General features: G+C 48.7%; 3 protein-coding genes and 1 pseudogene across 3 annotated transcripts in view; all 4 read left to right on the top strand.

Annotated features, from left to right (window-relative positions):
- The window catches only part of LOC136520081 (putative linoleate 9S-lipoxygenase 3), a 4,831-nt gene extending 1,298 nt beyond the window's left edge, over positions 1-3,533 (top strand). Inside the window, exons 2-7 of the mRNA XM_066513483.1 lie at positions 1-125; positions 759-996; positions 1,092-1,427; positions 1,516-1,601; positions 1,722-2,137; positions 2,244-3,533. The exon at positions 1-125 is cut by the window's left edge and continues 168 nt beyond it. Of these exons, the coding sequence (XP_066369580.1) occupies positions 1-125; positions 759-996; positions 1,092-1,427; positions 1,516-1,601; positions 1,722-2,137; positions 2,244-3,279 (2,237 nt within the window). The 3' untranslated portion in view covers positions 3,280-3,533. The remainder of the gene's footprint in view (positions 126-758; positions 997-1,091; positions 1,428-1,515; positions 1,602-1,721; positions 2,138-2,243) is intronic.
- A 39,887-nt stretch (positions 3,534-43,420) lies between these two features.
- Positions 43,421-50,083, top strand: LOC136520071 (probable linoleate 9S-lipoxygenase 4). Its single transcript, XM_066513473.1, has 9 exons — positions 43,421-43,894; positions 44,868-45,157; positions 46,953-47,196; positions 47,280-47,621; positions 47,717-47,823; positions 47,914-48,021; positions 48,118-48,425; positions 48,687-48,950; positions 49,067-50,083. The coding sequence occupies exons 1-9, from the start codon at positions 43,684-43,686 to the stop codon at positions 49,851-49,853; spliced, it is 2,661 nt and encodes an 886-aa protein (XP_066369570.1). The 5' UTR covers positions 43,421-43,683; the 3' UTR covers positions 49,854-50,083.
- A 3,087-nt stretch (positions 50,084-53,170) lies between these two features.
- Positions 53,171-56,911, top strand: LOC136520060 (probable linoleate 9S-lipoxygenase 4). The gene is made up of 8 exons (XM_066513467.1): positions 53,171-53,484; positions 53,568-53,857; positions 53,970-54,213; positions 54,325-54,684; positions 54,780-54,886; positions 54,984-55,091; positions 55,217-55,524; positions 55,633-56,911. The coding sequence occupies exons 1-8, from the start codon at positions 53,274-53,276 to the stop codon at positions 56,681-56,683; spliced, it is 2,679 nt and encodes an 892-aa protein (XP_066369564.1). The 5' UTR covers positions 53,171-53,273; the 3' UTR covers positions 56,684-56,911.
- Positions 56,912-69,728: 12,817 nt separating this feature from the next.
- Positions 69,729-71,048, top strand: part of LOC136536215 (protein ETHYLENE-INSENSITIVE 2-like) — an 8,578-nt pseudogene continuing 7,258 nt past the window's right edge.

Raw genomic sequence — 71,048 nt, 5'->3', positions numbered from 1 at the left:
AGTTCTTCCTCAAGACCATCACGCTCGACGACGTCCCCGGCAGCGGCACCATCACCTTCGTCGCCAACTCATGGGTGTACCCTGTGGGCAAGTACCGCTACAACCGCGTCTTCTTCTCCAACGATGTAAGTCGATCGCCGCGACGCCATTGACATTCCTGGCGGCCGCATCTGCTGCTGTTCAAGTCTTTCTCAATCGGTTCATATATGTTTATATGATTATATCAAGTGTATACATTTCTTTTTTCTACTAGTAGTTGTTTTAAGAAAATGTAGCCGCCATGTCGTCGATTGGCGTACAGTACAGTAGGTCGGAGAAGGACATGGGTATGGTGAAGAAAATTCATTGAAGTGGTACTAACTGCCACGGTAGGTGAAGAATCTATAGAGCTAGAATGATCTTCTGAAATCTTCTGACGGTCGCTGAGCGCGAGGCATGTGAGTTCACGTGACTCGCAGCAAACTACTAACCTGGTTGGTTGCCGGCCATCGCCCCGAGATAATAATTCACTTTAAAGAAAAGGTTAAAGTAAAGATTGATGCCAATCCACTCATGTTTACTTTCGAGATGACAGAAAAGTCACCACGATGGTCAGTCAAGCAAATCAGCGGTTAACATGTGTCCTTAACTATTTAATTAATAAGAGAGGAGTAGAGTCTTGATCAATCAACTTGGGTTGTTTTCTAAACGTCCGTCAGTCGGTCAACATGTTGATCTTTTTGTCTTTTGTGTGCCGGAAAAAAAAAACGCCGTCGCAGACGTACCTGCCGAGCCAGATGCCGACGGCGCTGAAGCCCTACCGCGACGACGAGCTACGCAACCTCCGGGGCGACGACCAGCAGGGCCCCTACCAGGAGCACGACCGCGTGTACCGCTACGACGTCTACAACGACCTCGGCAAGCCTGACGGCGGCAACCCGCGCCCCGTCCTCGGCGGCTCCGCCGACCACCCCTACCCGCGCCGCTGCCGCACGGGCCGCAAGCCCACCAACACCGGTGCGTGCGCCGTGCGCCTCGATCTCGGACGAAACATTTGCATTTGCTGCAGGAGAGTTGACTGACTGGCTGACGCGCGTTGACTTGACCCGCAGACCCCAACTCGGAGAGCCGGCTGTCGCTGGTGGAGCAGATCTACGTGCCGCGGGACGAGCGGTTCGGCCACCTCAAGATGTCCGACTTCCTGGGCTACTCCATCAAGGCGATCACGCAGGGGATCATCCCGGCGGTGCGCACGTACGTGGACACCAGCCCCGGCGAGTTCGACTCCTTCCAGGACATCATCAACCTGTACGAGGGCGGGATCAAGCTGCCCAAGATCCAGGCGCTCGAGGACATGCGCAAGCTCTTCCCGCTCCAGCTCGTCAAGGACCTCCTCCCCGCCGGCGGCGACTACCTGCTCAAGCTCCCCATCCCGGAGATCATCAAAGGCACGGCTGTCTGCATGCATGTGCTCACAAAGTGATTGATGCTCCTAATAAGGACTGACTGACTGTTTGCGTACGTTGCACGGAACAGAGGACAAGAATGCGTGGAGGACCGACGAGGAGTTCGCGCGGGAGGTGCTCGCCGGCGTCAACCCGATGGTGATCACGCGCCTCACGGTGAGTCACTCACTCTGTGCCAAATGCGTAACTGTTAATTAATGGTGGCTTCACAAGACACAAGTGGGTCGAAAACGACACGAAATGCATGGAATGCGTGCCTGACGAACACGATCACAGGAGTTCCCGCCGAAGAGCACGCTCGATCCCAGCAAGTACGGCGACCACACCAGCACGATCACGGCGGAGCACATCGAGAAGAACCTGGAGGGCCTCACGGTCCAGCAGGCGCTGGACGGCAACAGGCTCTACATCCTGGACCACCACGACCGGTTCATGCCGTTCCTGATCGACGTCAACAACCTGGAGGGCAACTTCATCTACGCCACCAGGACGCTCTTCTTCCTGCGCGGCGACAGCAGGCTCGCGCCGCTCGCCATCGAGCTCAGCGAGCCGTACATCGACGGAGGCCTCACCAAGGCCAAGAGCAAGGTCTACACGCCGGCGTCCACAGGCGTCGAGGCCTGGGTGTGGCAGCTCGCCAAGGCCTATGTCGCCGTTAACGACTCCGGCTGGCACCAGCTGATCAGCCACTGGTATGAACTACTACTCCTATAAAATGGCATTCATTATCTAATCACCATTGAGTCGTTGCCGCGAAATGCATGCGTTTCCTGATCAACCACCGGAGATCTCGTGCAGGCTGAACACGCACGCGGTGATGGAGCCGTTCGTGATCGCGACGAACCGGCAGCTGAGCGTGACGCACCCGGTGCACAAGCTCCTGCACCCGCACTTCCGCGACACCATGACCATCAACGCGCTGGCGCGGCAGACGCTCATCAACGGCGGCGGCATCTTCGAGATGACCGTGTTCCCGGGCAAGTACGCGCTGGCCATGTCCTCCGCGGTGTACAAGAGCTGGAACTTCACGGAGCAGGGCCTCCCCGCCGACCTCGTCAAGCGGGGCGTGGCGGTGGCGGACCCGTCGAGCCCCTACAAGGTGCGGCTGCTGATCCAGGACTACCCGTACGCGAACGACGGGCTGGCGATCTGGCACGCCATCGAGCAGTGGGTGGGCGAGTACCTGGCCATCTACTACCCCGACGACGCCGCGCTGCGGGGCGACGAGGAGCTGCAGGCGTGGTGGAAGGAGGTGCGCGAGGTCGGGCACGGCGACCTCAAGGACGCGCCGTGGTGGCCCGAGATGCAGGCCGTGTCGGAGCTCGCCAGCGCCTGCACCACCATCATCTGGATCGCGTCGGCGCTGCACGCCGCCGTGAACTTCGGCCAGTACCCGTACGCGGGGTACCTCCCGAACCGGCCCACGGTGAGCCGGCGCCGGATGCCGGCGCCGGGCAGCAAGGAGTACGAGGAGCTGGAGCGCGACCCGGAGCGCGGCTTCATCCACACCATCACGAGCCAGATCCAGACCATCATCGGCATCTCGCTCATCGAGATCCTTTCCAAGCACTACTCCGACGAGGTGTACCTCGGGCAGCGCGACACCCCCGAGTGGACCTCCGACGCCAGAGCGCAGGCGGCGTTCAAGCGGTTCAGCGACGCGCTGGTGGAGATCGAGGGCAAGGTGGTAGGCGAGAACCGCGACACGCAGCTGAAGAACAGGAACGGGCCCGCCGAGTTCCCCTACATGCTGCTCTACCCCAACACCTCTGACCACAGTGGCGCCGCCGCCGGGCTCACCGCCAAGGGCATTCCCAACAGCATCTCCATCTGAGCGATTGGTACCACCAGGCTACTAGGAGTGCTACGTACGAGCTGGTACATGAATAAGCAGTCGTGTATACGAGCGGAGTGGCACGAGACCATGTGTGTAGAGACTACTATTGTGTTTGTGTAATCGTGTGGGCCGGTGAATCGAATTACTGCCACGCAATAAGTAAAGTGATTGTTGCTATCACTGCAACCAAGATCCCGGAAGGTTGGGCGTCGTGGTACTGGACGCGATGGAGCTGTTCGCTTCTATGGTAATCCGTCTTTTTCAGCGAAGCGAATGAGGGCGATACGTGGTACGTTGTTTCTTCCATTTATTGAATTTTGGGCCTCAGATTTTCATCAACAACTTGTGACTATCCATTGGAACAAAAAGGCTAAAACACACCCATGCAAAATCCAGGCCAATCGTCATTCCACGCCTCCACGATGCGGCAACGGTAGCAAGCGTCCCAAGTGGGTAGTCATTCCCATGGTGTGGATCACGCTCCACCAGTGTTCGGAACGATGTTCCATCGTGTTCTTATTCTACGAATCAGAACGATGTTCTCGGAACGTGTCCACTCTCATGTTTCCAGGCTGCTAAGCATTGGCCTCCCTATTTGAAGATTCTTAGAGTACTATTCCTTGTTTTTGCAGTATTGCTCGGTCACAATTTTGATTTCACATGGTATTCAATACGTAAATCTTCCTAAAATCTTTAGAATAAATCAACGCATATAACTTATACGCTCCCAAATTAAAGTGTGCGAAAATAAGGCTAGGTGGGTAGAAGCAATGGGGCCAGAGTGATGCCAATGATAGTACCAGAAGGAGGTGGCGGCCCCCCATCGTGAACGTCGACATAGGTTGGAAGGAGGAGCAGAATGGGAATCCGATAAGATAGAATCATTTTGCAGTAACCAATCCTGCCACGGAGCATGGACGCCATAGAAGAGCTTATCGACAAATTTCAAGATGAGGCAATGGTTTTGGAGTTCAAGATTTTTTAGGGTTTCATGAGGTAATTATTTATAGATGACGAAATATGACTAGGTTAGTAGACTATATAGTCATACTACCAAAAGGTGTTAATGCTCATTTATTTGATGGTTCTCTAGTGCCAATTTGCAAGTGATACATTGCAGGTATAGGGATGAGTGACACTTGAAAAGGGGCAACTGATTGTTAACTTAGGACTGTCCACCTCTGATATGGCGGATAGTCCTGACTTCACCGTTTTAAGGAGGATCTTTGATTGGTTTGATCGTGTAGCAAGGACGGTCCAGTGCTATGGCGTGGACGGTCCACAACCACAAGTCTTCTCCGAGCAGAGTCAAGCAACTGGTTGTTTTGTGATGTGCGTGAGAAAGTCGGTACCATATATTGTTTGATAGCCTGCATGGACGGTTCGCTGGTCATTCTTTGAAGGACTTACAACAAGTATTTTCTGTGGTGCGCGTGAGAAATAAGCGTTAGACGGTCCGGCCACATGGATAAAGTTTTGTCTAGTGATTATTGGTTATCTCTTATGCTCAAATTTCTTTCATGCAATTTAATCTGATCACTTTATCTTATTATACATTAAATTGTTGATTATCATCCTAGGTTACAAAATCTTCACCTAGCTCAGCAAGAGTAGCATTTTTGGGTTCGATGATATACTAATTAAAGTTTATGTAGTGTTTATGATTTTAGTTAAAACCGTCTATTCGTCCCTCAGTAGTTGGTACTTTAATTCCTCTTTTTTCCCCGAAACTGCTACTTTTTCCCTGATAGATATGGCCCGAGGCCCCGAGCCTAGCTCGGCCCAGTTCGCTCATGTCTTGAAGAAGGGGGGCATGTTTCGCCCGAAAGATAAACGATCGTGCCACGCTCCGTTTGTGTAACAGAGGGAAAAATAGTTAACTTTTATGTCTCCTAATTACGCAGAATAGACAGGCATTGCGAAAGAGGGCAGCATCAGAGTTTGTCACTGGACAACGGAAACCACCAAGGAACGAACGAAATAGCTGGCATTCCAAAGCAGTGGACTCGAGCAAAAAATAATCAGAGCACTCAGGGCAGTGGAAACTGTTGACCTCAAGGCGGTACGTACTACTGGTAGATGCAATCTTTTGAAAAAATAAGTGCTGGATGCAATCGTGCAAATCTTCACCTAATGGCGACTGCTTACCGAATACGGATTGATTGGCGCATGTGCTTATCTGCATGCATCACGCAGGAGACTTTGAAAAATAAGGCCAGCTTCAGCTTGACTTCAGCTCCTAAATGGCGAGACGGAGACCCAACCATTTGGGAGAAAATTTTGTATTTGATCCTAAAAATAATGCTCTTTTCTTATTTGACATCGAAACTGAAAATATTTCCTATATGTCCTGAACTCGAGTTTTTCTTTCCTGAAAAGTCCGTTTTACCCATAGAGTTTTTTTACTGGTCCTGGCATTCCATGTTTCATAAAAGATAGCAATATTAACCATGGGATGCCAGGACTAGTAAAAAACTCTAGGGGTAAAACGGACTTTTCACATAGGACTTGATACCGTTAACAACCCAAACTGACGGAAGTGTCAAATAGAAAAGAAAAACTCAAGTTCAGGACATATAGGAAAGATTTTCAGTTTTGATGTCAAATAAAAAAGAAGCATTATTTTTAGAACCAAATACAAAATTTTCTCGCCATTTGGAGGTCGCTCGCGTGACCTCGTCAGCAGAAAGGGATGCCCTCAGCAGTCAGGCCTCAGCCCAGGAGTCGTCGTCAGCTTTTGAGTTATCCAGGTGCAGACGTGGCCTTAGCCCAGTATCAGTGCGCTTAGGTTATCTCCAACAATAACACCTAAAATATAAAATTTATTCATCTTTTAAGTAGCGTTACAGATAAAAAGGTTCAATACATATTCAGTATCTTCTCCAATAACAAGATCAAAAAGAAAATTCTTTCTGCTAATGGGTTTTTAGGAGAGAGAATACTCATATTTAGGTTATGCCTCTCAGGCAACCCAAAATAGGTCTCCTATATAGGTACTTTATTGGAGGCTAATTTTAGGTCTCATCTATTTTAGGTTTACATGCTCAAATGAGTTTTTTTTAAGACCGTCTCAAGAAGGCACTTTACCGGTAGCTAGTGGCCGGCAGCCTGGCTAGGAGCATTTTCACCAAATTAAAAGAGATCCTGGAGCTGTTTTTTTTTTTTTACCAAATCAGAATTGAGTATTCTCAATATGATGGATATGCTCTAACCTTGCTTGGCTGCAGGCAGTCGCGAGAGACGAACTGCCGGCTGCCTGATTCAGTTTTGATCACAGCTAGGCGCATCACGGAAGATCGTTTTGTATATATATGTATCTATATACATATAAAAAGAAGGAACTCTTACCGATGATCACGGGAGATCCTAACGAAGAATGTCAAAAACTCTAAACTACGGTCTATATTTTGATAACACGAGATACAGTGGTACACACTCTACGTTCTCAGAAGCGGCTCCTAAGGCTGTCCGCACCGCTGGACGCTAAAGGGCCCTGCATCGCGCACGCGCGCCTGTAAAGCGCACGCGCACGTAGCGGTTGGCTGCGCGAGCGCTATTTCTAGAGGCCGGCTGTTCACACGCCAAACGCTGTAGCAAGAGTGAGAGAGAGTTTGGGAGAGAGAGAAAGGGGTATGGAGGAGAATAAAATATGGAATAGTGGGTATAGAGTATAGGATAGAGATAATACGGGTGCGGGAGAAATGGGTATAGAGTAGAGAATCTCGATGACTAAGATAGAATATTCCTTTTTAGAGATGAAAATAGAGGTGGACGAGTGCGAATAGCCTAAGGGGGCATGCTGCAGCTGCGAGCCAGGCTGGCGCGGCAGGCCAGATCGCCATCGACCCTCGTGCTCGTGGCGTGGTAGGTGAAGCTGATACAGAGCGAATATAAATAAATAATGCTAATGGAATGGAACAGCCATGATTAGATGCTGTGATATATCCTCTTGTTCATTTTGTTCCACACGTGTTTAGGTCGGGTTTAAATTTAGGGTGTAAAGTTTTGGAGTGTTATATTAAGATATCATATAGGGGTGTCATATAATAAAAAAATAAATTACAGAATCTGTTAGTAATCCACGAGACGAATTTATTAAGTCTAAGTAATTCATCATTAGCATATGTATTACTGTCACATTATCAAATCATGAACTAATTAGGCTTAAAAGATTCGTCTCATAAATTAATCACAAAATATATAATTAATTATTTTTAGTCTATATTTAATACTCTATGCATATGCCTAATCATTTGATGGGACAGAGAGAACCTAAATAAGGCCTCTGTGAAGCTGTGCCTAGTATACTCCGATAGTCCGATCCGTTGGTGCAGTACTAAATACCCTTTTCAGATTTTCAGTGGCTGGCCTTTCCATTCTGATCAGCCCGAAAGCAGCGCTTAGCAGTTGACTGATCCGTCAACTTTTGGCACCTTGCGTTTCGTATGGTTGTGTTTCTTATGGTTGCAAATTCCATCCAACGCATCAAAATCACTAAAAGACAGGTTATATATTTAGTTAATCTCACGAATGAGTTGTCTAGCTGCTGGTGCGTGCGTTTGGTGATGTGTCCATTAGTTTTTTACTCCCCGCTGTTTCCGTATAAAAAATGTCTGTTCTTTTACATACATTTTTAAACATCATATCATCTTTTTACACTCCTTTAAGGCTCTAATTCTTCATAAAAGTCTTATCCCCTTTTCACGTTGCTTTCCCTTTAGTCCCCACTGTCCCTGGAAGACAGAAACACAAAAAAGAAAAAAGAAAAAAAAACACCCCTTAAAGTGTGCCGACTCATTAAAGTGAAATCACCTTTTCTGATCTTTTTTTTTCCTAGAAGAAGGTTCAATCCAATTATATCATCGCTTTTCCGTTATCTAAAAAAAAATATCATCGCTCGCTCTTTGGTTATGTGACTAGGAATAAGTTATCCTGACCCCATGAATTGCATTTATTGATAATCAGTTATTAGCCATACGGATCACGATGATGAAAAGATCCATTTCGTCCGGTACTGAAAAAAATTAAAACAAAAGGACAATGGAAGAGAATATGATTATGGGTCTTGTGCATGCCCCCACCATGCCGAGGACGTTTCGATGATCACTACGGTGGTGCGGACCATTGATTGCAAATGTTTCACGTGTGCTAACGTGTGTTCACGTACCATCACGTCCAGGAGGAATGCATATATATAAAACCATTGTAAAATTTTTCATAATTAATTAGAGCCCGTTTAGCATGCCTAGTTTGTTTGACGTGAGCGGTAAACTGTAATATGGCCATTATCTGCTGTTCTCTGCAGTATGGTATTCCTAGTGTACAGTACACTAGGCATCTTAAATTCGATCAAGATGCCAATCGTCCAAAATGTATGATCCAGTTGTGCATATCATATGATATGGTAAGTTGGATAGGAGAGAGTAGTAGTTGGATAGAGTTAAATGTACAGAAAATCTATTAACCTTTCAGTTAGATTCATCAACTTTGAAAAGTGAATTTTTAGGTCCATAATTTTTTTTATGTTGTATCACTTAGGTCCATACCCTCTACGTGGGCTTCTCATGCTGACGTGGCTCGCTAACTTATCCATCTAAAGTAACTCTTAGCCAATGCATTTTGTCAAACAGGTTGTGGGCATGATCGTCCTTCGCCGTCGGCGGCCATGGCAGGTCGTTGTCGGCGTAGAGACCGCCGGGTAGCCGCTTGCTGCCAACGGTGACCAGCCGGTGCTCGTCGGCGAGCACGTATTAGTAAAAGCCCATCGAGTAGCACCTCCGCCCGTCGATGCGGTTGGTGGCGCTAGTGCTAGACTCGGCGACGGCGTCTGCGTTCTTGAACTGGTCGAGCCTAACCGGGAGCACGATGCTGCTCGCAGCCTCGGCGTCTGGTGCCTGGTCCTAAGGCGGCTTCTGCTCCGGGCCGACGGATGATGGCGCGTCTGCGACGGTGGCGAGGTGGCGCGTAGAGAGCTTGGTGCGGCAAAGGCAAACGATGCAGTCGAACAGCCTGGCCGAGGCCGTCACCGCTGGAGCCTGAGCCAGTGCCGTCCTCGTGCTGCAGCACCACGACCACCTCACAAACACTGGCGTGGTGGCTCTTGAAGTGTTGCATTCGGAATGGGTGCAAGGCAAGTCGTGCGGCTGTTGCGACAATGTGCGTGAGCAGGTGCAAACGACGCGCAGTAGCGACGACGACGCCCATGGTGGTGGCACTACGAGCAGGGTGCGGTGATGGTGTCCCGAGCAGCGTTGTCGGTGTTTTGTAAACTGGACTAGTAAATTTATACGATTGCCGTGCTGCTCTAGGAAGACGATGATAGCATCCAATAGATATGATGACGGATCACGATGATGAAAAGATCCATTTTGTCCGGAACTAAAATAAAATTGAAACAAAAGGACAATGGAAGAGAATATGATTATGGGTCTTGTGCATGCCCCCACCATGCTGTGGACGTTTCGATGATCACTATGGTGGTGCGGACCATTGATTGCAAATGTTTCACGTGTGGTAACGTGTGTTCACGCACCCATCACGTCCAGGAGGAATGCATATATATAAAACCATTGTAAAATTTTTCATAATTAATTAGAACCCGTTTAGCATGCCTAGTTTGTTTGACGTGAGCGGTAAACTGTAATATGGCCATTATGTGCCGTTCTCTGCAGTATGGTATTCCTAGTGTACAGTACACTAGGCATCTTAAATTCGATCAAGATGCCAATCGTCCAAAATGTATGATCCAGTTGTGCATATCATATGATATGGTAAGTTGGATAGGAGAGCGTAGTAGTTGGATAGAGTTAAATGTACTGGAAATTTATTAACTTGTGAGAAGGTTTCAGTTAGATCCATCAACTTTGAAAGTGAATTTTTTGGTCCATAAATTTTTTATGTTGTATCACTTAGGTCCATACCCTCCACGTGGGCTTCTCATACTGACGTGGCTCGCTGACTTATCCATCTAAAGCAACTCTTAGCCAATGCATTTTGTCAAACAGGTTGTGGGCATGATTGTCCTTCGCCGTCGGTGGCCATGGCAGGTCGTTGTCGGCGTAGAGACCACCGGGTATCCACTTGCTGCCATACGGTGACCAGCAGGTGCTCATCGGCGAGCACATACTAGTAAAATCCCATTGAGTAGCACCTCCGCCCATCAATGCGGTTGGTGGCGCTAGTGCTAGACTCGGCGACGGCGTCTGCGCTCTTGAACCGGTCGAGCCTAACCAGGAGCACGATGATGCTCGCGGCCTCGGCGTCTGGCGCCTGGTCCTAAGGTGGCTTCTGCTCTAGGCCGACGGATAATGGCACGTCCACGGCGGTGGCGAGGTGGCACGCAGAGAGCTTGGTGCGACAAAGGCAGACGATGCAGTCGAACGGCCTGGCCGCCTTCACCTTGCCCTTCCGGCTAGCGGTGGCGGCGCCTCCGGCAGCTCACCATACGCGAACTCTAGGAGCACATTGATGGTGGCCTGGCTGAGGCCATCACCGCTGGAGCCTGAGCCAGCACCGTCCTCATGCTCCAGCACCACGACCACCTCACAAACACTAGCGTGGTGGCTCTTGAAGTGTTGCATTCGGAATGGGTGCAAGGCGAGTCGTGCGGCTGTTGCGACAATGTGCGTGAGCAGGTGCAAATGATGCGTAGTAGCGATGACGACGCCCATGGTGGTGGCACTACGAGCAGAGTGCGGTGATGGTGTCCCGAGTAGCGTTGTCGGTGTTTTATAAACCGGACTAGTAAACTTATACGATTGCCGCGCTGCTCTAGGAAGACGATGGTAGCATCCAATAGATACGAGGATTTATACTGGTTCAAGCCAGAGCCCTTCGCTGGTCTCAGAGATGATCGAGTGCGTGTTCCTCGCTTGAATGCTCTGAAGTTCTCAAAATAAGGGTGCAAGAAAGGTGGAAGATGTGGAAGGACCTATGCTAGATGAAGGGCTGCCCAAAGAGAAGCTCCAGGAGCCCTACTATAATGGTGAATGAATGAAATGGTAGGGGATGTAGAATCATCCAGATGGGTGCCCTGGCTGCCCTTACATAGAGTTTGGGACCGGGGCTTGTGCAAAGAGGAGGTTCTTCCGACCAAAGGGTCGAGAGCCAGAGGGAGGGCCTAGCTAACTTGGCTTGGAAGCTATGCCATCTTCTGGTCCACATCCAGTCGTGGCTATCATCATGGTCTTTTGGCCATGTTGTGGCAGGATGTGATGTGGCACTACTGTGCTGGCCATGGTAGCACTGTAGCCTTGATGGTGGTTTGTCAGTCGTCCTATGCAATGCGGTATCCATTGTGGCCTTCATCATCATCTCCTGGTTCCTAGGGGAGTCTTACCCGAAGTGGGTAGCTACCTTGGGTCATCGTTCGCTTGGTCGCTTCGCGGGGCCGAGGGCCACGACCCTGATCTTTGGGGTCAGGGCACTTTGTCGATCTGGATGGCCCTTTCATGGAGTCCCTTGTCATGGATCCCATCCCATAGTGGGTGGGATCATACAAGTGTATAGTCGGTCCATATTTGGACGACGGGTATTGTACCTATTGCCACCGTGGCATGATGTTGTCTCATCAGTGCGGCATGGCACAAGGATGGTGTCTGATTGGGCCGAGGTGACTGCCATCCACTTGGTCCTTATGGGGTTAGTGCGGTATGCTGCTCTTATTAGAGCAGGCACGCCTAGCTGTGCTCGACCTTCCCCCATCCCACTCAGGGGTCGTGATGAGGAGAGGTCATGCGTCTTACGAGCTATGTGATAAGGCAAATGGAAGGGGTCGGGAATTACCCTAGCCTTGGCACCTTGCCTGCTCTGCTGGGCTTTCACTAGGCCTTGGTCATTCGGGCCTTTGTTAGCCATTGTGTTGCGGGTCACACGGCCTGCTAATTAATCGGTGCATTGAGACACCCTGGGGTTACAAACCTGATAGTAGCCCCCGAGCATTTTTGTGATCATGAAGTGGTCATGAAAGCGCTGATGTGCACGTGCGTTGGAGCATGAATTCATAGTCGCTACCTTTCTGAGCTTTGTTGCTCACCCCCTTGCGGATCGGTGTATTCAATGCGTTAGGTGGATGTTGTGCCTCATCCTATCAGGGTGTCCTGACGATGTGATTCTTGATCAATGAGCCCTGCCATGTTAGTGTGTCGTGTTTTGGGGTTCGTGACCTAGGCAGAGCCGCGTGGTCTCATTGACCCCTGTTATGGCTCCTATTTTGAGAAGCCTAGACTTCTTTGCCCTTACGCGTGCATCTGACCTTGGATATGGCCCTCCGTGGTGTGCCACATAGCACGGGGCCCCCTAGCCGTTTGAACCACCTTTGGACCTATAAATTGGGGTTTTTCTTTCGTTTGCATCATACATGGTTGTAGTTGCAAATTTCTCCCACCTTCCCATGGAGAGAGCATAGGGATGAGAGAGGGAGGCAACTGCCCTTTTTAACGGCCGGTGCCAGAAGGGATCTTGTGAGTAGAGAATGAGAGGATGGCATGACTGCTGTGTAGGGGGCAGTGTAGCCTTTGTGACATGGCTGCACTTTGGCCTCCCTTTTGCTCCATCTTGGCACCGAAGTGGTTGCCAAGGTGCCTGTTGGAGCTAGGCAGTCCTGCCGCTCTCTTCTTCCTGGTGCTCTATTCCCTGGGGCTACGACACTATGGGGCTTGCGAGTTTGTTTTTTGTTTCATCTCACCTCCTCTATAGTATCATCGCCTGAGGGCCTTTCAGTGATACCACCACTAGGGTGTGGTGGTATTAGTTTTTGTATTCCTTGTGTGCGAATTGTCCACACATTGCTTCGTAATCATATTCGATATGAATAAAAGCTCAAGGAATCCTCCCTCCAAAGTTATCATGGCTCTCTTGCGAGGCTAGGGTGAGCCTCCCGGGCTGTCTGGTAGGATTTGGGCTTGTGGGTGTCGAACCAAGGTTCTTCGAGTGGATTATCGACCTTCTGATACGTTGGGAGGCGAGGTCATGGGGCAACTTTGGGCCCTTCCATGGGGGCGCCTTGGGAGGCTTGTGTTTGTATGTTACATGCAATTTGACTGCATGTGCTTTGAGGTTGTATTGTTTGGGTTTGACCTCATTGGTTTTTGACCAGTTCGGCTGGGTCTAAATCCGCGAGTCTAGAAATACAGACTTTAGGTGAGTTATTGATCTCTTGTTGTGTAGGGCAACAAGGTCATTGAGCGACCTTGGACCTCTTTCTCCCAAGTGTCTATGAGTTGGATGACACAAACTTTGGGTGAGTCATTGGCCTCTCATCGCATAGGGCGATGAGGTCGTTGAGCGACCTTGGACCTCTCCTCTCGAGCGTCTAAGATGAAGGATGTAGGCTTTGGATGAGTCATTGGCCTCTTGTGGCATAGGGTGATGAGGTCGTTGGGTGACCTTGGACCTCTCCTTCTGAGTGTCTATGATTAGGGGGGACACAGAATTAGGGTGAGTCATTGGCCTCTCGTGGTGCAGGGCAACAAGGTCATCGAGCGACCTTGGACCTCTCTTCTTGAGTGTCTACGAGTAGGAGGATGCAAGCTTCGGGTGAGTAATTGGCCTCTCATCGCATAGGGCGACGAGGTCATCGAGCAACCTTGGACCTCTCCTCCTGAGCGTCCATGAGTTGGAGAACATAGACTTAGGGTGAGTCATTGGCCTCTTGTCACGTAGGGCAATGAGGTCATCGAGCAACCTTGGACCTTTCCTCCTAAGTGTCTATGAGTAGGAGGATGCAGGCTTTGGGTGAGTCATTGGCCTCTCATCGCATAGGGTGATGAGGTCATCGAGCGACCTTGGACCTCTCCTCATGAGCATCTATGAGTTAGAGGACACAAACTTAGGGTGAGTCATTGGTGTCTTATCATGCAGGGCGACGAGGTTGTCGAGCAACCTTGGACCTCTCCTCCCGAGTGTCTATGAGTAGGAGGATGCAGGCTTCAGGTGAGTCATTATAACACTCCAGGTGTTAGCCACTTGCTAAGCAGTGGGTTTGAGCTCAAACATGACATGTTAAGTGGTAATAAGGAGCTTTAGTTCCTTATCTCAAAAGTGGTGATGAAGATGTCAAGGTTAAATCTATGAAAATGAGCCACACTTGAACTTTTGGGAATAAACACAACACCTTTGTGTTGAATGGTAAACCCTTTTTTAGATATATACCTGAGTAATGTTGAAGGTGCCCCTTTTCATGTGCCTCACATCAATTTCCACCCACATTGATGATAGGAAAACTTTCATGAAGTTTGGAATCAAGAAATCACATGAAATGACAAGTTATGCCCTTGCTTGAATTGCTTTACTAAGTGAATAAGAACATATGTCATCAACCTAACCTTGCAACCTTACCCAACTAACTCTAATTGAACTCTACAACAAAAGTTATGAAAGGTTCATGTTGAGCAGATATCAAGAAGATGTCTCAATTGGCCTAAAACCCTAGTTTAAGAGCTAATCATGTTGCTGTTTTGACCAAGGTAAAGGAATAGTTTCTGTTCAAGATACAAGGTTTGACCCTTAATGAAAGTTATAGTTTAGTTTGGGTGCAACAAACTTTGTTTTTGGAACATACCCTGAATCAGTTTAGAAACAAGTGAAATAGAGGCTCGAAGATTGAATTTGTGGCTGTTTTCAGACTTAGAAATATTCTTAGTCCAGGATTAGTAACAATTCAATTGGCGTCTCGTGTTCTCGGATTTTTGTTAAGCAACATGATTTGATCCAAAAATAAAAGTTGAAGTTTAACTGGAGTGCTACACACTTTATTTTTGGACCAAGTAATTGGAGCTCAAACCCACAAAGTTTAATTCGGGCTAAGTCGTTGACAGTGCCATTTTTGGAGCTAATTATCTCCTAATCCGCTGCCCTAATGGCCATGCACCTTTAATAGAAGTTGGAGAGCATCAGGAGTACAACAAACTTCATTTAAGGCCTAAGGTCCAAATTAGCCTATTGTTGGCCCAAATTCGGTGCCCACCACACCCACACCATCGCCCGCCACGTGTTCGACGGAATGTCCACGCGTCCTCCATGCGCAAGAGCGTGCCCCACCATTTCTGTCATGTGCTCCTATGCTACTCTCTCTCCATATCGTGCGTGGGACAACATCAAGCACTCCTAGCTCCCTCACTCGCTCTCCCTCTACCGCTCTCGCTCACTCACTCCTCCTCACTCGCCCTTTATGCCGCACGCGCGCGCTAGAGCGCGCCCACCATGGCCGACTCTTGAGCTGAGCTTGCTGCCGCTGCTGCGCACCGCCTTTACACTAGCCAACCTCACCATCCCCTTCCTTATGTCACGCTGCATCCATCGTGCCGCTTCGTAGGCCATGCCATCGCCTACATCCCCGATTGCCGGAGCTGTTTCCATCGCCGCCGTCTGCTATCATGGTCCCACCACCATAGGTTGTCGCCGGCCACGCTAAGACCTTATGCGGGTGCACCCTGCCACCGCACTATCGCAACGCCCCTTTTACCAGCCACATTCGTCATCGTGGTCGCCACCACCAGAGCCGCCTCCGCCGTGGGCTCCTATGCTCGTGGCTAGGATGCCACGGCCCACCTCACGGCCATCCTTGGCCACCCATCGATGCGCGTGGGGCCCCTGAGGCTTCTCTGCCACTCCACCACAGCTGACGAGCCTCCTCCAGCCGGCATTGGTGAGCTCCCACGCCTCCTCTGCTCTGATTCACGGCAGGGACCTCACACCGCAATTCGGTGAAAGGGAAGGGCCTATCTACAAAGTCTGTGGCTCATGTGAATAGTGCCTAAAAGGATCGTTTCGCTGGAATCTATTTTCATGAAAGTTCGGGGTCCTTAGTGCAAATGTGTTTTTCTTTTATGGTTGAAACTTTAGAAAATCATAGCAAATCATAGAAAAATTGTAAAATAGCAAATGAAGATGTTTTGGAATCCTTGTGAGTATATCTATGCAGTAGAGTCATAATATAATCTGTATTAGTAGAAAGTTTTTGTTGTTTTTATTTATTCTTGTAAAGTGCTTTTAGAAATCCTTTTAAGTTTGTCAGATGCATATCTCGAGGTAGGAATGTCGTAAAAATGTGATTCTAGTTTTGGGAGTCTTGTTTTGGCATGTGCTGGCTAAGAAAAATATTAAACATGTTGTTTGTACACTATTTTATGATGTTATGATTTAATCACGATTAATGGTTAATTCTAGCTTGCTCTGCTTGCTACCATCATATCTACTGTTATACTGCTCCAAATGAACTAAAAATTTTGTGCTAGTATAATTATGGCATGTGTGAGCTCTGGTTAAAATCCCATAAATTTTGGATCCAGTATGATTAGTTATTGATTTAACTTGACTAATGCTTAATAAATGGTTTATAAATAATTTATATGTGCAAAAATGTGAAATGTGGTTCATTTGCCTTTGCATGGTGATATTGTGGCCTAAGAAACCCTAATATGGCTATGTGTTTATAGAAAATGTTGATCTTTAGATTTATCTTGCTCTCGCATGTTTTCTTACAATGGCAATTTGTCCTTTTTATAGTAATTAAATTATAAAACCTAAGCATGTGAAATTTGTAAAGTAGCCATGTTTTGATAATATCTACCACTCATAAAAGTCTTAGCCCCAAACTAGTTGTTCTCATATAGTACTAAAAATAATACATATGTTGCATTATAAGAGTAGAGGATGAATGTTGTATGCATATACATGTATTTGTTGTCATGTGATGCTTGTAGCTATTCCTACATGCTATGATCATTTGAATATGATTCTAAGATGTTTGGGGTAGCATATATGTCAAGAATATGTTAGTTTGTAGCAACTAAATGATAGATGAATGTAGTATGCCTCTGCTGTTTGGGTTGCATGTACAGTTTTGGTTATGCAATTATTTTCGTGATGTAAATGATGTTTTCTATGAATGTGGTGAATACAAAAGTGGTAGATAACCTCCTTATCTTCCTTGTCCAAAGATTTCATGATTTGAGGCCTGATGGTTTAGGAGTTATAGATTTTAGAAGTTTACTATCAGGTTTTGCATGTCCTCTAAACAAACCTGAATGATTGTACTATTTGACTTATTTAAATATGGAATCATGTATTGGTGATAATAGGAGAGTTGTGGTGTTTTTGTTAACCTTTCCAAAATGTTTAAGAGCACTACTTTTGCTGGTTTAGAACTCTAGTTATAGCTGTTCAAAGTGGAGTGACATATTCTGTCCCAAGTCTGGATAGAGATGTCTTCTTTTATTGTTTGATCTTGTTAGTTGTAGTATCATCTTAAGATGATAATAATAAAGTTATAGATAACTTAATAAGCTTTCCATAAAGTTAAGAATCATGTTTTCTGAATGTCTAGAACTCCAGTTATGCATCTCTGAAGTTACTGTCAGTTTTCTGTCCTTGTCTGTGTAGACCTAAAATATTGACATATTTGATCATGTTAACCTATGAATTAGCTTTTGGTATGAGTAATAAAGTTGTAGATAATTTCATTAGCTTTCCAAAAAGTCCAAGATTACTTTTATTAAATGCTTGTAACTCCAGTTATGGCTACAACGCTTGACTATTGTGTTGTTGTCTAGATTTCTGTACATAGGCTAGGTGATTGCTTTAGCCTACTCTTGTTTGGCTAAATTTGTTAGTTAGTTCGTGATTGATAAATGCTTGCAATAGCTGAACTTCAGTTGACATGTATTTCATGCTTGATATGCTGGCTATATCCACCTGTTGTGCTTGGTTGATGTTTAGTTAAATAACTCTAGGTGCCTATGTCTTGCATAATCTTGTGCTTGTCTTGAATGCTCTTATGTGATGCATCTTATATTACCATTCTTAGCTTTCATGCACTTGTATTTTTCATCTCATCTAGGTATGCTAGATGCACCATGTGAAGGATGTGATGTTGGAGCCGAACCCAAAGATGGTGTTGGGTGGACCTATCCCAAAAATGGAAGGACTACGCAAGTGCTAAGACCAAATATGTCACCAAGGCAGTGTAAGCTAATTGAATTAACTTATGTTGGATCCCAGGTAAGCCCCGGAGCATTATAAGCCTCCTATGTTTTATAAAATATCACTTGAGTCCTTTATGTTTGATGCATTAGGTTATAAGAGTTGATTGGAAACACTTGATGCATAGAACTACCTTGTCCAAAAATATACCTTGAATCCTATGTAGGTCTAGGATCGAATAACAGCTTAGCAATGCTTAGCTCAATAGAAGTCGGGTGATTTCCTATTACTTGCGAGATATAGGTGGACACTGAACCACGGTTGGCTATATTTGCTATCATGTAAAAGAACCATAGGATGTTATAAATCAAGGCCGGATGGAGTCTATGTTGTAGGTTGACTCATGTGATTCCATCTACGCCGATTAAGGACCGCATCGTTGTTGGTCCTTGGTCATTTTGAATGCATGCCTCTTACTTAGCTGTCCAGATAACTCATTCCAACCATGAAGCCGAGTAGCTCAACTCAGGCCGGGCCTTGTTCTATTAGAATGTGCACACTAGAGGTGGTAAGGATGTGCGGGGAGCCGGTGTGAGGCCAAGGGCAGGTTAGAGTCCTAATCGACCTGGCATCTGGTAGTGTCCCTGAGGGTGCGGCACTGATCGAACCCACGAAATATGTACCTAAGTTGTACCAAAGGTGACCTAAGGCTACCATGGCTGGTAGACCTGGGTTTGTGTTAGGAATACTACCCAACTATTTGCAATCGATTCGAATCGCTCTCTCCTAGATATTGAGAAACTTGACTGACCTTCCTTCTATCGTAGTGATAATGGCAAGTGGAATGGTTCTAAGAATGATATAATAAATTGCCATGGTTACTATTATTCTATCACTACTGATATACCACATGTTTAGCATAGGTTAGTTGCTAATCTATAGATGAATAGCTATAATTAACTAACTTGATGACCGAATTATAAAACGTATGTTGAATCATGTACGATCTTGGTTGTATGTTGCCAATGAATTGAGACCCTTCATGGTACTCGATGAACTATCAGGTTTATATGGGCTCAAGTATGAAAGTATGATTGCTCCACAACTGCCATTGTACTTATGCTCTTATAAATTGGATGGTTATGTTATAGTCATTAGCCTCTCGTCGCGTAGGGCAATGAGGTCGTTGAGCGACCTTGGACCTCTCCTCCCGAGCGTCTATGAGTTAGAGGACATAGACTTAGGGTGAGTCATTAGCCTCTTGTCACACAGGGCGATGAGGTCATCGAGCGACCTTGGACCTCTCCTCTCGAGTGTCTGCGAGTAGGAGGACGCGGGCTTCGGGTGAGTCATTGGCCTCTCATCGTGCAAGGTGACGAGGTCATCAAGCGACCTTGGACCTCTCCTCCAGAGCATCTGTGAGTCAGAGGATGCATACTTAGGGTGAGTCATTGGTCTCTTATCACGCAGGGCGATGAGTTCATCAAGTGACCTTAGACCTCTCCTCCTGAGTGTCTATGAGTAGGAGGATGTATAGTTAGGGTGAGTCATTGGCCTCTCATCGCGTAGGGCGATGAGGTCATCGAGCGACCTTGGACCTCCCCTCCCGAGTGTTTGTGAGTTCCAACGTTATGTCATGAGGAAAACGCTGCTGCGTGATTTTTAGCCACCGGCGGTGACGACCCCTTCTAAAAGGGTCGCTGGTTCTCGGGGGTGCGCGTGGCTTTGCGACCTTACTTCAGGTCACGGTCTCAAGTCATTGGTAGGAACCGACCGTGGTCCTACCTTGATAATCGGGACCGCTTAGGCCTGGTTTTGTCTTCATCGCGTTGCCCTTTCCTGACTCCAAAGGCTCGTTCTACCTTGTTACAGGCATGTTTCAATCTTCGCCCCATGTGGGAAGAGGCTTGTCCACTGTAACCACGTGGTCAGAGCAGTGCGCCTCATCGGGGTCGATGGGTAATTTGAGTGGGACCCAATATCCTCCTCAATAGATGTGGATTTTGGTTGTGCCTCACGTGAGTCATCCCATTAATCATCAGTCGTCAATCCTGTTGGTCCCCAATTGCCTCTGAGCAGCCAAAGGGCAAGATGCCTCCCCCGTAGAGGGGGTCAACCTAGGAGACTTCAAAGTGGATGACTTGAACATAGAGAGAGATGGTTGTGTGGCTCCACACCACTGATTAGAGCAGCAACAGCCCATATCCTCCCTGCCCCTATCCCTTTTGTGGCCTTGAGCCCTTCTAAGGACTGGCCCAAGAGAGGTTTTCCTAAGCACGATGTGGGGTCATGTTTGTGATGGGTCACTTTCGCATACATGTTTTAGGGGTGCTCGACCCCTTTGATCTTGTAGCATCACGAACAACCACCCATGGGTAACAAGACGTCTTTTAAATGAGGGCACACAAACCAAAGCGACATGAAATATGAAAGCAAGCATTACCTACCTGGCCTAGGTTATCTCGTGGGAGGCTATCACTCCGTCTTCTGTCTAGTTGCCTCCCCTATCTTGCAGAATGATCAAAGTGGTTAGTAATGGTTGTGGGCCTAGTTCTATTGCCGAGGTCATCCTTGCGGCTATAAGTTCGCTAGGGTAGTGCATTGCACAGGCATTGCTCTCCTGTCTCTTGCGTTGCCTTCTTCTCCTTTCTGCTCATGCACCGGCAGCTATTTCTCTGAGTGATGGATCATGGGAAGCACCTTTGTGGAGAGTCTCCTAAGGTTGATGGACTATCATCACTCCTCTTGTCTTCTCTGTGAGAACAAGACTAAGTGATTTTGCTTTGTTACTTTAGCTTGATTGCATTGGTGTTAGTCGCAAGTGCATTTAGGGTTGTTCCTCTGGCAATGGCATCGGAGACCGGAGGCCCTTTTGGCATCATCCATCCTTGACCTGCTCTAGCATCGAGGCCAGTGAGTCCTCGTCCCCTGTCACTTGCTATCGGGTGACAAGGGATATGGAGCTTCATGCTTGAAAGGGACGAGGCTCATCGGTTGCTCTCAAGCTCTGTCCATGAGGTGGCTCAACTGAAGGCATGCGTGGATTATTTCTAGGCAGCCCTAAAGGTGGTGGAGGAAGAGGCCGCCAAGGCACGATCCGTAGTGAGTGCCGCGAGGGTGCGAGCATATGGTGAGCTTCTTGCTATAGCTAATTCTTAGTCGCTAGGTTTTTGTTCTTGGGTTTTGACAAGGCTCTATGTATCGTAGTACTAGAGGAGCAGCTTTTGACGTCCCACTATGAGGCGTTACGCCCTAAACAAATTACTAAACCATATCATGAGCATCATGTGTACATGATAATGCATGTGATGGAATGAATAGATGAAGTGTTGCAACCTAAAATGATCAATAAAAATGCTAAATGAGAAGCTATTCCATAACTCTTATTATGTATCAAGTAGGGCTTAAAACCAATTTTTATTGAACAAAAATACTATAGAACATATATGTAGCATTTAAATAAAGTTTGGAATATGAACTTTGTAGATGATAATGAAATACTTGCCGTGGAAAAATAACATTGCTAGCCAATATTTCTAATAGCCTAGAAATACAACTTGGAATCAAGTTTAGCTCAAAGACTTAGAATATTTTCAAGTTTATAAACAGCAAGACAATGCAATGTTTGGCAATTTATTTGGTGAAATCGAGTTAAGAAGTGGTGTCATGTTTTAGCTTGAGTTGGTAGCCTAATAAGCCCTATTGAGCATGGTGAAGGTGGTTTGATTCCTAGAACAACCATTTAGTTTTTATAGACGCTTTAAAATTTGTGCACGACACGTTCTCGGGCTGGTTCGCTGGGTGTGCGCGATCACCACGCCTGGCCGCACGACATCACAGCGCGCGCTACCTCGCGTGGCTGACCATGGCTACTCTAGCCTGGCTATGGCCTGGCCGCCACTGGCCTCTAGCGTGTGGAGCCGCTGCTGCTGCTTGCGCAACTAAGCGATACTATCGTCGTCCCCATTGTGTTACCGCACTGCCGACCCGCCCCATGCTGTGACACAGCCGCTACCGGTGTCGTCGCCTCACCATCACATCACGCTTCTCTCTGCACCTCTACACCACTACTGGCCTGGTTCAAGGCTGCCACTGCCGTGCGCACGTGGCCAAGCTCGCTGTCACCTTGCCATTCATGGCACTGTGCCCGTGCGGTCCATGCCCGGTCGTGGACGCGTGCGCTTGTCCATAGTGATGTAGACTAGGTTCGATCTTTCGAAAGGTATCATAGTGTCGATTGGTGAAGACTCGACGTTCATGATCTAGGCTTCGAACCAAGGCTAATTTGGACCCTCACAACCGTTACACCACTGCTCCATTGGTTATCAACCACATGAACACGATTGACCTCACGGAGAAGGCTTTCCTGCAAGCGAATCGAGAACACAAGCAAGAACGGGATGAATGCAATATGAAATTACAAATAAATATGAGGCTTATGATAACAAGAAGGAGTTCAAGTCTTTATTCGAAAGGACTAATCACCACAGGCAAACAAGACCAAGAACTGGGGCCCTGGTTCACAGCAAGCAGCCTTGGCGGCACAGTTATAGCAAAACGATATCTGTTTCATGAGGAAATCAAGAACTAAATAAAACCCAAACCTTAAGGAGAGCGACAGCTGCTATTTATAGAGCCTTAGGCATCACCCCCCAGACACGCCCCCTAATGGGCCCAAACACGATACACGGTCCAACGGACCAAAAGACGGTGTTGTAGCACCCTGGCAGATTCTAGATATTGATTTGTTTCAATGATTCCTATTGATTCTGAAGGTCTTTTGATGTGAGACTACTTGGATTGGCTTCCTTATCAAATTATCTTTCCAACCATATGTGGATCGTCAAAAACGGAGTCCGGATGCGTCCTGGGTGACCAGTTTAAGGTAGACTAGTCCTGGAGGCCGAGGCAGACTCGAACTTGAGTTGCTTTGGGCCTCCACCTCAGGGATTTGAACCAAATTAGCCTCGGACCACCTTCTTGACTTGGACACCCTTGCTGGCCTCCTAACCCTCCATACCATGTGCCAAACATGGTCATATGCATGGGTGTCATGTCCTCATCACATAGCACCTACGCGTGGGCGTCCACGATCATGCCAACGGCATCCCACCAAGGCGAGCCCGAGTAGAGCCTACCTACCATGCCTCGTCTCTCTCTCTCTCTCTGCTATCGCCATTGAGCCATGCCATCAAATTAAGCATCGAGCAATCACATCCATTCAATTTAGTGCATCAACGACTTCATCATTAAGTCCCCTCACCGCCTGACCCCACCCAGCCTTGAACCATACATGGCTAAGCTCCAATTTGGAACTTTCCCCACCACTGTGCTGATAAAGCCACACTCGGCCATGGCCAAGGGCAGCCCTCGATCACTTCACCCTGAGCCAAATCCTATGCACCACTAGATTTGCCTTAATCCCCTCTTCGCCCTACGCGCCATAGCCGAACCTCTACCGCCTCCCCATCATTGCTAATGCGACCATGCTGCCATGGTGCACCGCCGCATGGCTCGATCACACATGGCCAGACCTCCTCCATCACCCTCTTCTCCAACCATCACCTCGGCTAGGTCCATGGTTGTCGGTACAGAAAGTGACCAACTAGTAAATATTTGTAGTTTTACTATACGTTGTGATCAGAGGTGGCCTAGTGCTCAATGACACAGGATTTATACTAGTTCGGGCAATGTGTCCTACGTCCAGTTGGGGTCGGTCGATGACTTTATTCCTAAGCCTAGGTGCTCAAAGTCTATAGTGGGGTTACAAACTAGAAGGAGAAAGAATGGGGTATACAAGAGGTTCGGTTGGCTCCGACCGGAAGGGTCGCGGTCGGAACTTGGTGGTCCTATGGTTGTAAGGTGTTGATGTCGATCTAGTGAGTCTGAGCTTGAAGAAGTCGACCTCCCTTGTCGGAGGGAGCGCATCCCCTTTTATAAATGAAGGGGATGGCTTTACAGGTGAGAGGGAGAGAGTACGGATATTTCTAAGCCTTGCTGCCTATGGTGATGAAAACTGGATAATGGTTGACGCCCCCCAATACTGTCGATGTCGCTGTAGGATGTCAGATGTGCACGAGGGGTGAGCTATCTTCTTCAGGAAGGATGGATGCTGGTACCTACAAATACTTCTGGATGCCTAGTGGCATGTGAGGAGCCACGCTATGTTCACTCGGTATGGTAAATCCTAAAGCCCATACTACGATTGATGTCCAGAGACACACGGGGGGGGGGGCATACCATATGGGAGTTTCTAGCGGCCCCTACAATACTATGTCAGGGTGGCTGCAGAGCACTGTTTCGTGCAGGGTATGGTCCCTAGTATAGTAGTTTTGACTTGTATGCCATGCCTTGCCTTTCTTCGCACGTCTTCTAGTTCCTTCTGAACAGGGAACCCCCGGTCGGATGGCTCCAGTCGACTCTCGGTGTGTTGGTCGGAGAAGAGCGTTGAGCAGGCTTCCCATGAGCCCCCAATCACGGGGTCAGAGTAGGAAGCAGCGTTTTGGGCCAAGCCTTCCGATTGGAGAGACTGCTTGGAGATGGCTGGTGCCCGAAGCGAGTGCTTCGGTCGAAGAGGTGGGCCGAAGAAGTTAATGAGCGGATGCTTGTTCCTAAGGGTAGACCTTCCGGTCGACGACCGAACTACCCTTTCAGCCCATAGTGTTTTTAGCTTTTTGGGCTGGCCCATGAAATATATGTTGTTTTCCTGGGCTGAGCCCGGGCGTAGAAGCCGGTCCTCGAGGGACCCCGGGTTTATGAACCCGACAAGAGCCCCCGAGCCCCCGAGCGATTCGAGCCGGATCATCCGGGGGATTTTTTGTCTTGCTGGCGGGTGCACGTGAGTGCACCCACAGGTGTAGCCCCCGAGCCCCCAGGTGGTTCAAGCAGAACCGGCTAGGGGGTTCTTTGGGTTGTGTCTGTGGGTGCGCGTGTTTTGAGTTTTAAGATGTAATTTTTTTTAACCATGGCGTCATTGTGCAGCTGAGGTGTTTTTAAGCACGAGGATTGGATTGAGACAGAACTTATTGATCCTGGCGTCGGTGCGCATCGGGGATTAGGCGAGGAAGTTTTTTTGTTTTGAAACAAGCCCTTGCATCGGTGCGCGTCGTGAACAGAAATAGCTTAGTTTTGGATCCAACAGAGTTTGATCTTTGGCGTCGGTGAGCGCCGTGGGATCGGGTAAGTTGGAGTCATGAGTAGTCCTAGGCGTCGGTGCTCGCCGTGGATCAAGAGAGTTAGTTTTAGTTAGTGAAGCCATTACGCGAGTTTGGAGTCGCGGTCCCAAGAGCCGTAGCTAGATGTCGCCGATCCAGTTGACACGAGTTCAGAGTCGTGGTCCCAAGAGCCATAGCCGGATGTCACCTATCCCATCGACACGAGTTTGGAGTCATGGTCCCAAGAGCCGTAGCTAGATGTTGCCTATCCCATCGATGTGAGTTCGGAGTCGCGGTCCCAAGAGCCGTAGCCGGATGTCGCTGATCTAGTCGACGCGAGTTCGGAGTCGTGGTCCCATGGCATTTAAGCCCTCGAGCCTTGTCGGGCCTTCATGGGGGTCTATGTGAGTTGTTTTGCTCTACCCCATCTAGTTCCTCACAACTAGAGAGGCTAAGTTTCGTCGCCTGTCCCGATCGCTCGAGCTTGAAGACTAGCTCGGTGAGCTCGCTAACGGGTGTGATCGAGTGGAATCCGGGTCCGTCGTTCGTGACGGGGTCGACATAGCCCTTTTGTGGCATTCCACTACTCCTTTACCTGCAAATCAGTAGATGTCTAGGTCATTTCGAAGACTAACCCAGGTGGCCTGACGGCCTCCCCTCGATGGAGATTCTATGGGTCTGGCGAGAGGTTCAGGATCGAACGAGAAGGTTGAGATGACCCAGTTTGCTAGACTGCGCGAAGGCCGCACGGTGCTCATCTATGGTTTTCTCCCCTGACTCTGTTTGGTTGCTCATGTCAAATAAGGCAAGCCACCGATTCATGGTGCAACACGAAGCATTTTGGTGCATTTCACTGCACGTGCAATGCTTAGTTCCCGAGCCCTCGGGTGATTCATGCCCTAACCGTCCAGGGGGTTCAAATGTATGAGATGAATGCGCGTATGGATGTATGAATGATTTGTAATAAAATAGAGGGACTTTTATTGTGTTTTACCTTGAAGACTAGAGTGATGGGGTTTGAAGAGCTCCAGTCGAAAACGTCCGCCCGGGACCTACGCTCATCAATCGTGGATTAGCCCTCATGTGAATAGTTTTTGTATTTAAAGAAACACATGCTCACCTTGATGTCCTGAGAGACGGGGTTCAGAGAGCTTCAGTTGGAAATGTCTGATCGGGACCCGTGCTCATCATTCGAGACGGAGTCGGTCATGGCCTGCATGGGGCACCCCTTAGCTTCCTACCTATATCTCATGTGCTTATCCTAAGTGAATCGATCGACTTAGGAGGCCAGTAGGTTGATCTCTCCTGGCAGAGATTTCGCTATTGGATCTTTCCAGATCAAGCCTAGGGAGATGGGGATGGTCATGCAGTAGTGGTTTTGTGCCCAACGTGCGGTAGTGGTTGGTCGTGCGGTAGTGGTGGGCCATGTTTCGGTCGTGTCCCGTCTGATCAGGAGCCGTTTTGTCATGCAGGGCATGTCTCGTCGATTAGGGGGCGTCCCATCTGCATTAAATGGAAAGAGAGAGAGAGGGTTTCTTGCCCCACCGCTTCGCCTTCCCGACCGGCACGTCCTTTCCTAACTGTTGCTCCCCTTCCCTTAAGTAGGAGAGGAGAGAGGGTGTTTGCCTCGTTCTTTTGCCTGTTCATCGTCTGTCATCGCCACCTTTCTTTTTCCTCCTCATCGAGAGTGTTCCTGAGAGCTACGGAGGTTTCTAAGAAAGAAAGGGGGAGAGAGCGAGGGAGAAGAGGAGAACTCACTGATCCTTTTTGCAAGCCTGAGCAAGATGTCAGACTAGAGGTCGTCCACCATGAGGAAGTCGGTTCTAGAGTCTTTCATCAAGAAGGGTTTTCTACCACCACAGGAGGTGGTGCACTGGAGGGTCCCTGAGGGAGAGGAGTTCCCGCGACCTTGTCCTGGCGAGGTGGTGTCCTTCCTTACCTTTCATGAGCGTAGGCTAGGATACCCCATGCACTAGTTCCTATGCGGGCTCCTTAATGAGTGGGATTTGGAGCTACAACACCTCAATTCGACGAGGGTGTTGCATATCGCTGGTTTTGTCACCATCTACGAGGCCTTCCTTAGGATGGAGCCGCACGCGGATCTCTTACGATGGTTCTTCTCTAGGAGGACCTTAACGACGGGAAGCTCGGTTGAGGTCACGTCGGTGGGGGGTTTCGCCCTTTAGAAGAAGCCGAGCACAGGAGGTTCATACCCCGCATACACCCCTTGTAGTTCCAACTGGGGGTGGCATGGGGGAGTGGTTCTACATCAGGAACCTAGAGGCGGCGCTGTTCTCGGCGTTTACCGAGAGGAGGCCAGAGGAGCGAGAAAGCTGGTCATGGGGTTGTGGCCGTAAGGAGAGGCTTAAGGTGGAGGCCATCGAAGAGGAGCTCCGAAAGCTCATGAGGCATGGCCTTGATGGAGTGCGGGTGCTCTACACCCTCTACCACCGCCGGATCACGCCATTGGCGGAGAGGACGCAGCCAATGTGGGAGTATGGCGGCTAGTTAGACCCGAACCGCGCATCGCCGGAGGAGCTACCGAATGACGAGGTCTAGAGTCGCATTGGCCAGGTGCTGTAGCTAAGGCCTAGGGAGATGGTCATGGGAAAACCCATACCGCTCAATGCCTCGATCGCGTCCACATTGGTGCGTTCCCTTATTTTCTTTGTGCTTCTTCTCTGCTCTTTCCTATTTCTTTGATCTGGTTCATTCATTTCGTAGGGGCTTGGGAGGTATAAGTCCCAACCGCACCTACCTAAGGGACCGGAGGGTGTGGCTCGGTAGACTGCTCAGAAGAAGGTGGCCGAGGCTTGGAAGAAGAAAAAGAATAAGGAGATCCTACGGAAGCAGGAGAAAGAGAAGGAGATCGTCCGACGCACGAGGGCCGGGGAACATAGGAGCGATGTCGAGTCGGAACTCGCGTCGGACGATCCTACAGATTTAGATGATATGGTCTTCTCTGACAAGGATGAGAGCAGGGGGGGGTCGTTGCGACCTCAGTGGAGCGTCGTGATACCATGACATCGTCCGCCAGGGATGAGCTGGTGGCCACGCGTCGTGCAGCGGATCCCGCCTCGAGGAAGCGCGCAGCGGGCGCGGACGTCATCGGTGAGCAGGCATCGAAACGGATGTGGTCACCGTGCCCCTTGATAGCATCACCAGCCCCATCCCCACCTGTTGTGGACATGGTAGAGCAAGGTGGGCGGTCTGCTGAGGAGTGGACTGACACCCGCACGTCGCTTGGACCGATGCCGATGCATGGCTCATAGTGGGGGGAGGACCTACCTGCAGTGGGCATGGTCGAGCATGCCAGACGGTCTGAGGGGCGAACTAGAGTCCATGCGCTGCATGAGCCGCAGTCGGAGGACACTACGCCTGTCGCTCCTGTCGAGGATTCCCGAGCCAGGGGTCAGGACAACCCACCGGCTGGGCAGGAGCCGGTAGGGACATCTTTGCCCCCTGCCAAAGTAAAGGAGCATGGGTCGTGGTCCAAAAGCGGTCCTTGACGCATGGGCCCGTCAACATTGAGGTCGGTCTTTAGAGTTGTGCCGCTCGCCACCAGGTATGTCTTTCTCCATTTCCTTTTGGTCTTTTGCAGTTTGAGCTTTTTGTTGGAGTGTGACTGACCTATACCTTCTGTCAGTGGCCTGGGGATGCTGGGGATGAGTATTGCCCCGACTGCCGTGCAGGAGACCTAGAAGCCTGTTCTACAGCGTGTTGCGGTGGCAAGACCTTCCGTTCTAGGGATGATGCCCCCTGGTTTGGCTGTTGATGAGGCGGCAGCTGTGGCATCGGTGTTGGTGGCGATCCTAGTGTTAATGGCGATGGTGGTGTCAGAGGTGACCCTCATGGCTTCTCCTCCATCGATTGTGGTGGAAGAGGCAAGGGATACCAGGCTCCCTGTCTTGCTGGGTGGAGGGTCACATGGCTCACCCTTGATGTCGGAGCCAAAGGCACCGAGGGAAGACGTGGCCGGGCCAGGGTCAGGATGCTCGACGGCAGCCTAGGCCAACGAGGTGGTGGAGATCCTATCTAATGATGAGGCGAATGTCATGGCGGAGCCATTGGTGCCATTGCGGCAACCCACCGGTGATGTCACAGCAGAGCCATCGGCGTCGTTGTGGGGCCTAGCGGTGGTCTAGTCAGTGGCTGGGACCTCTGGTGGGCTGATGGTGTCGCCACAGGACCTGGCGGTGGTACGGTTGGAGGCTAGGCCCTCCGGCGAGGTGCCGGAGGGTGACCTAGAGTGGCCCTGCCCTGAGCACCTAGCGAGCGCGCAGTTCGTCCTCTGGGACTCCTGGGAGCGTCAGCTCTAGGACATCTTTGGGGGGCAAGGGCACGCCACGGTATCAGAACTCACTAAGCTGACCGCGTAGCTTGAAAGCGCCTAAAAACAGGCTCTATTTGCCCAGTAGTTGGTTGAGGGCGACATGCAGCTCGCGGTGGAGGTGAGTTTCTGGTACTTGTCCTTTACTCTCTGAATCCCTTGTCGATTGTTTTTAGCGTGCTTACCTTTCATAGGAGATAAGGAAGACATCGTCCTGGATGGCCGAGCTTGAGCGTGTGGAGGAGCGGGCGACTGCGGCTGAGCAAGGGCTCAAGGTGGCAAGGGCCTGTCAGGCGAAGACTGAGGCGGAGTTGCGGGCATCCCAGGCGAACATTGAGGTGGCGCTTTAGGAGGCTTTGGAGGCCCTTGATCTGAAACGCGCCACCCTAGAATCGGCGGAGAAGGCCCTGGAGGTGGAGTGGAGGGCCCGATCGGAGGTGGATCGAGAGGTGCTCGCGCTCTGGAGCTAGGTGATGGAGACGGAGGACGTGAGTGCCCGGTTGTGTGAGCAGGTGGCCCAGCTGTGTGAGCAGGTGGCTCAGCAAGCAAAGGATCTCTCCACCCTTGAGGCTTCTCACGTTGGTACGTACCCTTTTTGTTTTTTGTTGTGTTGTTTTTTCCCTTAGCCTATTTCTAAGCTCGTTGCTCTTCTCATAGAGCTGGGCGGAAAAGTGGAGGTGCTGGAGCGAGACCTAGAGACGACCAGGGCGATGCTTGGCCAATGTATGGAGGAGCTGGCCAAGTCCTATGAGGAGCGCCATGCTCTTGAGGGGGATCTTGACTAGATCCATAACGTTGCCCAGCACATCATTTCGGAGATCTTTGGGTCGGCGCCGAGCACTAGCGCACCCGCTATCCAACTGGCGGAGGTCCCGAGGGAGGTCCAGGATTTTATTAGGTCCAGGATATTCTATGGAGCATTGGGGGTGCTGATCGTAGTGGGGACGCACCATCTACACCTAGACTTTGCCACCATCTATAGCGGATACGCTGAAGGCATGAGCATGGCGGACATCTAGTCCATCGGGGAGAGCTTGCTGCCGTACGCGCGGTCGGTGGCAGACCAAGTCTCCACCGAGTGGGTGATGGACATCCACTATGATGACCTAGCCAAAAGTGCGCGTGGAGAGGATGCTGCAGAGCTCTCGGATGGCGAGGAGCTTGGGTCGGAGGTGAATGTCGCCCCAGTCTTGGCCAAGTCGGATGCCATGCCGTCGGGAAGCGAGCAGCTCAAGCCTTCATCGGTTGCACCGTCGTCGGATGTTGTTGGACCAGCCCAGTAGCATGTAAAAATAATAGTAGTTTAGTGGAAGTAGGTAGTTTTAAGTTTGTGGAGGAAGCCCTAGTATAAAACGTTCATGCGCTTAACAGTTATAATGGTATTTTGTTTTCTGTGATGGAGTCACTCCGTTCGAGGAAGCTTGTTCCCTTCGTTCCTTAGTTTTTCCCTTAGCATAATTTTGTTTTTTAGTTCTTTCTTTCTCGTACCTGCCTATTTGTTTCATAGGCTGCAACTTCACAAGCCTAGGGCATGGCCCGTGAGGCTCGACCGGTCGTAGCTGTAGGAAAAGGCAGGGTGCGATCAGTCAGAATGTTCTAAAGTAAAGTTACGTAAGGTAAAACAAAGGAACGAACTACCCTTTCGTTCGGGTAGAAAGGAGTTTCTTCATACAAAAGTAAAAGAATACTTAAGGTAAAAACAAAAACAGAGGGGTAGAAGAGCCCCCTAGCGCCCTGAGCCAAAAAGTGTTCAGGTCAAGGTGCTCTTATAGGAGCGTTTGCTAAGTAAAGGTAAGACTGAAACTTAGGAACGGAAGAAAAGACATAGCTATTCCATTATCCTCAGAGAGAGCATCATCGTCATTGTCCTTCAGTCGGTAGGCTTCCGGTCAGATCACCTCAGTCATCTGGATCCTTGCCCACTGCGCCCCCTTCTTCGGTCGCGGCCTCCTCGCCCTTTTCTTCCTTTAGTCTGCCAGCCTACCTCAGTAGGCGCTTGAGGAGCTGGCAGTCCTTGTAGAGATGGTTGATGGGATAGTTGTGGTTGGTGCATGGGCTCTCCATGAGCTTGTGAAAGTGGCCCGAAGGGTCTTGTTGGGGCTGCGTGCCTGCATGATTGGCCACAGCGACCGACACGAAGTTAGCCGGTCGGTGGCGATCCTTTCTGTTCTTCTTTCCCTTCTATGTGGAGGGACCGTCGTCTTAATTCTAGCACTTGGCCTTACCTTTGTCGTGGCCCCCATTGAAGCACAGCAGAAAAGGCGCTTGCTGGGGGTGTGGGACTAAGGTCCGTGGTTCTAGGCTATCAGGGCTGGGACTCCGATCGATGCTTCACGCGTCTTGGTTTGGCCCGAGCCGCATGTAGATAGGCGGTCGGCACGGGGCGGTCATCAAGTAAGACGAGGAGCGGTTGCGGCTTCTTGTGCCGCAATCGGTGGTTGAGGCGATGATAGGGTGTAGTGCCCTATATGATGCGTCCCTGTTCCCCAGATGGGGAGCGAGGTCATGAGCTAGCGTCATGATACGGAGCACTCCACTTGTTGAACGGCGGCGGTCTCCAAAAGTGCCCAGAGGTTCTGGTGGATTGCCCATCCACGAGGGTCGTTCGGCTCAGGTAGGTCACGTAGGAGCATTGTCGCAGTAGCAATGTTCTGACTGGCCCGGGCGAACTGTGGGGGGTTGGTCCCCTAAACCGGAGCATTGCGCTGGGGCTGATGGGCGCGACCCTGAGCGTCGCTCACTGGTCTATGCACACGGGGCGTAGTTTGGTGCACCAAGCACGTTGGTGCAGTTGGTGGCTGATGCGTCCACTATCGCCGTAGATCCTCCCCATGCTCACATGTGAGCTTAGGGGTCCCCGTGTGGGGGTCCTGTAGGGCATGGGTCCAGAAGGACTCCGTTACCCCTAGCGATTGTTCCAGGGTGTCCGCCGCAGCGTGCTCCCAGAACCGACGGTGGCTAGGCGCTATGTCGCCGATACTGGAGCCATCACTCCCGACGTCATCATCCATGATGTTGAGGAAACAGGTGGGAGCATAGCTCGCCATCCCCACAAACTCAGACATGAGAGGGTGCGGCGCCAGCACCTTTTGGAGTCCCCGGGCGTATGCGTCCGTGGAAGACGCGAGGCCATAGGGGAACCGGCTGTATGGCGGCTGTGACGGGGACAACAGTAACCCACCGGTATTTGGTGAAAGATAGAGTGTAGTAAGTAAATAACAACATGTATATTACTTAGAGCAGGGTTTGGGCACAGAGTTTGCTCAGAATGAAGCGTAGATGCCGCGCCGTCGAAGTCGCGCATCCCGGAGTCGATGGAGGACGTCCCTCCGATGGGTGTCGGGTCATGAGCCTCCTCACAGAGGTGGAGTACGCCGAGCCGGTCGGTGATGAAGTCCAGGCTCCCAAAGTGGAAGGCCTGGGATGGCTTGAAGATGGGTGGAAGCCGCATCCCGGCAGGCGAGAGTGCGGGGAACTCCAGTGAGCCAAAACGAATCATATCGCTCGAGCCTGCCACAACGGGGGTGGTGGAAAAATGGGCCATTTGATGACCAAAAGAGTGTTGAACGTATAGTGTCTTCCCCACGGACGACACCAACTATCAGTGTAGAAAGTGACCAACTAGTAAATATTTATAGTTTTGCTGTACGTTGTGATCGGAGGTAGCCTAGCGCTCAATGACACAGAATTTATACTAGTTTGGGCAACGTGCCCTACGTCCAGTTGGGGTCGGTCGGTGACTTTATTCCTAAGCCCAAGCGCTCGAAGTCTGTAGTGGGGATACAAACGAGAAAGAAAAAAAAGGGGATATACAAGAGGTTCGGTTGGCTCTAACCAGAAGGGTCACGGTCGGAACTTGGTGGTCCTATGGTTATAAGGTGTTGATGTTGATCTAGTGAGTCTAAGCTTGAAGAAGTCGATCTCCCTTGTCAGAGGGCGTGCATCCCCTTTTATAGATGAAGGGGATGGCTTTACAGGTGAGAGGGAGAGAGTACGGATATTTCTATGCCTTGCTGCCTATGGTGATGAAAACTAGATAATGGTTGACTCCCCCCAATACTGTCGATGTCGATGTAGGATGTCAGATGTGCACGGGGGGTGAGATATCTTCTTTAGGAAGGATGGATGTCGGTACCTGCAAATACTTCTTGATGTCTAGTGGCACGCGAGGAGCCGTGCTATGTTCACCCGGTATGGTAAATCCTGGAGCCCATACTGCGATCGATGTCTAGAGACACGTGGGGGGGCTTACCATATGGGAGTTTCTAGTGGCCCCTACAATATTTAGTGTCAGGGTGGCTGTAGAGTATTGTTTTGTGTAGGGTATGGTCCCTGGTACAATGATTTTGACTTGTGTGCCATGCCTTGCCTTTCTCTGTACATCTTCTGGTTCCTTCCGAACAGGGATCCCCCGGTCGGATGGCTCCAATCGACTCTCGGTGCATCAGTTGGAGAAGAGCGGTGAGCAGGCTTCCCATGAGCCCCCGGCCGTGGGGTTGAAGTAGGAAGCAACGTTTTGAGCCAAGCCTTCTGATTGGAGAGACTGCTTGGAGATGGCTGGTGGCCAAAGTGAGTGCTCTGGTCGGAGAGGTGGGCCGAAGAAGTTGACGAGCGGACGCCTGTTCTTAAGGGTAGACCTTTCGATCGACGTCCGGATTACCCTTCCGGCCCGCTGTGTTTATAGCTTTTTGGGCCGGCCCATGAAATATATGTTGTTTTCCTAGGCCGAGCCCGAGCCTGGAAGCCGGTCCTTGAGGGACCCTAGGTTTATGAACCCGACAATAGTAGTCTACTAATGCTCATTTGCTAGCCAATTAGGTCTGTAGCTACCCTAGCTCGTTAGAACAGTGGCACCACCGTCACAAATGGTCGCGCGTCGCTACAGCCTTCGCCAGCAAGTCATGCCACCCTGCACCATCACTTAGCATAGCCACTTGGGTAAGAGATGGTGAACGACCCATTAGGAGAGTCGACGCAGGTCCTAGGGGGTTGGTGTGGCTGCGCTATGTCACCATTGCCACGCCGTCGTGTGTTGAGTCACCGGGAGTGCACGCTGGGGAATTCCAGGAAAGCCAGGGGGTTAAGTGAGAAGGTTTGAGAGAGGGGGAAATATCGTTAGGACTTAGTTGTAATTTGGGAGAAGTGTGAGGACTATTTTGCAAAAGCGCTAGTGTGCATGGGATTTCCCTTGCCGTGGGCCGGCGTCGCATGGGCCACGAAAGCGGGCCACAGCACGCGCGCTGTGTCACGTGGGCCGCTCGTGTGGTATTGGTGGGTGTAACAGGTTGTGTCCCATGGCCAATGGAGCTTAGGTTGGTTACACTGTTTTCCCTATTGATGTCAATTAAGGACCGTCCATTGCTGTGGATGGTAGTTAGATCATAGACTTATTATCCTGAGCACATACTTGCTTATGGGAGCAGGAAGGCTCGTTACGCTCTTATTGTGGGTTCTGGCTCTTTCCAGACCGACCGATTGGAGGCGGGGAAAGGTGGAGGTCTAACCACCATGTTGAGGCCGGGTCTCAAGTGTGAGAGCTTGAAGTCCAAATTTGGACAAAGACCTGGACCCCTCGACATGAGTGGAATGGGTTGGTCTTGTTTGTGCCAAGGGTACAAGCGAGGCATGTGTTTCAAGGTACCCAACTAGGATACATTGGTTCACGAATCGCTATTTCTGTGAGACGGTATGACTTTGCTATGGTCTAGCACCATAATAAGAACTAGAAGATGAAAGATGGTGAAATGGTTCTGATTGCTCAACCCTTGCTCGAAAGTAGAACATGTGCTTACCTAGAATGGTTAGGTAATTAAGTAATCATGATTGCTAATAAAACTTAACTGTAAGCATGAACTATTAGTAATGCTTTCCGCAAACAAAAAGAAAACAACAAAACCCATATTGACTATCATATCCTTGAGAGTTGGGAAACTATTTCCACTAGTCGGGTAAGTCTTACGAGTACATTGTGTACTCAGGGTTTATTTTACCCCTATTGTAGGTGCAGCTTGAGGAGTAGCTCTTATGTGGAGGATTCTTCTGGTGGGCACATACGGATCCTTATATCATTTCTGCTAGATGTTTATTTTCATTCCGCTGTTTAATTATCGCACTCTAAACTTTGGTATTGTAATAAATAATTTTCAAGAACTCTAGTTGTATGAAATGGACCAAGTATTGTAAGCTCGTACTCATTATTAGATTCTAGGTGTAAAACATGGATTGTTTTGAGATCTCACTTGGGGTGTGCTCGATGGAACGGTCTGAGGTAGCTCACTTTTGAGGTACTTAATGTCTAGTGGAAGACGAGCGTCTCCGAAAGTGTGTTATTCTAGGTGGTTCTGCCACATCCGCCTCCAGGAAGGTCCTCCGGGCAGGAGCCGCCATCGTGGCGCGGCCCCTAGAACCCGGCGAGGGTCTGGCTTCGACGGGTGATTTGGCCGTTGCTGCGGTGATCATGAAGACAAGGGCAGTCTTCATAGATGTAGCTAGGGTTCCTAAGTGGCGTTGGGTGTTCCTGGTCCACTGGCCCATGTGTCTCGTCGACAGGCGCGGTTGTAACATTTTTAATTATCTTACGTCATTTTTACATGACTTTTGTCTTTGCCCGGCATTAGCAGGCTTGTGTTCTTGATCTGTAGATTAGTTATTTGCGGCGCACGAGCATAGGTTTAGGGCTACATGTGGAGCTATATCCCTGTAGCATTATGGGTCGATAGGGAGACTTTCACAAACAACCCCCGTGGGTCATGCTACTTTGACCACTCATGAGGAGCGCGTCGAATGTCTGGGAAGTGAAGTGTCTCCAAGATGAAATGATGAGGATATGACCTCCATACATATGACCATACTTGGAGAACCATATGGATACCAAGGAGATCAGCGAGGGTGTCCAAGTCAAGAAGGAGGTCCGAGGCTAATTCGGTTCGAGTCCCCGAGGTGGAGGCCAAAGCAACTCAAGTTCAAGTCTGTCTCGGATTCCAGGACTAGTCTGCCTTAAATTGGTCACCCAGGACGCATCCAGACACCGTTTTCGATGATCCACATATGGATGGAAAGCTAATTGAATAAGGAAGGCAACCCAATTGGTTTCACGTCAAAATACCTTCGGAATCAACGGGAATCGTCGAAACAAGTCAGCGTCCAGAATCTGCCAGGGTGCTGCGACACTGTCTTTTGGTCCGTTGGACCGTGTATCGTGTTTGGGCCCATTAGGGGGCGCGTCCATGGGGGGTGACGCCCAAGACTCTATAAATAACAGCCGTCGCTCTCCTTAGGGTTTGGGTTTTGTTTAGTTCTTGATTTCCTCGTGAAACAGACATCGTTTTGCTGCAACTGTGTCGCTAAGGCTGCTTGCTGTGAACCAGGGCCCCAGTTCTTGTTCTTGTTCGCCCGTGGCGATTAGTCCTTTCGAATAAAGACTTGAACTCCTTCTTGTTATATTAAGCCTCATATTTATTTGCAATTTTAGATTGCATTTATCCCGTTCTTGCTTGTGTTCTCGATTCGCTTGCAGGACAGCCTTCTCGGCGAGGTCAATCATGTTCGCATGGTTGATAACCAATGGAGCAGTGGTGTAACAGTTGCGGGGGTCCAAATCAATCTTAGTTCGAAGCCTAGATCGTGAACATCGAGTCTCCACCAATCGACGCTATCATACCTTTTGGAAGATTGGGCCTTGTCTATATCATGAAACATGTGGGTTTTACACCCTTGCCCCATTATGTGCTATGTTTAAGCCAATCAGGCCCGTGGTTACATCTATGTGTGTATGCAAATGCAGTTGAATAACGAAGAGGGTGTAGGATTGACATCACCGATGTTTGTTCGGGGGGCAAACATCTACCCCGCCGTTGTTGCTCACATTGAGGTGAGCCCTCGAATGCTCGCTTGTGGTGGAGTTGTCATTGCTCCCAAGCTTTGGGCTGGCATGGGTGCTTCTTGGTTACTTGGGGTGGTCATAGTCGGCATAGGTCATCCTCTCAAGCTCGGTCTTGTGGGCTCGACGTCCTTAGTGGGCTTGCAATCCCTAGGGACGATTCCTTCATGTCTATCCTGTTGTGGTTCTTGGCCAGGAAGGCTCGTGCACTTTAATGCTTGGTTCTTCCCGGTGTGATGGTGCCGTGGTTGTTGCATTCCCTCCTCCGGTTATGGTCGTCGCCCTTGATGGAGCGCTAGCATGATTTACCATGGTGAAAGCTATTTCCGAGCTCAACACGGTTTGATTCGCTCACCGTGGCACATGGTGCGCTCGGAGGATCCACTTCTTTGAGTGTATGTGCATTTGGATAACAGCTGATAGTTCACAAAGACTTGTCGTACGCCTGACCTGTCACACGAGGTTGGGTTCTTGTTCTAGACTTGACCCCACACAGCATGGCTCCGGCCAGCCACCAGGTCACTAGCGTCGACGTCGCACAGCGGCGGGTAGTTCCATCGCTTAGTGCGTAGCGTGGCGGGTTGCATTCCGATGACGGTGAAGATGTTGTCTGAGGCATGATTCTACCATAGGATCCAACTTTCCCATGCATTGAGTCTGGTCTGGGTAGGGGCCGATGACAGGCATTGACCCATTAGTTCGGGCGATCTCATGGTCCCCTAGAAGGAAGTGGCCACCGCATGTCGTTCCTTGGGTGAGGTCACCGTGAGCCATGGCCATCTGGCTTCCTGGGCAAAAGTTTTGGCCCTAGCTAGTGACGAGAGAGGGCACTGGATCCCTTACATAGGTGCACTTTGGGATGCAGCCCCTGAGGGTAGTTCTAAGAATGTGTCCGCCGTGGCCTGCAGGATTCAGACCTCTGAGATGGAGGCCCAGGTCATAACTAAGGGCGGACGCGGGTATCGGCCCTTTGGTGCGGTTGATCGCATGGTTCCCTAAAAGGATGTGGTCGGTTGAGGCCATTCTCTAGGCGAGTTCATTGCGAGCCATGGACCTTTGGCTTCTCGAACGAGAGGCCTGGCCGTGGTCGGCGGTGAGCGAGGGTAGTGGCCCCTCTGGGTAAGTGAACTCCAGGATGCTACCACTGGAGGTAGTTCTGAGAGTGCATCTGCTACGGGCTACATGTCTTGGATCTCTATGGCAGATGTTTGGGTCATAGCCGTGGGCGATCGTGGGTGCTGGCCCTTTGATGCTGGTGAACTCGTAGTTTTTGCGGCGGATGTGGCCACCGAGGGTCATTCCACCAGCGAGTCCACCGATAGTGCGAGGAGTCATCGCTTCCTTCTCAACAAATAAGAGTGCGCGACTGTCCTCTATCTGGTGCGCCAACTGTCAGTGTTTTGTAAACCGGACTAGTAAACTTATACGATTATCGCACTACTCTGGGATGACGATGGTAGCATCTAATAGACATGATAATTGATACTGGTTTAGGCCAGAGCCCTATGTCTAGTCTCAAAGATGATTGAGTGTGTGTTCCTCGCTTGAATGCTCTGAAGTTCTTACAATGGGGGGGGTGCCCGAAGAGAAGCTCCATGAGACTTACTACAATGGTGAATAAATGAAATGGTAGGATATGTAGAATCATCCAGATGGGTGTCCTGGCTGCCCTTATATAGAGTTCGGAGCTGGGGCTTGTACAAAGAGGAGGTTCTCCCAATCGAAGGGTCGAGAGCCTAAGGGAGGGCCTAGCTAATTTGGCTTGCAAGCTACGCCATCTTCTGGTGCATGTCCGAACATGGCACTACTGTGCCAGCCATGGCGGCATTGTAGCCTTGATGGTGGTTCATCAGTTGTCCTATGCAATGTGGTGTCCGTCGTGGCCTTCGTCATCGTCTCTTGGTTCATAGGGGCGTCATACCCGAAGTGGGTAGCTGCCCTGGGTCATCGCTTGGTCGCTTCGCGGGGTAGAGGGCCACGACACTGATCTTCGTGGTCGGGGCACTCTGCCGGTCTAGATGGCCCTTTCATTGAGTCCCTTGTCGTGGATCCCATCCCATAGTGGGTGACACTATATAAGTGTCTAGTCGGTCCGTATTTGGACGGTAGGTATCGTACCTGTTGCCACCATGGTATGGTGCTGTCTCATCGGTGCGGCATGGCATAGGGATGGTGTCTGACTAGGCCGAGGTGACTGTTGCCCACTCAGTCCTTGCGGGGTCAGTGCAGCATGCTTGCTCTTGTTAGAGTAGTCGCGCCTAGCTACGCTCAACCTCCCCCCATCCCTCCTAGGGGTCATGATAGGGAGAGGTCATGTGTCTTATGAGCGCTATGTACTAAGGCAGATGGAAGGAGCCAGGAATGACCCCAGCCTTGGTGCCTTGCCTGCTCTGCTCGGCTTTCGCTGGGCCTCGGTCCTTCGAGCCTTCATTAGCCATTGTGTTGCGGGCCATGTGGCCTGCTAACTAATCGATGCCTTGAGACACCCTGGGGTTACAATCCCGACAAGCATGGAGAGCGGATCGCACGACGACGACAAAGGCATGTGCTGACGAGCGCACCACGGGTGCTACCTCGGTTGCGAATGGGCTTGATCTAGCACTGTTGGTGAGCGAATGCCATGGTGAACCCAACGCAGGCAGCAAGCCATGCCTAGGACCACCGCGCCTTTGCGCCCAACACCGTCATGCTCTAGACGATGTCGGTGTGGTCGGCCGAGCTCGACCGAGAGGTCACCGGCCTATCGAAGCGGCTGACTAGGACGACACATCTCACGCCTCTGCTGTAGGGCTACGTTGGCTCGGCGCCAACATGTCTGCACCACCTGTTTCATCTGCACCTCTACATCCCGCACCGTTGGCGTGATCCTCGACGCCATGGCAAAGGTAGAGGAAGCCAGGGGCGTCTACCTCCTGGTCGTCGTGGGGGCGTCCATCGCGTTGAAGTCGGCCCTGCTTGGGGGGGGCGATGGTATCGCGGCGCGAGATAGGTGTGTGGTGGACACAGTGGCGGCGCGGCGACTAGACTGGCGTGTAGTGGGCATGACAATAGTGCTCGTGAGGCCCACACTGTTTGACGAAACACAAGTCAGAGATCCTAGTCAGCCACATCAGCATGACTAGTCTACGTGGACGGTATGGACCTAAGTGATACAACATAAAAGTTTATGATCTAAGATCTACTTTCAAAGTTGATGGACTTAACTAAAACCCCTCACACGTTTATGGACTTACGACGCATTTAACTCAGTTGGATATATATGGGGGTATTTTATAGATATGTACTCCTTCTCTCCCGAAAAAAGAGTCGTTCTAGACTTTGACTCCTGTCCCAAAGGCGCACCTACCGCACTACCATAGCCCTTCGGCCTCCATCCATCATCCGTAGAGGCGCACCCAAGCAAGGCCCCCTAGCCCTGCGAGGTCGAGCGCTGGGCCCCCGGCGTCCAGGCACACCTGGCCGGCACCGAGGCAAGCCACCTCTCCCACCACACTTTTCTTCTTCTCCACATGCCCACCCTCCTCTTCTCCTCCGATGGAGCCGCGCCCGTCCCCCACCCCTCAGCGACCGGGTTCCAAAGTTGGAGTTGCTAGATCCAGCGTCGAGACCGAGTTGGGGACGTGGCCCGGCGCGATGGTGGAGACGGCCGGCATGTGTCGGAGCGACTGGCCCCGGCATGGATCTCCTCCTCAACCGGCGCCTCCCTCGTCTTCTTCTTCGACGAGATCCGTCGTCCTCCCTCCTGTTCTACACTGGTGGCCGCCCTCCCCTCCTCTGTCCGCAAATCTGCCATCAGAGGCCGCGCGAGGGCTGGTGTGCCCCGTGTGCTAGATAGGTGCGCGGCCGAGATCTGGATCGAGAATGGGGGAGGAGAGCGAGTGTCATGCGGGACCAAGGAAAGATAGGGGCAGCAGGGTCTTTTCCCCTTGTCCTTGGTATATGTGCCGCTGCCTAGTCCTCAAACGACATACGTTTCGTTGATAAGTCAGGCTAAAAAGTATTATTCGCTGATTTATTACGATAAAAAAACATATACTCCATAAAGCGTCAAAAGCAAGCCGTCAGAAAATTCTAGTGTGACCAGGCGAAGAATCTTCTGCCAAAACCGCGGCTGCCTGTGGAATCTCACGCTCGTACCTGCCGTTTTGTTAATATAGATTCTTCTCGGACCGCTGCCGCAGATCTTTAGGATTTAGGAGCGGAGACCTGCTGCCTGAGATCCGACGAGGATTGAGGAAGCTGCTGCAGATGACGACGACATCACATATTCACGGGTTAACAGTTCAGTATTTTTTCAACTATTATAAATGATTATTAGAAAGTGAGTCTAACCCAGTTGTTTAAGTAGAAAGTGTAGTTATACAACCAACTACGCAGGTTCAAATCCTTTCTTAGCAAAAAAAAATCTAGTCTTTTCTCTTAGATTGGCCACATTTTTTTCAACCGTTAAACGGCCATGGCAGTCGTTTCAACCGCTAAACGGCCATGCCAATCGGTGTTTGGCGAAATGTGCATCAACTAAAACCGCGGCTCGAGTGGGGCCTCGCTTCTTGTCGAGTCACACGGTGTCTATTCCGTGGTCGCGCCGGATGCAAATGCAGGCCTTGTTTGGATCGCAAGTTTTTTCACTCTCTCTTCGTCGCATTAAATCTTTGGACATATATATAGAATATTAAATGTAGATAAAAAATAATTAATTATACAGTTTGATTATAAATTACGAGACGAATCTTTTGAGCCTAGTTAGATCATGATTAGACAATAATTATTAAATACAAACAAAAATACTACATCACCTAATACTGATTCCTAACCTTATTTTAAACAAGGCCGCACTGTCAGTCTGTCATCATTCCCGGGACGATGAACGCGTCATAAATGTCTAGTCCCTGTTCCCCTGTTCTGTTTCCAGGACCACACAGTGACACCACTGGCAAACAACATTCAGGCCGGCACGCGACCGCCGTGTACGGTCGTCGATGGTCACCGCGCGCGGCCCTCGTGGCCAAGCGTGACCGGTGCTGGTTCGTGAAAAAATATGACTGACTATTTTATGTAAGAAAAAATATTATTTTAATTAAAAATTCATTATTATTTATAACAAGCCATGACCAGACGACGACAGCTGCGTAGTCCGTACACCGCTAAAGCCTGAAGAGTCTGCACTCGCAACGACGTGTCTCGTCTGTCTGTCCTCGCCCTCGGAGGCGACCTGGCGGCGTGCGCTAGCCGCCGGTGCTGGGGCCAAGTCCGGTCCGGCCTGGCCTGGGGCGGAAGCGCATGTCACGGATATGTTCGACAGAACTGAAAAATAAACTAAAATATTATTTCGGCTAATTATTGTGAGAAAAAAATATTATTTTATTTCAAAACACTATACAGATGAACAGTATTTTGTGAGTGGGCTGACCAGCCGGCCAGCCAGCCGAACACTCGCCACATTGGCACCCGCACGAGACACGACCCGGTTGACCGGCGAAGCAGCCCGCGGGTTTCCGTGGTTTCGTTCGGTCCCTCCCGGCGCTTTGGACAGTCAGCTCGGTCTCTCGGCTCGTCTCTCTTGCACAGTTGCACCTGCGCGTTGCTGGCTCGGCGTGGACCTGGCGCCGGAGACCCGTTAGAAACCGCGCATGTGCCCGGGCCAGCCGCCAGCCCCAGCCTGATGGTTTTGTAATCTCGTTTACCTGCCGGATCACCATTACCATAAGCCGCACGATCCCCAAATCCTGTGATGCTGACGTATACCATACTGTACCATACAATAAGAATCCCTTCATTTTTTCTCATCATCAATCATCTTGTTTTTCGCTTTTCCTTTTCGTATACATGTCGCTGTCGCCTCCATCGCTGGTTGGCTGGCAGGAGCAGTAACCAGCAGGAGCAGCAGCCGAGGCGAGCAGCAGCGGCCGCCTATTTATCGCGGCGCAGGGCGGCGGCTGTTCCATAACCTGCCCTGCCTTCCCCTGCCTTGCTTGCCGGCACATCACATTGGCAGGCGAGGGAGCGAGAGCAGGCAAGCCATCCATCCACCAACCACCGCGTTCCGCCCCGCCCGCCGCCCTCTCTACCTGTGCCTGAGGAGCGAGGAGCGAGGAGCGAGGAGCGAGAGAGCGGCCATGTTCTGGCACGGGGTTGCGGACCGGCTGACGGGGAAGAACAAGGAGGCGTGGAAAGAGGGCAAGATCCGCGGCACGGTGAAGCTGGTCAAGAAGGAGGTGCTGGACGTCGGCGACTTCAACGCCTCGCTCCTCGACGGCGTCCACAAGATCCTCGGCTGGGACGAAGGCGTCGCCTTCCAGCTCGTCAGCGCCACCGCGGCCGACCCCAGTAAGCGCGCCCCTGCCTCATGCCCCTTCCCCTTGCGTATCTCAATACTGAACGCGCGCCCCGCTGGCCCCGCTCCCGGTGGCCGCGGGCCGTGACGCCGGCCGCGCGCTCGCTGGCCGTACGTCATGCGTTTCGCCGTGCATTTCGGTTTCCCCTTTCCTCTTTTTCTATAATTAATAAATATAGGATAGGCAACATTTCATCAATAAATTCAACCAACTGTGATGAAATCTGTAGAATTTGTGCTCGTCCAGCGACAAACTGCGAGTCTTGACGGAGGAGGGGACAGGATCCTCAGGCGTAATAATGGCGAGCCGTGAGTTGGTCGCCGGTATGTGGGACCCGCAGCGAGGAACTGCTTGCCTGCCTGGCTGCTTCCATGTCCATGGACAGGGATGGCGTTTTGCCGTGGCAGGCCTTGCGGTTTCAAGTTTGGCCCTTTTTTACTTCTCCAAACTCCTAGAAAGTGCACTATACAAAAAGAAAATTCCCCGTCATATCAAATTTATGGTACATACATAGGGTACTAAATATAGACGAAAATCAAAAACTAATTACACAGTTTGCTTTAACTTTACGAGACAAATCTTTTAAGCCTAATTAACCAATATTTAGATAATAATTCACAAATACAAACGAAATGCTATATTAGGGAATCTTCACTGTACAACTTTACCGAACTAAAACACCGCCTTCGAACTGCGCCATGGAAGAGTTGTTGGAGCCATTGAATTCAATGCGATGGCGCGTTTGGCGGCACTGCACAACACGACACATGGAACCTCACATTCGTCATCGCTTCCACGGCAATACTCCGACGTCTCTCAGCTTCGCGCGACCGTCGCAAGTCGATGGGTCTACTATTCCACTTCCACCATGGATCGAGACCTGGAGGCGTTTAGGACCAGTCGAAATTTTACTGGAATTTTCACTGCAAGCGACAATATGATTGATCGGTTAAACTAAATTTCAGGCAATGGGGGCCGTGGCAAGGTGGGGACGGCGGCGCACCTGGAGGAGGCGGTGGTGTCGCTCAAGTCCAAGACGGACGGGGAGACGGTGTTCCGGGTGAACTTCGAGTGGGACGAGTCGCAGGGGATACCGGGCGCCGTGCTCGTCAGGAACCTGCAGCACGCCGAGTTCTTCTTCAAGACGCTCACCCTGGAGGGCGTCCCCGGCAGGGGCACCGTCGTCTTCGTCGCCAACTCATGGATCTACCCGCACGAGCTCTACTCCCAGGAACGCATCTTCTTCGCCAACGACGTGAGTATTCTGACATATGCGTCGTCCTTCGTTTTGCATTGGGTTCGCTGGACCAGTGGTCCCGTTGCGTCCTTCGTTTTGGGTTCGCTGGTCCAGTGGTCGGTCCCGTTGCTGATGCATCACGATCGTGCCTAAAGAAAAAACTGCGATGGCCTGTGTAGCGAAAATCACCATCTAATCTAAGTGGGAACATGCGAAATCTTGTGTTTTGATCAAATGCGCACACCAATCTCTGTCCTTGGAAAAAACTGAAGTAGTGCAATATGGTGCGATTTGTGCTCACGCAGTCATGCTAGTTACGATTACGAGAAACTTGCATATACATACGCCATTGAAACTCGAGGGCTACATTTTTGCTGCTAAGAATAAAAATGCTTTATTGATCAAATGCCAAAAAGAAAAAAAAAACACTTGATTCTGGTAAACGCATTCAAAGCTGATTTGCAACGAAACGTGGTTAGGGACCACGGATTGGATGCTGGTCAACTATTCATTTTAAAAGCGAAAAGCCTTTTTATGAATTATGTACCATGTTAGCTGTACCTAGATCCTAATGTTACGCATTATCTATTGAAAAGTGCATAGAGCCGTGATTAGAATAAGTACTCTGCTATTAGCTCTTTTTCTTTTAATGTTCACCTGGATTGGATAGATCCGGTTTACTAGCTGCCAAATTGGCCAGCTTGGTCTTCGGGTCAAGTCCACAGATGACCGTACTGTATCGACAATCATTGCTATATCTGTACACAACATGTACTATCGAACACCCGCACCCACACACTCATCGCTCATGTTACGGCTAGCCAGCAGCAATCAAAGTGTTCGGCTGTGCTTACTGCTTGCTGCCACTGCAACTACAAGGTACGGTTACAGTAATTTGTTGTGTGATTTCTGTATAGGGCTTCACTAGATGCATGTGCATCGTTAGCACTATCTAACGTTGTCTTATCACTGACACAGACATTAGAAAAATAGGCACTGATTGTTTCCACGTGGAAGTCGTAGTCCTTGTAGATGGAGATGATAAAACACTTGGCTTGCCTCATGTTTTCAACAAGGCTAAACGATTTTTTACTGATTGCCTTGGATTAAAACAGCAAGTTGCTCATGATCAGCAGCTCCTTAGTACCTTTAGTAGCACATGACTAAAGTATCTCCAAGTTGTGCTGCTTAGTTAAGCTTTTGGAAAGGATCCATCATGGCATATTCATTATGCTCATTTGTTGATCCAGAACTGGCTGATGGATATCAGAAGCAAGATAACGAGTCTTGTATAATGCTCTCCTATGTGTTCATTCTGGTACCATCACATTATCACAGATTGAATCCTGAAATCTAAATTATCTCATGTTGCACTATTTTTTTTTTCACAAACACGAAGGAGAGCTGCATATCATTATATTGAGAGGAAGGATGTTCTTCTTTTTTAACACGCAGGAGAACTATTTGGTTCATGTTGCACCATAACAAATACACATAGATAGATTAACCCAGTTGTGGAAACAGTTTGATGGTTGGTATGGCTTGATAATTTGCTGAGTGGAATTAAAAATTATCACTTTACTCACCGTGATTTTCATGGTTGTAGTTTTTCTCTTTGGGTATTATCGGTACTAGATCCACGCAACAGAAAACACTAGAACACTAGTCAATATAGCCTTTTCTCTCCTCTCATAAGATATTGGGGGAAATAAGCAGACCTATCAGCTAATCATCATACGCTTTACTTCTGCCAGCACTATATTTCTCCAAGGCTATAAAAAAACAGGCCAGTCACTCTATTCCTGTGTTGCAGACCTATCTGCCAAGCAAAATGCCTGCGACATTGGTGCCTTATCGGCAAGATGAACTCAAGATACTCCGTGGTGATGAGAATCCTGGACCATACAAGGAGCATGATCGCGTCTACCGTTATGACTACTACAATGACCTTGGTGAGCCAGACAAGGGTGAAGACCATGCTCGGCCGATCCTTGGTGGCAACCAAGAACACCCATATCCCCGTCGCTGCAGAACTGGCCGGCACCCAACAGAAAAAGGTAAATTGAAGTCAGCTACATTTTGGTCCATATAAGATGTCAGAAATTTGGCTGAAATCCTTGTTGGTTAACCTTTTACGCAGACCCAAATTCAGAGAGCAGGCTTTTTCTGCTGAACCTGAATATTTACGTCCCGCGTGATGAACGGTTTGGGCATCTCAAGATGTCAGACTTCCTTGGCTACTCACTGAAGGCAATCATTGAGGCTGTTCTTCCGACACTAGGGATCATCGATGATACGCCAAAGGAGTTTGATTCGTTCGAAGATATCCTCGGGCTCTATGAACTGGGTCCAGAAGCACCCAACAATCCACTAATAGCAGAGGTCAGGAAGAGAATCCCCAGTGAGTTCCTTAGAAGTATTCTGCCAAATGGTAGTCATGACCACCCCCTAAAGATGCCCCTTCCAAATATCATCAAATCAGGTAACTGAACTTCTTGGTAATTTTCTACTATGTTAATCCGGTGTTTGAACTAAAAATAGTTATCATGACTAAGGCTCAATCTTGGTATACACCAGATGTATTGAAAAAGGCTCCAGAGTTTAAGTTTGGCTGGAGGACTGATGAGGAGTTTGCGAGAGAGACACTTGCAGGCGTGAACCCAGTAATCATCAAACGCCTGACGGTTAGCATCTTGTATCATATGACCAGGCAATACACTTGCCCCAGAATCGAGTAAAGAGCCTTAATTTTTTTTTCTTCTTCATGATCGCAGGAGTTCCCTGCTAAAAGTACCCTGGACCCAAGTCAATATGGAGACCATACCAGCAAGATCACTGAAGCTCATATTCAGCATAACCTGGAAGGCCTGCCAGTGCAGAATGTATGCTGGACTAAACACATTCACATATAACTCAAAGATTCAATACAGATAATTGCTTAAAACCATCGATTGATTGCCATAACAAACACTGTGCAGGCACTGAAGAACAACAGGCTCTTCATCCTAGACCACCATGATAGTTTCATGCCTTACCTCAACAAGATCAACAAGTTGGAGGGAAACTTCATCTATGCAAGCAGGACCCTACTGTTCTTGAAGGACGATGGCACCCTGAAGCCCCTGGCCATTGAGCTGAGCCTGCCCCACCCTGACGGTGAGCAGCACGGCACAGTCAGCAAGGTGTACACCGCAGCTCATACTGGCGTGGAGGGTCATCTCTGGCAACTTGCCAAGGCTTACGCCTGCGTAAACGACTCTGCCTGGCATCAGCTGATCAGCCACTGGTACAGAGTTCTTCCTTTAATTGTTCTGTTGCTACCGAAACACTAAATGTTTCTGGTGCCTTCTGAGAGCTGTCTCGCTGAGTCACCAGGTCGTGGGTTCGAAGCAACCTCTCCGTAGATTTTGCGGGGAGGAAGGCTTGCCTCGGTTTTTCCCTTCCCCAGACCCCGCTCATATAGGAGCCTTCGGCACTGGGTCTGCCCTTTTTTTTTTTCTTTTGAGATACCGAGACACTGATCTTGTGTGTCTTCATGTGTTTGCAGGCTGAACACGCACGCGGTGATCGAGCCGTTCGCAATCGCAACAAATCGGCAGCTCAGCGTGGTGCATCCCGTGCATAAGCTGCTGAGCCCACACTACCGTGACACATTGAACATCAACGCCCTGGCACGCCAGACACTCATCAACGCCGGTGGCATCTTCGAGCTCACTGTGTTCCCTGGAAAATACGCGCTAGGGATGTCCTCCGACGTGTACAAGAGCTGGAATTTCAACGAGCAGGCTCTCCCCGCAGATCTCGTCAAGAGGTACGTGCATACTACATTGACCGTAAAAGCTTTATAGAAGCGACGAGATGGTAATGCAGAAGAGCTTCCAAAATCAGTTTGATTTTGACGGGTTACTCTTCTGGTTGTGCTTTCAGAGGTGTGGCTGTACCGGACCAGTCAAGCCCATATGGTGTCCGACTGCTGATCAAGGACTACCCATATGCCGTTGATGGGCTCGTGATCTGGTGGGCGATTGAGCAGTGGGTCAAAGAGTACTTGGACGTCTACTACTCTAACGACGGTGAGCTCCAGCGTGATGTGGAGCTGCAGGCATGGTGGAAGGAGGTGCGTGAGGAGGCGCACGGCGACCTTAAGGATCGAGACTGGTGGCCCAGGATGAACACCGTCCAGCAGCTGGCTAGGACGTGCACGACCATCATCTGGGTGGCATCTGCGCTGCACGCAGCTGTCAACTTTGGGCAGTATCCATACGCCGGGTACCTCCCGAACCGGCCGACGGTGAGCCGGCGGCCGATGCCGGAGCCGGGCAGCGATGACTACAAGAAGTTGGAAGCGGGGCAGAAGGAAGCGGACATGGTGTTCATCCGCACCATTACCAGCCAGTTCCAGACCATCCTGGGCATCTCGCTCATTGAGATCCTCTCCAAGCACTCCTCCGACGAGGTGTACCTCGGCCAGCGTGATGAGCCTGAGCGCTGGACGTCAGACGCCAAGGCGTTGGATGCGTTCAAAAGATTCGGAAGCCGGCTGGTGGAGATTGAGAAACGGATCAAGACGATGAACGACAACCCGACCTTGAAGAACCGAAAGGGGCCAGTGGAAATGCCATACATGCTGCTGTACCCCAACACGTCGGACGTTACCGGCGAGAAGGGCGAGGGGCTTACTGCCATGGGCATTCCCAACAGCATCTCCATATGAGCCTGGTCAGATTGTATCTTTAGTAGGATGGTATATTGGTATGTAAATGTTGTGCTGCGCCGTACAATGTGTTTCTTCGTTGGTTTTGTCAGTTTCAGGGTAGGGGGTGGAGATGAAGATTGTTATCTGTTACCATGATCTGTAGGGTTGAGAGAGGAGCCACGCCTAAATAATGTTCTCATGTATGTTTTTTCTTGGTTAAGAATAAAAGTTTGTCAGCTCATTTCTTAGCCTATCAGACTACTGTAACTCTTCAGATAGGGATTTGATTCCAATATAGAGACAGTAAGACACACCAATGTTCACCAAAACGCACGCTAAACAGTAAACAATTGGACTCATATCGTATAGCGTTTATTTGGTCTATATGGCCACTTAAAGGGACTACACAATTAATTAACTTAATTAAATGAGATAAATAGTTGATTAAACGAAAACGGCTGATCAGGCCTGTCTTAGTTTGGACAGGAGTTTTATGGGTATTAAATAGAGTGACACATCAGGAAAAAAACAGAATTTTTGCATGTACCCAGGAGGAGAGAGACGGAAACGTTTTGTGGGGGTGAAACGATTAAGCGCAGTTTCCAAGTTTTTGGAAACAGCAGACCATCTGCGTTGAGGGAAAAAAATTTCATCTCCGTCGATCCCGTGCGCCATCAGCTTTCTCGCCAGTGCCGTGCTGCTCCGGCCCGATGGCTCCTGCTCGCGCGCCTGTCCCTTGAGGAGCCCGCGGACGAGGGGCGCCGCGTCTACCGCCGTATCACGCGTACGCGCCGGACGGGGCCGTCGCGGAGGCGGTGTTCGTCAACCTCGGCCGGGTGGAGGACTACATCGAGCTCGAGAGGCATGGAGTGGCGTGCGCGGCCACGTCACGGTGGCGCGCCGCGGGAGCCGTCGCTGTGCTCATCGCCGGCAACGCGGACGGCGTCGTCGAGAGGGGAGTCGTTCTTCTTGGCAGCCCCTGCGATCCGCTCACCTCCGGGTGGGCCGCCACCGGCGGTGCGGAGCGTTTGGGGAAGGCACTCAAGCGGCGGTTGCCGATTATCTCATGTTGACCTCTACGGGTCTACTGGATGTCTGGATCCATTTGATAATCTTTAAGCATGCAGCACTTCCATCAACAAATGGCTACACAGATCATATGCCACATTTGATCACAACAACATACAGGAATTAAATGCTACTGGTAGCATATGGAATAGTGAAATAAAACTATGCTAGTTTCATTCTTCATTTTAAAGCTATAAAATTGACGTGGCAGTTTGAAAACCGAGCCGTAAAACCTTGCATTGAGAGTGGCCTCACTTAACATTCAAATAAAAAGACTATTTTAGTATCAAACAATGTATTCTCTGCTTGGCACCTATAAAACTTGTTGATTGATTTTACTCCCAAAACTAGTTAAGCTAAGTTATTTTATCTCCAAATGTTATGAATTGAGAGATTTTGATTTACCACTCTACAAAAGTGTTAGTTAGGGATGAAAACGGTATGGATATTTTCCGACCGTATTCGAAACCGAATCCGTTTAGAGGGGTTGAGATCTGTCTGTATCCGAGTTCGGATATCCGACATCCGATATCATATCCGTATCCGAATACTCAAATCGCATATTTATGATGTCGATATCCAATCGTATCCTATCCGACATAGTTGACACTATCCATATTCGAATCCGAATCCGGACAGAAATACGAAAACAAATGTAATATCGATGATATCCGTCCGTATCCGATCCGTTTTCATCCGTAGTGTTAGTTCTACATTTGTGTTATCATCTCAACCATCAAAACTAAAAAGATATGATCATGGCCACATAATTCTTGGCCACGCCCACGTGCTCCAGGCCACGGTAGCGTCCATGCCTCTCGAGTCTCGACCATGCGCCCACGCTCCCAACAACCATGTGCCCCGACGCCCGAGCCCGCAACGCCCGTGTATCGTCGTCCCTTTAGGCGTGGGGCAAATCCGTCCTCCACACATGCTGGGGCCATAGGTGTGAGATAAAGCTAGGAAAAACTACTATTTTTAGCTTCAAGAAATGTGAGAACAGATTTCAAAGAGCTTTATCTTCGAAGGTATTTGCAAAAGACTCATTTAGCGCAAAACAAATTTGAACCGCTTGTGAAGCTAGTGGAGAAGTTGTGCCAAATAGAACTTAAGAAATGTTACAAAAATTTACAAAAAAGAAAAACAACGTAAAAATTTATCACCCAAGTGACTATATAAAATAAAATGTTACAAGTCACCTGGTTTTCTAGGTGCATGCATTGTCAAGGATTCAAGCCCCACGACTTTAAGGCTCGTGCACTATTTATTTACCACCACACCACATCATCACTTATGAGTTATGGCTAGATATCAGATATGTCATCGTTTGTATTAACTTTTTTTTTAAAAAAAATATTTGTGTCCTAGATGTTCTTGAATGAAAATGTTATCAACTATAAAAGTTGTCGGTCTGCGTAGAGTAGATTAGCAAATCTCTTGTTTTTACTTGCCATGCATCTACCTTCTAATTGAATGCGTCATCAGGGGCACTGAAACGTGATCGGCATGGTAGGCTGGCGTCGTTCTATAAACTGAACCGTGTAATAGTGTACAATGTAATCTTGGTAGCCGCTCTTAAGCTAATTATCAGCCGAAAACGTAAAATGTGCATGATCATGTTTCTCGTTCTGGGATATTGTTTGAGGAACATTCACGTTCTCGATTCGAAAATATATATTTAACGTTCCCACGTTATAAAATATGGTTCTAACTTTTTGTTTTCATTTTATTCTTCTCTTCCGGAAACATGTCTGCTAAGCTCTGGAGACTGTTTAGATGGCAGCCGTCTGTGCCTTGCTTCTCGCATCCCTCCGGCGCCCATGTCTGTTCTCAACACTTCTAACCTCTTAATGAAATAAAGTATAATTAAGTATATTGTATGTTCGCGAAAAAAAAATGTGATCAGCATGGTGCATGGGGATCCTATGGATGCGTCATCCGTTCTTTGCACGTCTTCAAAGCTAGGCTAGGCTCTGCCAGGACCGCTCGAAATCCAGAGAACCCAGAACTCAAATGCGTACGGGCCGAAGCGCGACCCAACTGAGCGCCTCCGTGTTCCACGTTCGCCTCGGTGGGCGAAAATGCACATACGGACAGCCAGAGCTTGGCCCTGGAGCCTGGACCCTGGTCCCTGCCGCGGTGCCGGGTGTGAACAGTGGAGGCCGGTACCACCACGTGCCGCACGCGAGCGTGGCTGCTAGTCCGCGACGGCCTATAATTAGGACCCACAGTCCCAGGCTCCCAGCTCGTGTCAGCAGACAGCAGTAGCAGCAGTCCTCGTGCAGTAGACACACAGCACAAGCAGGCGAGGCGAGGCCACTCCTAGTCCTACGCACGGTGTCCTTGCTGCCCTGACCGAGTGACGCGAGGATGCTGCTTCACGCGTTCGCGGACCGGCTGACGGGGAAGAACAAGGCGGCGTGGAAGGAGGGCCGGATCCGCGGCACCGTGGTGCTGGTGAAGAAGGCCGCGCTCATCTTGGACCACTTCCAGGCGTCGCTCCTCGACGGCATCCACCAGATCCTCGGCCAGGACACCGGGCTCGCGTTCCAGCTCGTCAGCGCCACCAAGGCCGACCGCCGTAATACAAGCTCCTCCTCCTCCTTGTCCCACGCCGGCCTATCTGTTATTTAACAAGCAGTTTTCGTTTCGAAACGCACGCAGGCAATGGGGGCAAGGGGAGAGTCGGGAAGCCGGCGCACCTGGAGGAGGCGGTGGTGTCGCTCAAGTCCAAGACGGACGGGGAGACGGTGTTCCGGGTGAACTTCGAGTGGGACGAGTCGCAGGGCATCCCCGGCGCCGTGCTCGTCAGGAACCACCAGACCGAGGAGGTGTTCCTCAAGACGCTCACCCTCGAGGGCGTCCCCGGCAAGGGCACCGTCGTCTTCGTCGCCAACTCCTGGGTCTACAACCACCAGCGCTACACCCAAGACCGCATCTTCTTTGCCAACGACGTCAGTAGCTAGCGGGTCCCTATTCCCTTGTCCCATCTTTTCTCATTCCCATTTCTGCGTGCTGCTGTAGCATCATCCTGCTGCTTAACATATCTGATTATATATATTGCAGACATATGTGCCCAGCAAAATGCCTGCCCCGTTGGTGCCTTACCGGCAAGATGAACTCAAAGTACTCCGAGGCGACGATAACCCTGGGCCATACAAGGAGCACGACCGTGTCTACCGCTACGACTACTACAACGACCTTGGTGACCCAGACAAGGGCAAAGACCACGCACGTCCAGTCCTTGGTGGCACCGCAGACCACCCATATCCCCGGCGTGGCAGAACCGGCCGGGCCCCAACCAAAACCGGTGAGTTCAAGCCGGTCACCGCATTGTGTTCTTCACCCATCTAATCTAAAACTATTGACAACCATGCATCCAATCCAGCACTTGGCTAATTAAGATCCTCTGTCAATTCAGACCCCAAGTCAGAGAGCAGGCTTAATCTCCTGCAGATCCTAGCCCTGGACATCTACGTCCCTCGTGACGAACGCTTTGGGCATCTCAAGATGGACGACTTCCGTGGGTACGCTCTGAAGGCGATAGTCGAGGCTGTTCTTCCGCTGATAAATACAAAAGTCGACATCGGCGGCGTACCGGAGGAGTTCGATTCGTTTGAAGACATCCTGAGGCTCTATGAACTTGGCCCGGAAGCGCCGAATCACCCGATACTGGCCGAGATCAGGAAGAAGATCCCCAGTGAGTTCCTTAGAAGCCTTCTGCCGGTTGGTGGCCACGACGACCCCCTGAAGATGCCCCTTCCACATGTCATCGAATCAGGTTATTTGAATTTTTTTGGTCAATTTTGTGTCGATCTGGTAGCTAGTATTTCCATGATTGTGACTAAATCTTGCATGGTTTCTTGGTACTACTAGACGCGCGAAACAAGGCTCCACAAGATAAGTTTGGCTGGAGGACTGATGAGGAGTTTGCGCGGGAAATGCTTGCAGGCGTGAACCCAGTGGTTATCAGACGCCTGGAGGTTCGACCCTTGTATCAGATTCAGACGCCTCTTCTTCTCCTATAGTAAATAGTAATTAATTTTTTTTAACATTAAGAGTTGTCTTTCATGATGGCAGACGTTCCCTGCTACAAGTACCCTGGATCCAAGAGTGTATGGTGACCATACTAGCAAGATAACTGAGGCTCACATCCAGCACAACCTGGAAGGCCTGACAGTGCACAATGTATGCTACTGAACAACTGAACACCATTTGCATGCATATATATATATATAACTGAAACATTCATTCTGTGGCAGGAACCGTGGATTTATTAACTCTGATGTGATCACAAACCCCATTATGTGCAGGCACTGAGCAAGAACAGGCTCTTCATCCTAGACCACCACGACCACTTCATGCCGTACCTGGATCGGATCAACAAGCTGGAGGGCAACTTCATCTACGCCACCAGGACGCTGCTGTTCCTGAAAGACGATGGCACGCTGAAGCCCCTCGCCATCGAGCTTAGCCTGCCCAACCCAAAAGGCCAGCGGCATGGCGCGGTGAGCAAGGTGTATACCCCTGCCCACACAGGCGTGGAGCGCCACATATGGCAGCTCGCCAAAGCCTACGTCTGCGTCAATGACTCGGGCTGGCACCAGCTCATCAGCCACTGGTACGCACAGTACAGAGACCATCTTCTGGCTGATGCCCTGCTACTGCTAGTGCTAGGGAAATTAACACTGATGTTCTGTATGTGTGTGTGCCTTCGTTCCGTTCGTAGGCTGAACACGCACGCGGTCATGGAGCCGTTCGTGATCGCCACGAACCGGCAGCTCAGCGTGGTGCACCCCGTGCACAAGCTGCTGAGCCCACACTTCCGCGACACCATGACCATCAACGGCCTGGCGCGGCAGACGCTCATCAACGGCGGCGGCATCTTCGAGTTCACCGTGTTCCCGGGCAAGTACGCGCTCGAGATGTCCTCCGCCGTCTACAACAACTGGAACCTCACCGAGCAGGCCCTCCCCAACGATCTCATCAAGAGAGGCGTCGCCGTCGCGGACGCGAGGAACCCGTACGGGGTCCGCCTGCTGATCAAGGACTACCCGTACGCCAAGGACGGGCTGATGGTATGGTGGACGATCGAGAAGTGGGTGAAGGAGTACCTGGGCATCTACTACCCCTACGACATCGACGTCCGGCGCGACGCAGAGCTACAGGAGTGGTGGAAGGAGGTCCGCGAGGTCGGGCACGGCGACCTCATGGACCGGGACTGGTGGCCCAAGATGAACACCGTCAGGGAGCTGGCCAGGACGTGCACCACCATCATCTGGGTGGCGTCGGCGCTGCACGCGGCCGTCAACTTCGGGCAGTACCCGTACGCCGGCTACCTGCCGAACCGGCCCACCGTGAGCCGGCGGCCGATGCCGGAGCCTTTCAGCGACGACTACAGGAAGCTGGAGGCGGGGCAGAAGGAGGCGGACACCGTGTTCATCCGCACCATCACCAGCCAGCTCCAGACCATCGTGGGCGTCTCGCTCATCGAGATCCTGTCCAAGCACGCCTCCGACGAGGTGTACCTCGGCCAGCGCGACGAGCCGGAGCGCTGGACGTCGGACGCCAGGGCGCTGGACGCGTTCAAGAGGTTCGGCAGCCGGCTGGTGGAGATCGAGAAGCGGATCGAGAAGATGAACGGTGACCCGGCGCTCAAGAACCGGGCCGGGCTGGTGAAGGTTCCCTACATGCTGCTGTACCCCAACACCTCGGACGTCACCGGCGAGAAGGGCGAGGGGCTTACTGCCATGGGCATCCCCAACAGCATCTCCATCTGAGCAGAGATTTGTTTTGTCCCGCCGTAGATGATACTACGTTCTGCTGCTTGGTAGCTATGCGTTCGCTATTGTCAGCGTGTGATGCGTCAATGTGTTTCAACTTTTAATTCGTAAAAAAGAAATGTGTTTGTGTTTTGGCCTGTTCGATGTGGTTGCAGTTGACAGGGAGTCTTTGGTGGAGATCTGGACCACATTTCAAGTGTTTGTGAGGGCAACAATAATGAATGATGTATCTGTTATCCTATGATTTACGTCAAAAATCATAGTGTTTGATTTGTAGTTTTGTAACACAAACAGATTACAGAGGGAAAGCGATTGCATTACATTTGTTTGCTTTAGCTTGGTCCGTAATTCATTACCATGTAATCGGATACATCTTTTCAGAAATTACACTATCCTTTCACTGTAATCCATTACCAAAGACTATTTTTCATGTCCCTTTGCATTTGCGTTTGCAACGGTTAGCCAAACATCTACTAAGATGGTTTTTACGGTAACACTGCTTATAGGTGGTCCGTCCGTCCGGACGAACCCCGTATAAGTCACCCGCTCGCTTACGCCTCGCCCGCGCTGTCCCCACCCACGTCGCCTCCTCGCTGAGCGCGCTGCGTGCCTCTGCTCCGGGACGGACCCTGCCCTCCGCCGCACCGCACCCGCTTGCGCTGCGCCACCCGCCCGCGCCGCGTGCCCACGCCCAGACTCGCGCCTCCCGTCGCGGTCGCGCTCCATCCGTCTGCCCCTGCCCCTACTGAGGTCCGTGCCGCCGATGAGCTCCACACCAGCGACCTCCGTGCCACTCCGCGACATCGAGCTCCACATCAACGAGCCTCCATTCGTCCAAGCAGCAAGCAGATGCTACGCTGAAAGCGCGTGTTACAATAGTGTGTTTCAAGTGTTTCAGAGGTATGTTGCAGGTGTTGTATACCTATGCTGTAAAAGTAGGTCGGGATGTTGCACATGTTGTAATGGATATATGCGTATGTTTCAAGTGCATGTTCCAAATATTTCATATGTTCCAGACGAAAGTTGCACTTGTTTTATTCGGATGTTGCAAAAGTAGATCTGGATGTTGCATATACATGCATATTGCAAGCATGTGTTTCAAGTGTTTTCAGGTGTTTCATATGTATGTTTAGGAGTGTTTCATCTGGATGTTGCATATATATGTTTGCAATGGTTTTCCAGATGTTTTCACAAATATTTTAGACGCTTGTTTTAAGTGTTTCATTTGTCATCTTTTATATGTTGAAACTGCTACATCTAGATGTTTCGACGCTTGTTTTAAGTGTTTCATTTGTCTTCTTTTATATGTTGCAACTGTTAGATCAGGATGTTTCAAAAGTACATCGGATGTTGCATATGGGATCAGCGTGAGAAGCGGCCGGCGGCATGGGCGATGTTCGGGGTGGGGTGGGCCCACCGCTGGTGCGCTCCCTCGCGAACCCGACGCGCTATGCGCTTGTTTGCTCCCTCCGCACGTTAGTGTCTCGACGCTTGCGCCCCAGACAGATGTCTAGGCGCCAGCAAGTCCGATGGTTTTAATGTTAGAACTGCTTTTAGATACACATGCAGGGGCGGATCCAGGGCCCGGGCTGCCCGGGCTGCAGCCCGGGGCGAGTCCATATAGCCCCTGTAACATATGTGGTGTTTAGCCTAAAAAACTATGATCTTAGTTAGACAAAAGGAGGCCTAGGAAGCAAGATCAGACTATTTTGAATGTGAATCAGCGGCTCAGCCCGGGACGCAGCCCCGTTCTAGATCCGCCCCTGTACATATGTGCTCACTGATGCACGCAGGCATGTTTTATTATTCATATATAAACGTGTCTGATGGACCGAGCTAATAGATCATCATCTCGCTATCGACGGTTAAGTGACCTGTATAACATTAAAACAGCACGTACTCAGTCTCCGTTCGGCATAGCTCCACTTTACAAATGAAGCATATTTTTTTTCAGTTTTACAAAATGCCTCCATCGGTGGAGCTAAAACTATTTTAATAAAGCGTTTGGCAAAACAACTACTCATAGTGGATGGAAAAAAAACAAAATATTCTTCTCGTTTTTTCCTCCATATTCTCCTGTTTCTTCTTCTTATCTGCGCGGCCTTTTCTCTCATCTACTTTTTCTCTAACAGCGGCGTGCCTATAACACACTAGTGTTAAGCTTGCATTCTTGCACTTGTATTTCATGAGCATAAGCATCCTTCGTGCATTTGCATTCATGAGCATGAAATGATACATTGTCTAGTTGTGATTATTTTGATAAAATGCTTAATTTGCCATGGGAATGCTTAGTGATCATGCTTGGTAATGCAAGTGGGTGTTGTTTAGTCACCAAAACAACTTAGATACACTTAGAATGAAAAATGGAACCAAGTTTATATTCACGAGTTGGTCCAAAAATGCTTCTAAGGGATGGTATTACTAGAAATGCCCTTTATTAGGTTGATTGTTTAACCTATCTTGACTAATTATTAGAGGGCTTGCATGGCAATAGGACTTAAATAAAAGTTGTAACTTAGATCATGTAGAACAAACTTTGTTTAAGGGTCAAGAGCTGAATCAGTGCCTAGCTTAGTCAAACAAGGTTCACAAAAATCAACTTAATGTTGTTTTAGAACTCCAAAAATTTTCAAGTCCTAAACTGCTTTACAGTTTCAATGTAGCCCACTTTGGGGATTTTTAGTTTGAAAACCATTTGGAATTTGGCCAAACTCCTTTAAACAAACTTGGAGTACTCCTGTAGCTCTACCAAGTGGTGAAGTTGGTTTGCCAAAATTCATCACAGTTTAGGATTTCTAGTGGTTCAAAAATCAAGTTTTAGACGCTGTTTTCAGGCCTGAAATCGGCCTCGCCGCTCGCTGTGGTGGCCGACCGGGCGCAGGCTGCGCGCGCCGCGTGGCGGCCGTACGTCGGCGCCGGCCTGTGCTACCAAGCCGAAAGGGTGGAGACACGGCCATCCACTCGCCCACGTGCTCACTCTCGCTCTCGCCCTCTCTCCCTCGCTCGCGCGCAGCTCCAGAACGGAGCCCAAGCAGCAGCCACGCTGTCGTCGTGCCTTCGCCGGTAGAGCCCGTAGCACACATCGCACCGCCGCTCGATTCGTCTCGCCCATAGCTCCGCCGCTTCGCGCGCTACACCGTCAACCCGCTAGGAACGCTCCCCGAGCACAGGTAAAACCCCTTAGGACCATCGCCGCGGTCGCCATGGCCATAGTGCGCTGTCGAGCTTGAGCTCGTTGTGGCCAGACCACCCCGCGCATGCACCGCTCTCCCTCTCTACCGTTCCGTAGTCACTAGATATAGTAGATGATGTAGCCGCTGGTCGTTGGCCAATGCCAGCCTCGCCAGAGGGGGGACATGCACCGCACCACCGTGAACCGGTCGCACCGCCGCCATGCGCGCCACCGTGGCCGTGCTCGCTTCGTCTTCTTCCTCTCTCACTTTTAGGTGTTAGGGCATAGCCTTAGGACGATGAGGCTCATAGGGAAGACGGATGCACAATGTCGTCACCCGGCTCACTGAAAGGTCCTAATATGGCTAGAGGGGGGGTGAATAGCCTATTTAAAAATCTACAAATCAACTAGAGCAATTTGATTAGTATGACAAATAGTGTAATACAAACTTGCTCTAGCTCTACAAGGGTTGCAAGCCACCTATCCAACAATTCTAGTTGCAATGATTACTTAGGCACACAACTTCCAATGTAATTACTCACTAAGAGCTCTCAATCTTGCTACTCTAAAGACCTCAACTAGATGAATGTAAATAATAAAGCAAGCTCTTAATTCTAATTACACTAAAAAGCTTGTATCAACTAGTTTGCAAGAATGTAAATAAGTGAGTAGGGTGATTATACCGACGTGTAGGGGATGAACCAATCACAAGAAGAATATATAGCCAATCACCAGGAGAATGCCAAAGACAAGAGACAATCGATTTTCTTCCAAGGTTCACGTGCTTGCCAACACGCTACGTCCTCGTTGTGTCGACCAACACTTGGTGGTTCAGCGGCTAAGAGGTGTTTCACAAACCTCGTCCACACGATTGGACACCGCAAGAACCGACCCACAAGTGAGGTAACTCAATGACACGAGTAATTTACTAGAGTTACCTTTCGATGCTCTGCTGGGGAAAGTACAACTCCCCTCACAATCACCAGAGATGGCCACGAACAATCACCAACTCGTGCCGATCCTCCACTGCTGCACCGAGCCTTCAGGTGGTGGCAACCACCAAGAGTAACAAGCGAAATCCGCAGCGCAACACGAATACCAAGTGCCTCTAGATGCAATCACTCAATCAATGCACTTGGATTCTCTCCCAATCTCACAAAGATGATGAATCAATGATGGAGATGAGTGGGAGGACTTTGGCTAAGCTCACAAGGTTGCTATGTCAATGAAAATGTGCAAGAGCATGAGCTTGAGCCGGCCATGGGGCTTAAATAGAAGCCCCCATGAAATAGAGCCGTTGTACCCCTTCACTGGGCACACTGCGGGCTGACCGGACGCTCCGGTCAGACTTGACTAGACGCTGGCCCTTAGCGTCTGGTAGCCCGATGGATGCCACGCGTCACTAGCTTCAAACGCTGTTCGTCAGATTTCAACAGCTACGAAGCTGACCGGACGCTTCGGCAAAACTGACCGGACGCTGAAGCCCCAGCGTCCGGTCGTTTCTAGTAAGCTCCCCGAGGCGTATTTTTTCGACCGGACGCATCCGGTCCACCTTGACCGGACACAGACCAGCGTCTGGTGTAATACCCTAGGTATTGTGCAGACCCATCAGTTTGACCGGACGCAGCATATCAGCGCGAGCACCCTCTGCTGCCACTGACCGGACGCACCGGTCCAGCCGAGGCCAGCGTTCGATCACTTGCAGTGACCTCCAACTTTTCTGTCTAGGACACCGGTGGCACCGTCGGACTGTCCGCACTCTACGGGCGGACACTCCACCGGTGGAGTTTCTTACCCTTGCACCTAAACTTCACCACCCTTGATCAAATGTGCCAACCACCAAGTGTATCATCTTGTGCACATGTGTTAGCGTATTTTCACAAATATTTTCAAGGGTGTTAGCACTCCACTAGATCCTAAATGCATATACAATGAGTTAGAATATCTAGTGGCACTTTGATAACCTCATTCTGATATGAGTTTCACCCCTCTTAATAATACGGCTATCAATCCTAAATGTGATCACACTTGCTAAGTGTCTTGATCACCAAAACAAAATGGCTCCTATATTTTATACCTTTGCCTTGAGCCTTTTGTTTTTCTCTTTCTTCTTTTCCAAGTTTAAGCATTTGACCATCACCATGCCATCACCATTGTCATGATCTTCGCCATTGCTTCATCACTTGGAGTAGTGCTACCTATCTCATAATTATCTTAATAAACTAGGTTAGCACTTAGGGTTTCATCAATTAACCAAAACCAAACTAGAGCTTTTACTCATCGGAACGCCGCAGAGCCCCCGTCGCGCTCGCGCCGCTGTGTCGCCATGCACGCGGTCGTGCTTCACCGGTGCCTCCTAGAGCCCAAATCCTAACCCTAGATCTCCACTAGGTCACCCTGAAGCTATAGCCACGCTCGTCCGAGCTCATCGTGGTCGGAGATGGCCGGAGCACCACCGCGCACCGCCGCCGAGCAACCATTAGCGCCGCCGCCATGCCTAGCCACTGGTAGAGCTTCAACCATCTATCTCATTGGGTGCGGAATGAAGAGGGGAAGCTAGTGGTGAAGACCTGCGCTGTGCTTCTGACAGGTGGGGACGGGTTGACCGTGGGACCCGGGTGCCAGTCACAGTGGGGTGTACAACGTCAGGTGTGCTTAGCAGTTTAACAAAGTTTTCATGCTTTTCCTTTAATTGTTTTTCCAGATTTTGATGCTAACTTGTAAAATTCATAACTAGTTCCAGGAGTGTCCAATTTGAGTGAACCAAATTTTGTTAGCTTTGTCTTGATGAGTACTATCTGTTAAAAATATGAAACTTGGTATGTGCTATAGTTTTATACCTTGTTTAAATTATCTTATTTATTACCTATTTAATCATGTAAAATGCATAATTGGAAGATGCTAAAAATATGATTCAAATTTTGCTGGTCTTGTTTTGACATGCTGGAGCTAGGAAAAATGTTAAACCTACAGTTGGCATGCTTGGAATATGATTTCTTATTTTGGCTTAATTAAATGCTAATTCTCGTGAAATTATTTGTCATAGATTTATGTAACTTATGAGCATGAAACAATTTCTACAGTGTTCTAGTATTATGAGGAATGTAAGAAAAATAGTAAATATGTTGCTTGGCACTTTTAACTATGCTAATAATATTTAAGTGGTAATACACCATGTAACTTGTCATATTTGTAGAGGTTGTTGTACTTGTCCAAATGGCATGAAATTTTAACAGTAGACTTTTGAGAGTATGTGTAGGCTGCTATAATTTTTTTAGAATTTATTGAGCATTGAAAGTAGCCGTTCTAATTTTCATCTAAATTAAATAAATTAATAAAGGCTTATATAAAATTAGTTTGGGTCCAACCATTATACTCTTTAACATGTTGGGAATATATATAACCTGATGGTGCAATTGGCTGTGCCGAGTGCCTCAGTTTCAATTTGTGGTATGCACTTAGTTATTTCTTACTCTATAATTCGCTTGCATCTAGTTTTCTTGGCTTGGTTGCTTTGTATAGACTTGATGCTTGTTGTTTAGATGCCTAGGCTAACTAAAATAAGTTGTTAGCTGCAGGTTTTAGGTCTCTTACTGACGATGAACAACTTTACCTTAGGTTGCTAGAAAGTGATGAGTGTATGTTTCTTGTACTAGAGAAGAGATATGCGCCTACTCAGTAAAATTAAGTTAATCATAGTATTACTTCGTTATCATGTTGGTTAAGAATATATATATATATATATATATATATATATATATATATATATATATATAGCATTGCACCATATCATTAATATCATCCCTTGTGCATTCTCTGTATTTATCTACATCTTCATGCATATAGGATCACCGGAGGAGATAACACTTTTAGAGTTCGAGGCCATGGGAGAAGAGGACCAGCAGGAGACACAACAGTAGGAAGTTCTAGAAGGCAAAGAATAGGTCCAGGAAGAACTGCCTAAGTGCCTGGACCATAAGCCTCAGCCTACTTGAAAGGCAAGCCCCAGAGCATTCTAAGTCTCCTATGTTTTATAAAAAACCACTTGAGTTCTTTATGTTTGATGCATTAAGTTATAGAATTTGTTTGAAAACACTTGATGCATATAATCTTCTTGTCCAGAGATATATACCTTGAACCCTGTGTAGGTCTAGGATCGAATATATGCTTAGCTCGGTAGAAGTCGGGTGATTTTTTATTACCTGCAAGATATAGGTGGATACCGGATCACGGTTGGCTATATTTGCTATCGTGAAAAAGAACCATATGAGGATGCAAATGGAGGTCGGACGGAATCTATGTGGTAGGTTGATTCATGTGATTCTTTCTGTGCTGATTAAGGACCGCATTATTGGAGGCCCTCTTATCATTTTGAACGTAGCCTCTCACTTAGCTGGCCGGATAACTCGTTCCGACCACGAAGCGGAGTAGCTCAACTCCGGTCGGATCTCATTCTGTACGAGTGCATACACTGGAGGTAATAAGGATGTGTGGGGAGACGGATATGAGCCCAAGGGCAGGCCGGGCCTGATCGTCCTGGCAGCCGATCATTCCCTGAGTGTGCGGCGCTGATCAAACCCGCGACATATGACCTGAGTTGTACCAAAGGTGACCTAAGAATACCTTGGTGTAGGTATGTCTGGTTTTGTGTTAGGATTTCTGCCCAGCTGGTTGCAATCAATTCGAATCGCCGTCTCTCCCAGATAGTGAGAAACTTGACTAAGCCCCTTCATCGTAGTAACTTGATGGATTGTGATGGTTATGATAAATAGGAAAATATTGCACCAGATATGGTTACTACTGTTTGCTTTAGCTTAAATCAAGTGATTGCTCTAGTATAAGTGTCAACCTAGACGTGCTTAAGTTTAATAAGTATAACTTGTTCGAATAACTTAACAGATCAAGACATGTATTACTTCGGCTTTTATGTAAAATGTTGTCAAGCCAGCTCTACCTTCTACATCCTTGCATAATCCTTGGTGTCTTTTTATTTTTGGTTTATGACGGGTAAGTCTAGTTGAGTACCTTCTCGTACTCAGGGTTTATTTCTCACTTGTTGCAGATGGTACAGTGTATCATGGGTACTGTAAGAACTGCTTCTCTCTAGCCATAGACGAGGAGTGAGGCCGCAGGCACGGCCCTTCTGTGTTGTCTTACCTATGATGCTTTTGTCGGACTTGATCATGAACTAGCATGTATTTGAAACATGTGCGTGACGATGTTTTCAAAATTATATTGCTTCCGCTATTGCAGTTGAACTTGGTGTTGTAATATTAATATTTGAACTCCGATGTACGACGAATTATTTGTGAACTTTATGTAACATATGACATGGATGTTGAATCATGTACGATCTTGTTTTGTATGTTGGATGTTTTGAGGTCCTTTGTGATACTCGACGGACTACCGGGTTTACATAAGCTCAAGTATGACAGCGCGACCACTCCGGTGGTTGACATTATACTTGTGCTCTTATAAATTAGTCGATTCTGCGACAGTGCCCCAACAGCCATGTACCCCGGTTGGTCATGTCGTGTGTGCATCTTCTTCTCAGTGCGGGGCAAAATGGCCCTCTGTCCTTCTTAAGCCCACTAGGGCAAGGTAGAGCTGGGTGAAGCTGCTATCTCCAATTTTACCCTCAGTTATCCTTTGTCTCAGCGGGTTTTGGAAGTAGTTTTAGTGAAGTTGTTTGATTTTATCTCGTTTGACGCAAAACAGTTTTAAATGGCTACACGAGCAGGTGATGGTGATATACCAAACGGGACCTTAATAACCAAACATAATATTTCTTATAAGAAAAAAGTCCACATTACCTTCTCAACTTTCTCGAAAGTTCGCTTTTGCTCCTTGAACTTCAAAACCGAGTAAAACACCTTCCTCAACTTTTAAAATCGTTCATCTTACCTTTCTGGACCTGTTATAAGCAATTTTTAAGGTAGTTTTGTCTTTTTTTATTTATTTTGGCTAAATTTTTGAAAAATCATAGTAAATCATAAAAAAATCATAAAATATAAAATCCAATTTTATTGGACTCCACATGAGTAGATTTATATAGTGAACATATAATAGGGTATGCTTTAGTACAAAGTTTTTATTGTAGCTTTAGATCTATGCTTTTTTGTAATTAAATAGAATAATTCATAATTGTAGTTTCTATGGTCCAATTATGGTAAAATTTTTATAGTGGGCTAATTCTTATATTCTTAAACTGTAGTAAAAATAAATAAAATCTATAACTAAGCTATACATGATTCAATGAGTATGAAATTTTTACTATAGTTCAATCATATAATAATTAGCCCACCATAAAATTTTCATCACAATTGGACCATAGAAACCGCAGCTATGAATTATTTCAATTAATTACAGAAAATCACAGATCTAAAGCCACAACAAAAACTTGGTACTAAAGTATATCATATTATATGTTCACTGTGTAGATCTACTCATGCGGAGTCCAACCAAATTGAATTTTTCATTTAATGATTTTTCTGTAATTTACTATGATTTTTCAAAGATTCAGCCAAAGTAAATAAAAAAAGAAAAGATAAAACCGTTTTTAAAACTGCTTATAACAGGGCATGGAGGTAAGATAAATGGTTTTAAAAATTGAAGTAGGTGTTTTACCCGATTTTGAAATTCAGAAATAAAAAGCGGACTTTGATAAAAATTGAGGATGTAACATCCGACTTTTTCTTTCGTATAAAAATAACCGAACGCAATATTGGGCCACGCCCTCGTTCGCAGCATTACACTCGAAGGAATGGCACTGCAAGTCCTAGTCATCCCACGTGCCTTCCCATTGGAAAAAAAGAAACGGAGGAAGCTATCCCAACAGTGGTCCTACACTCCTATTATCTACTAAGAGCAAGTACAATAGCAGGCTGTAAACCAATTAAATACTAAGGTGGAGGAGACATAGGAGGAGAGAGAGGAGAAGCGGAATGTAAGCTTACAGTCGACTTGGCCACAAGAAAAAAAAAAGTCTATGAGAGAGATAAGTGGGCCATGTATTAACTATAAAGAGCTAACTACTGTATGAGTGGGCTGAGAAAAGGCTATAAAAAATCTTACAGCCAGCAAACCGACTGTATTATTAGCCTCGTTCTAATAACATCAATAGTGCGTACGAGGTTGGCTGATTGCTTGACTATTATTAGTAGGAGCACCAAGGCACCAAAAGTGCAGCAGCAGCAGCACACTACCGCTCTGCCAAGCAAGCTGACACGAGCGAAGGGAGAAAAAAGGCACTGCAATTCACGAGTGCAACAATCTGCCGGAAACAATTCCTCTAACTTGCTGGCTGCCGTTGGCGCCACGGCACGGGATCGGCGTGCCTCGTCCGGTCCCGGCGCCCGCGCGAACTCCTCTTTCTCTGAAGAGGAACAGAGCGCTCTCCCTCCGCCGGTGCACGCACGGCAGGCGGCAGCATCAGTCGCGACTCGCGAGGCAGCATGATCTTTGGATCCATCTGAGGCGCAGCATGGACACGGATGGATCAATTCGTCTCGTAGCTTCCAGTTTGAAAGTTAAGCGATTTCGTCGATTATAAGTAGGAATAGTATTTTTCTCTCACATCAAACCAGCCAGCAGTAAATAATTCATGATCGTTTACGATGAAAGGAACAGGCTGGTCTGCCTGCCACGGTGCCACCTGCAACCGTGAGAGGCAGAGGCCCTTGTATGGCCCCATTCGGCTTGCTGAAACTTGAATGACACTGGCTGAAAAATATTGTTCTAGCTGAATTGTTGTAAAAAAAAATACTATTCCGACTGAAAAAACAATCCAAACAAGTCGGTTCGCTGGATGCCCGTACCAACAAACGGACAAGCAAAACAAGAAGTCGGCAACAGTGTATACATACGGTGTAGGAGTAGCCTCTAGGCTGAAGCGCTGGAGAGAGAATTGAGGAGAAAACATTCAGAAGGCACAAGGCAGACAGGAGCAACAAGACGAACAAATACCGCTCTGCCCATCTCGGTATGCCTCCTGCTCGCTTATAATACTGTCACATTAGTATTAGCAATGGTGATGAGGTAGTATAGTTTTTTTTTAAAAAAAAAGAAACTGAGTAAAAAGAGGAGATGAGATTCATCGCCGTGCCCGTTGGTATTATTTGCTAGTGATGAATTGTATCATCGCTGTACACCATTGCCTTCGTGCAGGGGCGGATCCAGGCCCGGGTTGCCTGGGCTGCAGCCCGGGGCGAGTTCATGTAGCCCCTGTAACATATGTGGTGTTTAGCTTAAAAAACTATGATCTTAATTAGACAAAAAGAGGCTTAGGAAGCAAGATTAGACTGTTTTAAACGTGAATCAGCAGCTTAGCCCGGGGCGTAGCCCCGTTGTGGATCCGCCCCTGCCTTCGTGCGATTTACATCCTCGCTGTGCGTCGTGGCTTACATATTTACCATGCGCTATATGCATGTAAGCGACAATGTAGTTTCATCTCCAGTATTTTGAGTTTTGACCAATAACGCGTGGCTTGCACCCTCGCTGTGCACCATGCCTTTCATGTTTGTTACACGCTGTAAGCGTCTTAGTGCTGACGATACGTTGTTTATCACCGAAAGAATAACATCATTTATTTTTAGAACAAATCTAGAAAAATATAACCACTCATGATCACAAACGTTATGTAACTATTTAATGATACGACTAACATATAAAACTATACTAAAGACTTTTATTTATTAATCAGGGCTTTGTTCGCTTGTGTTATTCAGCCAGCTTTAATTCGTACAAATTAACCGTGAAACATTATTTTTCTCTCATAACAAATTAACCATACAAATCAGCAGAAGCTGATTTAATAGAGGCCGAACAGGGACAATATTGAAAACAGGAAAAAAAATCCATCACTACTTCAAAACAGGCAATGCGGCATGTCACTCTGAGAGTCTCAGTGCCAATGTGGACCGAGTTAGCCACCAGCCGGTGCCCGGTGGGTTTCACTTTTTAGTAATCTGCCGCTTAGAAAGCCAACATGGCGCAAGGTCCCTTCTTCTTTGTAATAAAAAGGGGAAAAACAATAGGGGAAGCACTGAGCTAGAAAGCGGCTTCTTTGGTCCCCATGTTTTCCTGCCGCAACTTGTCTTTTCATTTGATCCTATGAGCGAAGCGCTTGATTTTGGTTTGCTTATGGTGTCTCGATTTTGTTTTAGGTGGGTCGTGTCAGGGGTTACGGCTTCAATACGGTCTCGAGGTTCTGGAACAAGGTGGTGTTTGGTTGCCTCTTCTAAATTTTAGTCGTTGTCCCATCGAATATTTAGGTATATGCATAGAGTATTAAATATAGACTAATTACAAAACTAATTGCATAGTTTGTGACTAATTTACGAGACGAATCTTTTAAGCCTAATTAGTTCATGATTTGACAATGTGATGCTACAGTAAATATATGCTAATGATGGATTAGTTAGGCTTAAAAAATTCGTCTCGTGGAGTACTGATGGATTATGTAATTTGTTTTTTTATTAGTATCCAAACATCCCATACAACATCCTCCCGACACATCTCCTAAATTTTAGTCACCGGATCCAAACACCACCTAATTACGGTGAAAAAGCCTAATGCATGTCTGGTTTGGAGGAAGACACTCGGCCTGGCCGCGCATGATTAACTCTGCTGTGGGTCTCACTCACCACTTCTGTACAAGGAAAACACAGTTGCGATTCATTTCTGTGAAGTTAGTTGGAGAGAAGATAAGGGGATGCAAATGTTGATGTGGATGGTCATCAGCTTCAGAGAGTTGTATTAGATTGCTTGGATCAAAGCAGACTAGTAGAGAGGATCTGGGTTTGGTAAGCAGTTTGGTATCTTGTTCCAAGTCCATACTGATCCCTTGAGGATCAACATTGTTTGTGCACCATGATCGGTGTGCGCAGTATAGAATCTCTGGCCGCTGGGGATGGTCGGCCTAATCTGTTCCGTACCCTTGGGCCAACACTACTGATTTCAATGGGGTATATTGACCTTGGAAACTGGTTGGCGACTGTGGATGCTGGATCTCGGTTTGGGTATGATCAAGTGCTGCTGGTGCTGCTTTTCAATTTCTCAGCCATCCTATTTCAGTATCAATCAATTTGTATTGGCATGGTCACTGGGAAGAATCTGACAGAGGTACGGGTATAGTGAGTGTTTCTTGCTTTACTATTTTGTAGAACTCTTGTCATAACAACTCTGCAGTGATGTCACTGGTTCTAACTGATAATACAAGAAATAAAAAGAAAACTTATAATACAAGAAATAAACAGAAATTATGTGTTTCATATGTAAGTTGGGATGCTGATTTCATGGTTTACCTGTGTGCCAACTGCCAAGCAAGCATTTTCAAGTAGACAGAAGTACTACACTGTCCCAAAATAAATCAATTCCTAGAATCACTTTAAGTTAAACTATCTTAAGTTTGACCGACTTCATAGGAAAGAGTAACATTGCCTATAGCACCAAATAAGTATATTATGAAAATATATTTCATGATGTATCTAATGATGTTAATTTGGCGGCATAAATATTTATGCTATTTTCTATAAATTTGGTCAAACTTAAATCAGTTTGACTTAGAGCAACTCTAGAAGTTTATTTATTTTGGGAAGGGGGGATTTGATTAACCATATCCTGGGTTTCGTCTTCACATGTCCCGAGGACTGTTAGTGGTAATGCTATTACTACTTGTCATTTAAAACTCTTGGACTAAAAAGAAACATGTGTGTGCGCTCTTCTCAGTGAAACATGATAGTTCATTAGTTAGGCCCATTATATTTAAACGTTTCATAGCTGTCCCTTAAAAAGATAAGTACGTTTTAGATATTCACATCTATCAACAAACTTTTAGTTTGATGTGTAATTTTATCAAGAAAATAATCCTCTGTTATTACATTTTCTTCGTATTTTCAGCATATTCTTCTGATTTTCTTAACCTCTTACCTGTGATACTTTTACGTGAATGGTAGATTTGCCACCAGGAGTACAGTCAGACGATAAATGTTGTTCTTGGTCTTCAGGCAGGACTGTCCTTGATTATTGGGGAACTAACCTTGGTATGTCTGCACACTTTGGACAAATTCATCTTCTGTCCGCACTTCATTATGGAACGTCCATATGTTCATGTTATGGATTAGACTACTTTTGGTCACTTCCAGCACATGTAACCGGTTCCCATCTTTTAAGCATTTAACATTTGGTGCT

Source organism: Miscanthus floridulus, chromosome 2, assembly GCF_019320115.1.
Source record: "Miscanthus floridulus cultivar M001 chromosome 2, ASM1932011v1, whole genome shotgun sequence".
NCBI classification, from domain to species: domain Eukaryota; kingdom Viridiplantae; phylum Streptophyta; class Magnoliopsida; order Poales; family Poaceae; genus Miscanthus; species Miscanthus floridulus.
Note: the sequence above shows the minus strand (reverse complement) of the source record. Positions and strands in the feature narration are given on the sequence as shown.

Coding starts and splice junctions, on each gene's coding strand:
- LOC136520071 (XM_066513473.1), top strand. CDS start 43,684: ATGTTCTGGCACGGGGTTGCGGACCGGCTGACGGGGAAGAACAAGGAG. Junction 47,622..47,716: donor TCCAAATATCATCAAATCAG/GTAACTGAACTT, acceptor GGTATACACCAG/ATGTATTGAAAAAGGCTCCA. Junction 48,022..48,117: donor AAGGCCTGCCAGTGCAGAAT/GTATGCTGGACT, acceptor AACACTGTGCAG/GCACTGAAGAACAACAGGCT.
- LOC136520060 (XM_066513467.1), top strand. CDS start 53,274: ATGCTGCTTCACGCGTTCGCGGACCGGCTGACGGGGAAGAACAAGGCG. Junction 53,485..53,567: donor CGCCACCAAGGCCGACCGCC/GTAATACAAGCT, acceptor AAACGCACGCAG/GCAATGGGGGCAAGGGGAGA. Junction 54,685..54,779: donor TCCACATGTCATCGAATCAG/GTTATTTGAATT, acceptor TGGTACTACTAG/ACGCGCGAAACAAGGCTCCA.